Source organism: Adiantum capillus-veneris, chromosome 11 (assembly GCF_014529385.1).
Source record: "Adiantum capillus-veneris isolate H3 chromosome 11, ASM1452938v2, whole genome shotgun sequence".
NCBI lineage: Eukaryota > Viridiplantae > Streptophyta > Polypodiopsida > Polypodiales > Pteridaceae > Adiantum > Adiantum capillus-veneris.
In genome coordinates this window covers 162,129,290-162,201,378 of record NC_140941.1, presented here as the reverse complement: position 1 = coordinate 162,201,378, position 72,089 = coordinate 162,129,290, and the positions used below count along the sequence as shown (strand labels likewise).

The following is a 72,089-nucleotide window of genomic DNA, read 5'->3' as shown; positions in this document are numbered from 1 at the left end:
TACAGTAGAGCGATATCACCATATCGTCGTGCTCTTCTTCTCGCACTCTCTCTCTCTCTCTCGCGTCGCAGTTCCGCTCGTACTCCTTCAACTGGTATCAGAGCTCAGATCGAGGCTCGGGGCAGCATTGTAGGAGGCTAGAGTCACCAGCTCAGATTGGAGTGAAATTCGACAGGCGAAGACACGGCCCCAAATCTCGTGGGCATGCCCAAAGGGCTCGGTGTTGTCAGAATTTCATTCTGAGGTCATCTCGGCCACCGTTCGGCTTCGACAAAGGTCTGCGCATCCCATTTTCGACTACGTGGTCTCGACGGGTGCAGATCCGACTCTGCAAATTTGGGGTTTTCGGCCTACGACTGCAGGTGCTGAGGATATCGACCCTCCCAGAGTGTTGATTTGTGGTTGTCTACACATCGAAGGACGGCTCACAGTTCTTGGAGGCGTGTCACATACGACACAGGAGCATCTACACACAGTCTGTAGGCGACATCCACTAGTTCATCAGGTTGATATTGGTTCAGAGGTCAGTTTACAGGGGAAACTCTACCAAATTTTTCCCAGGAAATTAAACTATTGTGAAGCGTAGCTATGGCTGGATCACAGGACACTGCTCTTTACAATATCAAGAAGCTGGATGGAACCAATTTCCCATTGTGGAAGCAGCAGATTTGGCACGTGTTGGTACAAAAGAAGCAGATAAAACCTATAAAGCTCAAGGGGATAAAACCAGAAGATATGGACGAAGATGAATGGAGCGAAATGGATGAATTGGCACTTTCTACCATTATGCTGACTTTGGCAGAAAGCGTTTACTTCAATGTAGAAGACGAGATCTCGGCTTATTAAGCATGGTTAAAGCTAAGTGATCTTTATGAGAAGCAGAGTGCAGCTTCACAGGTATACTGGCTTAAGAAGCTTGTTGACTTGAAGATGAAAGAAGGGACACCTATGTCCAATCATCTGAATGAATTCAACACAATCTACAGTCAATTGTCAGCTCAAGGTGTCAAGTTTGATGAACCTATTAGAGCTATGTTCCTGTTGATCACATTGCCGAAAAGTTGGGACACTTTTCGCACAGCTTTGAGTAATTCTGCACCTCCAGATGGTTTGAACATAGCAGGTGTAGAAGCAAGTCTGCTTACTGAAGAAACCAATAGAAAGACAATGGACAAAGGCAAAGGAACAGCCTTAGTTGTCAGGGGAAGGACCAAAGAAAAGCACAAAGGTGGAAAGAGGAATCAGTCACGTAGCAAGTCCCGCAGTGCTAAAGGCAAGAGTGGCATAGAATGCTACCATTGTGGCAAGAAGGGTCACATGAAAAGAGACTGCAGAGAATGGAAAGCAGAAAAAGGCAAAGAGAAAGCTGAAGACCATGGTGAGAAGAACAAGTCCTCAGTGAAGATTCAAGAAATAAATGTGACAAACACTGTTGCAGAGGATGACAGTCTAGTGTCAGGAGACATCTACTTCTTGAAGAATACAATGGACTCAGCTCTTCTTACAGCATCTGATGGAAATGCACTGAGTGACTGGATTATAGACTCAGGGGCATCACTTCATGTGTCTCCAAACAAGGAGTGGTTTACCTCTTATGTGCCCACTAAAGATCATGTTCGGCTAGGCAATGGGCAGACATGTGAGATCTTAGGTGTTGGAGATGTTCAATTGAAGTTTCAGAATGGCTCTTCTTTCACGCTGAAGAATGTGAGACATGTTCCCGCAATTACAAAGAGCTTGATCAGCACAGGTTTACTTGATGATGCTCGCTACGTCACCACTTTTGGACAGAACATGTGGAAGATATCCAAGGGTTCTATGACAGTAGCACATGGAGTAAAGTCTGGAGGACTTTACATGATTTATGTATCAAATGTCTCTAAAAATGTAATCAATGTAATCGAGCAGCCGAACGTTTCTTTGTGGCATAGCCGGTTAGGACATATGTCCAAGAAGGGAATGGAAATCTTGTCTCGTTCTGGTTATTTGCCTGGCTTTTCATTTAATGATTTTGAATTCTGTGAACATTGTCTGTATGGTAAGCAAACACAACAGCCACATAAGCATAGAAGCAGTAGAAGAGATACACAGTTGGCACTTGTTCATAGTGATTTGTGTGGACCTATGCCTAACCTATCTCTAGGGGGAGCTTCTTACTTTATGACATTTATAGATGATTACTCGAGGAAAGTATGGGTTTACTTTCTCAAGCACAAGGATGAAGCGTTTAGTGTTTTCAAAATGTTTGTGACACTTGTGGAGAATCAGAGTGGCAAGAAGCTTAAATGCTTACGCACTGACAATTGTGGAGAGTATGTTTCAAAGGCCTTTCAGGACTTTTGTGAGTCAAAAGGTATAAAACGTGAACTTACTGCTCCTTACAATCCTCCTCAAAATGGTGTTGCTGAGAGGATGAATAGGACCATACAAGAGAAGGTCAAATGTATGTTGTCTAATGCACAGCGCCAAATGGGTTTTGGGCTGAAGCTGTATCAACAGCTGTTCATCTTGTAAATAGATCTCCTAGCAAGGTTTTGCAGAAGGATTCAGTGCCAGAGATGGTATGGTCAGGCAAGGTGCCCTCATACAAGCATCTCAGAGTCTTTGGCTGTGAGACATATACTCACGTTCCAAAGGAATTTAGGAACAAACTTGAGCCAAAGAGTAGAAAGTTCATCTTTCTAGGCTATGGTAATTCTGGTGAGATGGGGTACAGACTTTGGGATCCCGAATCCAGAAAGGTTGTCCGCAGCAATGATGTTCATTTTAGAAGAGTTGAGGAGATTAGAAGAGTTGTCTTCCAAGAAGATGGACCTGCACGTGCAAGACAAAATGTCAGGGCTCAAGAGGAGCAAGGACAGGATAGAGTGGAACCACAGGTTGTGGCTGAGCCTGAGCCACCTATTGTGTGTAGATCTGGACGTGTCACGCGACCTCCTGATAGGTTTGTTCCATCTATGAACTATGTCATGTTGACTGATTGCAATGAGCCTTCATGTTACAAGGAAGCAGTGCAAATGAAGGACTCCGGGAATTGGCAATTGGCCATGCAGTCAGAGATGACATCTCTGCATAAAAACCAGACATGGAAGCTAGTTAAAGTACCACGGGGCAAAAAGGCTCTACCCTGTAAATGGGTTTACAGGTATAAGATCACCGCTCATGATAGTCAACCAAAGTACAAAGCAAGTCTTGTTGCCAAGGGCTTTAAGCAAGAACAAGGCATTGACTTTGAGGAAGTCTTCTCTCCGGTGGTCAAGATGACTACATTGAGATGCTTTCTTGCATTGGTTGCCATATTAGATTTGGTGTTGCACCAAATGGATGTCAAGACAGCGTTCTTGCATGGTGATTTAGATGTGGAAATTTACATGCAGCAGCCAGAAGGGTTTGTTGAGAAAGGCAAGGAAGATTGGGTATGCCAGTTGTTAAAGAGTCTTTATGGCTTAAAACAATCACCGAGGGCATGGTACCATAAATTCCACAAGTTTATGCTTTCTCAAGGCTACAAACGTAGTGAGTTCGATCACTGTCTATATACAAAGAAGGCTAAGGATGGTAGTTGGCTGATCCTTATTTTGTATGTGGATGACATGTTGATTGCTGGCAAGCACTTGGAAGAAATTTCAGCTTTGAAGTCAAAGATGGCAAAATCGTTTGACATGAAAGACATGGGTGAGGCAAGTCATATACTTGGTATGCGCATTGAGAGAGACAGATCAAAGAAGTTGATTTGGTTATCTCAAACAGAGTATATTGACAAGGTTTTGCAACGTTTCAATATGGAGAAGGGAAAGGCATTGAGTGTTCCATTGCCACCATATGTGAAACTTAGCAAAAAAGATTGTCCTATGTCTGAGGAAGAACAGGCTGAAATGGATAAGATTCCATATGCGTCTACAGTGGGTAGTTTGATGTATGCAATGATTGCTACTCACCCAAACATTGCATTTGCAGTGGGAGTAGTAAGTCGATACATGTCAAACCCAAGCAAGAAACATTGGGAGGCAGTGAAAGGAATATTGAGATACCTGAAAGCTACAAAGAGTATGCGTATATGCTATGGGAGTCAGGAGCTAAGTGTAAAGGGTTTTACAGACTCAGATTATGCAGGTGACTTAGACAGCCGAAGGTCTACATCAGGGTATGTCTTTACATTGGCTGGTGGAGCAGTATCATGGCGTTCTAGATTACAAGATTGTGTTACTCAGTCTACTACAGAGGATGAATATGTTGCAACATCAGAGGCATGCAAAGAATCAATTTGGCTTAATCGACTAGTAACAGATCTGGGAATCAAAGAAGAGACGCCTGTGTTATATTGTGATAGTCAAAGTGCTATACAATTGGCTCGCAATCCAGTTTATCACTCAAAGACAAAGCATGTGGATGTGAAGTATCATTTCATCAGGGAAATGCTCGAGGATAAGCAACTTCAGCTTGTCAAAGTTCACACCACAGAAAATCCTACTGATCTACTTACAAAAGGACTTCCCTCAGAGAGCTTTGCGCATTTTCGCAAGCAGTTAGGTGTAGGGTAGTACATCACTTCTCTACATCTCTTGTATATTAGCTTGTATAGTAGCTTCTCTCACACTTAAAGTACCACATTGGACTTTAAGTGGGAGGTTGTTGGGGTATAAAGCCCAATGTGGTCGCCCAGGTAAGTGGGCGGGCCGCCAGGTATGTACACATATTCTTTTGTAAAAACCTAATAAGAACTCACTATGCTCTACACATTACAGTAGAGCGAGTTCACCATATCGTCGTGCTCTTCTTCTCGCACTCTCTCTCGTGTCGCACTTCCGCTCGTACTCCTTCAGAAGGATTACAACAAACATAAGTTATAGCTTTTACAACTCAGCATGTTGAGTGAGAGCTGCCAAAATCTTATTCAAGCGAAATTCATCAGAGCCAATAGATATAGAGTTGGAAGGTGCGATAAAAAATGCGTTGAGGTTGGCTGTGTGTGGCAGCTACAACGTCTTCTTTGGTAAGGGGCCCAAACTTATCCTTGTACTTTGCAAGCTTGCTTTGAGCTAGTGCAAGCTCTCTTCTAGTAGTATCGAGCTCTAACACCTTCAATCTCAAGCTTGCAGGAGTTTCACCTTGGCTTGCTAGGTCAACTCCCTGGCTTGCCATCTCCACAATGATTTCATTCTCCTCTAGTAAAAGGACGACATGACCCTTTTGCGATGGTTGGGGCGTTTGCTCGTTTTGTGTTGAAACCTTGTCTGAATTGCGGCCAAGCCCAATGCCCGCGTTAGGAGGTTTATCATCCCAGTTGACTATCTTGCCCAATATGTAATGTACATAGCACTATTGAATGAAGTATATGGAAATCTGGTTATTATTGGGGACGTTTAAATTGTTGGAGAAGAGCTCGAACTAAGCCCACATGTTGCAAGTCAGAGAGCTTTATTGGTGAATTTCCATTTGCGTGGCTACTTGTTCTAAAAAGTATATCCCAAACAAAGTAGTTCGGACAAAAGTCTTTGCATTGTTTGCAACTCAAGGGCTCGCCCTCCAGGTTTGATTCATCCTCCTGAATGCTGGCAATAACTGATAAGTCCAATTGTCCACATCAAATTTTCTCTTCGTTGATAATTTGTTGTGCATCATCGTAATCAAGGTCTTCACCAATATCTACAAACAAAACACCAAAATGTAAGAACCATATAACCAAGGCTACAAGTTGAAATCGACAAATCAATATATAGACAATGACGCAAATGTCACAAACCAATTTCAATGATATAATGACAGCTTGAACTTAAAAACATTACCATAAATTGTCACTTAAATCGTGATGTGATACTTAAATTAACATTGCATTAACAACACAACAACAATTTCAACCCAAAAAAAGATGTTTGTATTCATTCATCGTTTGCTCGTAGACCAGAAGAAGATACAACATTTATGCCAACTATGTGGGCTCCCTTTATACAAAGGGATAAATAAAAAACTGAAGGTCAATTTTGGGGATTTCTATCTTTGACTAAATCAAGAGTTTTATGTTTTTTTTTTTTACAAAGGCTCTTTGGTCTGGATCACTTGGTTATGGCATGCAATTAAGTATGCATTTTAGAACCCAACATAGAGAATATACATCCGAGGCTTTAGGAAAAAGAGGAGGCTTGGTGGAGATACACTCAGGGACAGCCCAAGGGTAGTCTTGGAGGTGATTGTTTTGACATTCCAAAGATTGATCTATTAGCTTTGGAAATGTCTTCGTAGTGGGAATAAGCTAGAAGTGTTGCAATCTATAATGCCGCAATAAACACCCTTGTCATCAAATGCAACATAATGTTGTGAGGATGAAGGTCCTTCTGCAAAAAATCATGGTGATGTACGTACTTCAATGTTTGCAATAGAGCATTGAGAATGTGTAAGATATTGTCTTGGAAACGCTCTATACTGCCAGCTGTCTCCAAAAACTCTTTGATGACAAGCTTGCTTCCATCCAAGTGACATGATTGTATCCACTACTTCATATGGATACCGTTCCAATATCTGAAGATAATCATTGGCCATGGGGAGTGTCGTATGATGCCAAGTGGTAGGATTATACCTCGGTGTTGAATATTTAAAGTGGTGGCTTCTTCCATGTCTTGTTATGCGACAATTAGCCCGTGTCACTGGATCTTAAATACTTTAGCTGCATACACAAGGTCTGAGAAGGCAGGATGTAGTACACGAACTTGCTTGACATATGCCCATGTGCCTTCTCCGAGTTGGGGTGCTTGTAAGTGGAAACATGTTGATCCTACAGGAGGTGCACAACTAGTGGATCAATAGCTTCAGTGACAATTTTTTTATGTGCTCGTGATAGCTTCATCTCTGAGAGTGAATAAACAATGGCTATTAAAACAAACAATGATATATTAACAAAAAGAGAATAATTCAAACATGGTGAAGTATGAAAATATTTAGTATCAATGTTCAATATTTAGACATATTTAAAGTGAAAGATTATACAACAAATAAAATATATACAATTTTTAATAGTTATGATCTTTGAATAAGATTTTACTATCAATAATTAATTAATGTACAATATATTTAATTGTAATGCCATGGAAGAATTTTTTTTTGGAATGGATCACTAAAAGTTAACGTTATGAAAAAGTACTCCAACCGTGTGAGTTAAAAACTCTAGCACAAATGTGGACACTATTAAACACAAAATACTAGAAATTTACGTCACATGGAAGTAGTCTATTAGACTACGAAAAGTGTATGTTACGCACTAATAGACCAATTGTGTGAGCTAATAGCTCTAACAAAAGAGTGGTCACTAATATTTAATTGATTAAAAGATTAGTAATCAATCTGGTCACTATTGAAGTGTAAGAAAATCTCTAACACAACGCAATAGTCAAACCATTAATCATCACATCAGTAATGGAAATGGCCTATGAACTTTGAGAGTAGCGGAATTAGGAAATTAGATAAAGCACTTTTGTGAGATTACTTTGTGAGCATAGCGGGTGAACTTAATTGATGATAGCAACATAAACATGGTACATAATTAACTTGGTATGAACAATACTTTTGCAAGAGAGAGAGTTTAGAGAACACGACAATAGTTGAGGACCGGATTCATACGGAGCCGGTCCCCCCTCCAATAGGCATTTGTATTATAGTTTCTCCCATCAAGAGAGACTTGGTACAATACAATCTTTGTGTTCCTTGTGACCTAGGTGACACAATGAAGATGGAAAGCTTCATGCATCACAAACATAACATAAAATTTGTAGAAAGCATTAACTATCCCAAGCCTCAGTCCCAAGGCCTCAAACACCTTTGAAGGTGGAGAGAGTTAGCGGGGAATGAGGGTAGGGAAGAGGAAGAAGAAGCATTCCATAGGAGAACGAAATAGTTCCTCACTTATCATCACTCTTCTTGCTAGCATACATAATAGCATAGTAACGAAGATGGTAAGCTTAAGCATTGACACATGGCTCTTGGTTGGATTTGCATTCCATAGCCAAGAGTGTTGGTGTAGGCTCTCACTTCTCACAAGCTTGGAGATGGAGGTGGAGTTCCTCGACTTTCACCAAGTGAGAATGAATCCAGAAAATGTGTGTGTGTGTGTGGTGTATATCCCCCCCAGCACCCCTCTTGCTTGCTTGGGGCGAGTTGTAGCTTTTACACATGTTTCAAGCTCATTGGACCCCTCTCCCAATCACATGCAGCATGCATTCAAGTACATGGGTAGTCTTTGTACAAGTGTCCTCCTTACCCTTTAGAGAGAGAGAGAGAGAGAGCTTGAAAATATCTAGATATTTTTTGGATGGAGCTAGAAGCTGAATGGACCCCTCTTTAGCCCAACCAATAGCATTCAAGCACACCATGTGGTTAAGCATAGGGAGAGTCTGACAGGTGTCCCATGTGCCCTTTGGGTGAGTGGAAAGCTAAGTCAAAGATTCCCCTAACTTTGGGACTTTCATGCATAGGAAGCTTCTCAAGCACCTTCCTCGTTAAGTTTGTAGGGTCTCTTTTTGACTCAAGCACCTTACCCCCCATGTATGGGAAGCTTCTCAAGCACCTTCCTCATTAAGTTTGTAGGGTCTTTTTTTTACTCAAGCACCTTACCCCCCATGTATGTGAAGCTTCTCAAGCACCTTCCTCATTAAGTTTGTAGGGTCTCTTTTTGACTCAAGCACCACCTTACCTCCCATTACGTATGACAAGCACCTCAAGTACCTTAGTCATCAAGCATGACAATCATCTCAAGCACCTTAGTCATCAAGCACGCACCTTAGTCATCAAACACGACAAGCACCTCAAGCTTAGGTCGGGTTCCCACCTCAAGCTCAGCCCTAGCTTGCCTAAGGTCAAAGGCTTTTAACACTAACCATTGGAGGTCTTTAATGAAGCTAGCCCTAAGGTCTTTTAAGCTCCATTAGATGCACATTGCTCTTTGATAAACTACCTCCTTTTGGACCCTTATTGCGATGTAACCATCTCTCCTCTTGGTCCCCTATTGAGGTAAGTCTAGAAGCACTTATTACACATTGCTCTTTGATAGGCCATCTTGGATCCCTATTGAGATGCAACCATCTCTCTTTTTGGTCCCGTGTTGAGATAGGTCTAGAAGCACATGTCTCTATTCTAACTCTTGTTCTTGTTTATTCTCCCACATTTAATGATCAGTTTAATATGAGAAAATCATTTGGTGAAGTTAGATATTTTATTTTATGACATTATCTCTCTTTTGAAATCATAGTCGTCCTTGACTATGAGGTAGAGAAGATAAAGCCTAGTCATTAGTCCATGTTACTTAGCGGGTAGAGGATCCCTTTTTACCCTACGACATCATTCCAAGATGGATGACTAGTTCATTTGGTGCTTGGGAGACGTAGCTGCCGCAAGCATGTTTGCTCTTTAGTCCATATCATACTTCCAAAGTAGAGTGACAAGTTCTACTTGGTGTTTGGGAGACGTCGTCACCACAAAGATGATTTTAAGCATGAATACTTCTTAAATTGTGCACAATAAAAAGAGAACTAGTCTTATAAGACAAAAACATTTTTCATTTAAAATGCATTTTCATATGCTTACTCTAGTGCAACATTGTAAGCATTGACAAGGTTCATATTATCCTTAAGCTAGGTTCTTTGCATCCATCTAGCATCTTTAAAAGAATAATTCTTAAACTTAATAAGATATCGTCATATAATCTTACCGTTTCTTGATACCTTGTCTTCATGTCATAGGATGGACTCAGGTTGAAATACTTCTTCTTGATCTTTGATTTTTGGAGGGTCTGCAACAACTATTTCTTCTTTTGATGGAGCTCCTTTGTAAGGCTTACGTAGGCTCTCATGGAAAACATGGTGCATGAGCCAATGGTTGGGAAACTTTAATTAATAATCCATCTCATTGATTAGCTTAAGAATTTAAAAAGGGCCATAATATCTTTTTGCTAATTTAACATCATATTCTTGGTGGTCCATAGGACTCTTGCCGTAGTATGCCTCAGATGAGCCTTGAGAAACTTTAGCAAGACCCAATCATTTTACTTAAAGGCTAAGGCTCTTCTGTGCTTATTAGCAATAACCCTTTTTGCCTTTCCTATGAGATGGATATACCCCTTTAATCTTTGGAACAAATATTCTTGTAGGTCTCAGCTATATTCATCAGCAACAAAGATCTTCCCATGTACTTTAAGTAGTAAGGGAATTTTGGATCTTCCTTCTTTAACCTCAAAAGGTGCTTTCCCCATAGAAGTATGTACAATGTCATTGTACGCATACTCTATAAGAGGTAGGTACTTCTATCATTGAGAACGTTGATCTACTTCCATGACATAGGCTTTTGATAGATTCACGAATCGTTAGATTAGTTATTTCACTTTGGTCATCCATTTGTGGACGATAGGCCGAAAGAGAAATTTAATCTATTTCCTAGATTCTCAAAGAGATCCTTCTAAAAATTACTGGTCATTCTAGGATCTTTGTGCGACACTATGGATGTTGGAAATCCATGATGATTGAAAATTTGAGATCTGAAGAGGGTTGCCATTTGATGTGCCTCAATAGTCTTTTTGATAGGCATAGAGTGTGTTTTCTTGATAAGCCTGTCGACTAAAACAAGCCAAGTTGCTTCCCTCGATCAAATTTCAACTTTTGATATACCATGCATTTTGAAACATTCTCTTGTACGTTCACTTTTTATGGTAGACCAACAAAATACATATCTACTCCTGGAAGAGTAGATTATGGAATCCCTCTTTGCCCCGCATAAGGAGAAGCATGGGATTCATACATGACTTGCTTATTGTATGGGTGAGTAACACATAGACTATTGTCGTTTGGAAGATAACCATCCTTTAAGGTGAATGGTTCTTTTTTCTTCCCTAAAGCAAATGTTGTAATTACAACTTAAAGTCTCGGTCAGTAGCATACTCATCTATCATAAAAGATAGATCATTGTGAGTTTCTATAGACACCACATTTACCCTTGGTCGTTGTGAAAGTGCATCGACCACTTGATTGTGCTTGCAAACAATGTGAACAATATGAAATTTAAATTGCAAAATAAAATTTTCCCACCTCATTTGTTTGTTGGAGAGCTTGGTTTGCATCATGAAGGTCCTGAGGCTTTGTGATCCATTTGTAGGATGAATGGAGTGTCAAGAGATAGTGTTTCCACGTGTTTAGGGCATATAGAATAGCTAGTAACTCTTTTTCGTATTTGCCCAATACTTGCTTATCGAAGTCGAGTCTTTTACTCTATATGCTATGGCATGCCCTTCTTGAAGAAAAATAGCCCGAAGGCAATAACCACAAGCATCACATTGGACCTCAAATGTTGTTGAGAGATCTAATAGTGTGAGCACACATTGAGAGATAAGCTTCTCAAAAGCTTCTTGTACTTTTGCAATCCATGCATACGTAACGTTCTTTTTTGTTGAGTCATGTAATAGGCCTGCTATTAACAAGTATTTTTTATGAAGAATCTATAGTATGCACACATACTTATGAAGCTTCGTAACTCCTGTAGATTCCTTGGATTAGGCCATCCTTTTATTATCTCTAACTTTGTTGGATCCATACGGGTGCCATCTGTAGAGATAATGTGACCTAAATATTGAATCTCTTGTAGGAAAAATTCACTTTTCTTTTGATTAATGAAAAGCTTATTCTCTTACACAACTTGAAAGATTACCTGGAGGTCCCTTGTACTCCTCAAGAGAATTTAAATGGCTTGAAGATTTTTGTCCACCATCATGAGTTTGAATGCGTCTGGAGAATTTGTCAGGACAAACTTGTAAATTATCAAATAGATCCTCTACCCACGGCACGGGAAATCTATTTTTGATAGCGATCTTATTTAGTGCTCTATAGTCGACACACATGTGATTTGTGTCATCTTTCTTTTGCACTAAAAGCAATGGTGAACAAAATGGGGAGGAGATAGACCTCACCATCCCTTTTTCCACCAATTCATGCACTTGCCTCATAATCTCCTCTTGTTGAGCTTGTGAAACTCGATAAGGAGGCTTGTTAGGCGGTGAGCTTTTTGGTGGAGCTCAATTGCATGGTCATCATCCCTCATTTTAGAGGTAGCTCACTAGGGATGTCATCAATGAAAACATCTTGGGATCCATTTAGGAAATTAGACAACTCTAATTCCTCTTGATTCCCTTTATTGCAAGGATAAGGTGTTCCCCGACTCATTGGCATCTATGTACATGCTCTTTTCCCTATAGGTGAAGTAGATTCTCCTTTTAATGAAAAACATTCTCATGTTTGAGAGGGGAGATGAAGAAATCCTTTTTGTCCACATAGATTTGGACATGAAGCTTTAATTTTCCAATTAAGGAAGTAACCGAGACGTCTTGTCCCTTGATAGCTCCATTGGATTTCAATTCATCTCCCATCTCGTGGGCTTGTATGCCTAGCTTAGTGGTCAACTCCGTGGATATGACGTTGTGAGTTGAACCATGGTCAAACAAAATAAAGGCATCATGCTCTTCCATCTTTCCCCAAGCATAGGAAAGGAGAAATCCTTGGCAATGAGCATCCTCTTTTGGAGCTTCAAACATAGAGGCTATAGGAGTCTCATTGCGGGCAATTCTCTTGCGGCAAGAACGATAACCATAGCCTTGCCCCCCCACACTTAAAACATTTGTGGTCTTGACAAAAAGCTTCTAGCTCTTTTAGGAGAGTTTATATTTACCTTTGTAAACTCCCTTCTCCTTGGACTGATTGTTGTTGTTGTTGGAATAGCCTTGGTAAGAATTTTGGGCATTGGTTTTCCTCTTGGCATCACTTTTGTCTTTATTTTCCATGGGCTTGAAATTCCTTCTAGCCCCTTGTTGGAAATTGATGCGCGAAGCAACCATGGTGTGGTGGATTACTTCGGTGATAGAACCAAGCCATTGAGGGTTGACATACTCGGTTATCTTTTGGATAATCCCACACAGAATTAATTCTTTTACACGGCAAAGTCTATCTTTTAAAAGACGGTAGCTTTGAGATGTAAATCCCAAAACTTGTCCACATATTTGTGGATAGACTCGTGAGAGAGATGCTTAAATTTCACCATTTGGTAAGCACTTTGTCCTTTCCATCACTTGCAAGGAATTGCTTCATGATGGAAACTCATAGAGTTTTCCATGTCTTTGGGGCTTTGCCGTTGCCACAAAGGCTATCCCACCATTGACGAACCAATTTTTGGACGTGCATAGCTACATGGCATAGCTTGGAGGACTCCATGAAGCCCTCGTCTCCAAAAGCCACATCAAACTGTTGGATGAAGGCCAATACTTTGTCGGTAGCACCAAAGGTGCCATCATAGGTGAGAAAAAAGATACTCTTTCCTTCCTCTTTGAACTTCTTTAGCTTTTGTGACCTTTGCCATGCAGGGTAAGATTTGTGATGTCCTCCCCTCTTGTATTCTCTAGGAGAATAGCCACTAGATTTCGTTGAAAGAGGAGGAAGGTGAAGGATTAGAAGAAGAGGGTGACCTCTTTATTCTCCTTTTCTTCCTTTGTTTCCTCTCTTCCCTTTTGAAGTGACAAAGAGAAGGACTATGGGTTCCTCTTGGGAGGAGTTGGCGATTGTCTAGACCGCCATCTTCATGGAGCCACATCTTTTGAGGAACTTAGGGAGTTATTACTTTCTCGTTCTTTGGATTCCTCCTCTTGTATGGGGGAGAGTCTTCTTTTGGGGGTCTCATCAAGAGGCCTCCTAAGCTCTCTCTCCTCTTGGTGAGGAAAGGAATCCCATAAGCACGAAGTTTTTGAGTAACTTTGGCTTGCAAAGCGGGGTTGCCCATAGCTTGTTGCAACCTAGTAACAAGATAATTAACAAACATGGGGGCATTATCATTAGCACCTTCATGTGCAAAATTAAGGTTATCAATGTTCATTCTACTCTCTTGGTTATTGTCAGTCATGTTAGTTAAACTTATGTGTTTACTTAGTGTATGCTTTGGCAATTCAAAACCTTAGTTGCTACTCCTCTTAGCCTTTGAAAATAGGCACTTAAGTATCTACACCCACGGCTCAAATTGGTTAATTATAGAGAGTAATGAAGTGAGTCTAACATAGCAAATTTGCCGAGGGATAGCTCCTTTCGGACTTCTTATGGCTCAATAATGGTAAAGCCATAGGCAAGTCTAAAAAGACTCTATTATTAAGATCAAAGCTCCCGAGGTGTGCACCATATCCCACATAGTGGGCTCAACAAAATCGATAATAGATCCCAGTCCCACTTACCCTAATATAATAAACAAAATCAACCATTAATAGGCTACTTAAGGACCTCTCTTCTTAAGCAAGAAAAGAGAAACCAAATGCTCTGATACCAATGTAATGGAAATGGCCTATGAACTTTGAGAGTAATGGAATTATGAAATTAGATAAAGCACTTTTGTGAGATTACTTTGTGAGCATAGCGGGCGAACTTAATTGATGGTAGCAACATAAACATGGTACTTAGTTAACTTGGCATGAATAATACTTTTGCAAGAGAGAGAGAGAGAGAGAGAGAGAGAGAGAGAGAGAGTTTAGAGAACATGACAATAGTTGAGGACCGGATTCATACGGAGCCAGTCCCTCCTCCAATAGGCATTTGTATTAGAGTTTCTCCCATCAAGAGAGACTTGGTACAATACAATCTTTGTGTTCCTTGTGACCTAGGTGATGCAATGAAGATGGAAAGCTTCATGCATCACAAACATAACATAAACCTTGTAGAAAGCATTAAGTATCCCAAGCCTCGGTCCCAAGCACCTTCGAAGGTGGAGAGAGCTAGCGGGGAATGAGGGTAGGAAAGAGGAAGAAAAAACATTCCATAGGAGAAAGAAATAGTTCCTCACTTATCATCACTCTTCTTGCTAGCATACATAATAGCATAGTAATGAAGATGGAGAAGATGGTAAGATTAAGCATTGAAGCATGGCTCTGGTTGGATTTGCATTTCATAGCCAAGAGTGTTGGTGTAGGTTCTCACTTCTCACAAGCTTGAAGAAGGAGATGGAGTTCCTCAACTTTCACCAAGTGAGAATGAATCCACAAAATGAGTGTGTGTGTGTGTGTGTGGTGTATATCCCCCCAGCACCCCCCTTGCTTGCTTGGGGTGAGTTATAGCTTTTACAAATGTTTCAAGCTCATTGGATCCCTCTCCCCTTTAGCCAATCACATACAACATGCATTCAAGTACATGGGTAGTCTTTGGACAAGTGTCCTCCTTAACCCTTAGAGAGAGAGAGAGAGAGAGAGAGAGAGAGAGAGAGAGAGAGAGAGAGAGAGAGCTTGAAAATATCTAGATATTTGTTGGATGGAGCTAGAAGCTCATTGGACCCCTCTTTAGCCCAAACAATAGCATTCAAGCACACCATGTGGTTAAGCATAGGGAGAGTCTGACAGGCGTGCCATGTGCCCTTTGAAAAAGAGGTGCCCTTTGGGTGAGTGGAAAATTAAGTCAAAGATTCTCCTACGTTTGGGACATTCATGCATAGGAAGCTTCTCAAGAACCTTCCTCATTAAGTTTGTAGGGTCTCTTGTTGACTCAAGCACCTTACCCCCCATGTATGGGAAGCTTCTCAAGCACCTCCTCATTAAGTTTGTAGGGTCTCTTTTTGACTCAAGCACCTTACCTCCCATGTATGTGAAGCTTCTCGAGCACCTTCCTCATTAAGTTTGTAGGGTCTCTTTTTGACTCAAGCACCTTACCCCCCATTAAGTTTGACCAAGCACATCAAGTACCTTAGTCATCAAGCATGACAATCACCTCAAGCACCTTAGTCATCAAGCACGCACCTTAGTCATCAAACACGACAAGCACCTCAAGCTTAGGTCGGGTTCTTACCTCAATCTCAGCCCTAGCTGGCCTAAGGTCAAAGGACTTTTAACACTAACCATTGGAGGTCTTTAATGAAGCTAACCCTAAGGTCTTTTAAGCTCCATTAGATGCACATTGCTCTTTGATAGACTACCTCCTTTTGGACCCTTATTGAGATGTAACCATCTCTCCTCTTGGTCCCCTGCTGAGGTAAGTCTAAAAGCACTTATTGCACATTGCTCTTTGATAGACCATCTCCTTTTGGACCCCTATGGAGATGCAACCGTCTCTCCTTTTGGTCTCGTGTTGAGATATGTCTAGAAGCACATGTCGCTATTCTAACTCTTGTTCCCGTTTATTCTCCCACTTTAAATGATTAGTTTAATATGAGAAAATCATTTGGTAAAGTTAGATATTATATTTTATGACAACATCTGAAAAAAATCAACCTGATAGTTACAAAGAACACGTAGAGAGTATATCTTTGCTCACCTATTGCGAGTAGCAGACAGTGATGAAAAAAGAAGCAAAACTTCAACTTAGCACTCACTATCTGGTATTATTGTTTAAGTGAGTTGGACACGTAAAACAAAAGCATAAACAATAGTGCAAACAAAATATAAACTTTGATACATTTGTAGATGAAGAAAGTTAAACTTCACTCTTCACCCTTCAAATATGTCAATGTGTATACTTTATTTATACTATAGTTTAGCTTTGTCTCTAACGTGCAAAATACTCTATATTGGATAGCAAGAGTCAAGATATGTTTGTATATTTTGCCACCTAGAAGTGTGAGTATTCTCATACAGAACACAAAGTGACAAACTCCTACCCCATCTCTGAAGTGTGAGGAAGGAACATCTACACAGCACAAGTGATATTCTACAGTCCCTATGGCTCTCTCTGGAGTGTGACCGGTCTACACAACCACGAGACAAATCGCTAGTGTCTATCTATTCCAAGAGTGTGACTATGTCGACACAACCTCAAAATAGTCTAAGCACCTGCAAACTAATTTTTGTGCGATGACAACCTCTAGCACAAAATGAATTAGCAAAAAAAAAGAGGTTAAGAACAAAACTGAAAAAATAACTATACATGTTTGCTCTGCCACCACTGATGTACTGACAAGCTGACAAGGACTACAATGCGCTCCTTCGATCAAAGAGGCATTTATAATATACGAATCTTCGATCGCAGAAATCCTCTGATTATACGTTTTACAATGTATTATTTTGAAAAAGCATTGTATAATTCAAATAATACGTAAAATTTTCATTATACGACGGTATAAATGCAACCTAGCATTGGATATGCTGGCAATGATGACAACGATGAATGCACTAGATCGGAGTAAGAGGAATCAAGATGATAGAAACCTTAACTCTTCAAAAGGACATCAACTACAAGAATTTGAGATGTTCAATGTTTATTGAGATAGGGTTTCACGGGTCATGGACCATGGCTGCTTTGTGTAGCTTGTAGGCTTCGTGATTGAAAGGAAGGGATTGTGCATCTGTTGCAAATTGCCACATGTATAATGGCTAATTCTTGTGAAGAGAGATCAAGACATATGAGCTAAGATTGTTTCCAATTGGGAATAAAATTGTACTTTTCATGAGGGGTATGAACCAAAAGATAGAGCAATATCTTCTATGGATGAAAAGAAGCTCTTTTCCCTCTAGTATGAATCACCCTTCAATAGGTTCCAAAGGTATTTCTTGGACTACATCACAAACAAGGATTGAAAAGATTCTTCTAGGTGACCATATAGAGAATGAGGTCACCTGCTGAGAGATGGAAAGTTAAGCAGCTAATAGAACGTCTTGGATGTACCTTGGGGGGGGGGGGGGGGGGGGGGGGGGGGGGGGGGGGGGCATTGTATGCAAAACCTATATATCACGTGCATTCAAGGACTATTTATAAACCCCCTTCCCTATGAATTTTTCACCAATAAAAGGGAAAATTTTCCTACTCAATCTGTAAATTTCTTTTCAAGACCCTTTTTCAACACCCTTTTGTATGTGAAATGTAAGAAAATATAGAAAAAATAATATCTACTATTGAACCCATGTGATAGGTATTTTTATTGTAGTAACCCCCCAAGGAGATTACCCCATTATGATGCTGATGGATGGGACTCTTATATCAAGACAAAGGTGCTAAAGAGGAGCTTGGAATTGAGCTCAACAAGGATGAACCAACTTTCTTAAGAGGCAAACAAATTACTCCATTGTCGTGTCACCTAGGAGAATTGTATGAAATCTAGATGGCTCACTTCAGAGAGCTGCAATGATAATCTGGTTTAGCCAACGAGAGTAGAGAATTGCAAGAGCAGCAACAAAGATCCATGCTTCATTCCATCGCAAAGAATCTGAATGGTCCTTGGGAGGATCCCATGCCAAACATAGGAGAGCGGCATCTCGCTCAGGAACTCAGTGGTGTAGGACTCTCTGCATATGACATGTCGGAGTGGAAGAATGATGCATATGGTAAGGCACCGACATTTGGCCAGCGGCTATGGTAAAAGCTATAAATATAGGAGCAAAGACAAAGTCTTCCCATTTACATCCGAAAAATGATATGATTGGAATAGCCTTGAGAACTAGTCTTAATTATGATTGGAGAAATTGGTTTAGGGAAAAAGACACATGCTACATAATATCTAGCAGAAGCAGGGTAGTACAACAAAAGGAAAGATTGGTTGCACAGAACCTCCAAGAGTGGCTGCAATGTCTGCTGCCAAGGGGGCTGCTAAAGAATTTGATTGCAAGTTTGGTGAAGAGGTTGGTTAGATGATTAGTTTTGCGGATTTCATGAAGTCTGAGACAAAAATCGAGTATATGATAGATGGAATGCTTCTGAGATAAGTATTTGTGGATAGCCAACTATTAGCATATTTTTTTATCGTGTTGTGGACCATTTACAAATCGACGGACAAAACTCTATATCAATAAGTCGTAAAAGTTCGTTATGTTTATCCAAATCTCCATGTCTATGCATTTTCTTGGACTACACAACTAGACTATATGGATGGGCAAGACTTCTGTTCCTTATAATTTTTGGGCAGACACAATGCCGACTCACCATCTTCTGTATGGAATTTTTGTATGAGGAGCATTGTATGATATGTATTCTGTGCCATTTCCTCATTGCATAACAAAATTTTTAACTAGTACATGGTTTTCTTGTAGCTTTTCAAAGCAACATTCTTTGGTTTACAGTCAAAGGAGATGCCTACTTGATTACAAGGTAATTAGTCCAATTAATTTACCCATTTCTCAATACTACAATCTACTAATAATATGTATGCATATTGTTCGTGACTCGTAACAATGCCTCAATACTATACTGCATCAAAAAATTTATATGGCACGGCCAACCAAGCAAGGATAGTTTAGTTTATAAAAGAGACTTTCAATTTAAGAGCCTCCATGGGTCCATTTCATTAACAAAGATCTTGTAACAAAATAGGACACTTAATAAATTTTTTTGAGGATTTGAATAAAATATGAGACGTATCTAAAAACAAATCCTTTTGAGCGCCTCTATAAACTACTCTAGTGTTAGTAAAAAATGGCTTCTTCTACTTTTGAGCTTATCATGAGAAAGACATGGACATATAAAATGCACTCTCACAAAATTGCATGTGATGTTTTTTACAAGTTTTACTTAATATAAAATGAATTTGAAATTGTATCAACTTGAGTAAAGCTGCATATGTCTAATACACAAATTTCATATGGTTGAGCATGCTTCAAATAATTTCTTTACTTATATGATTGTAAGTTGCATCATGGTATATAGACATGTGTGCTAACTAAGCAATACTTAAGATGATGGCTATTCATGTTTGCATGAACCGCAAGTAGGAGATTTATTGGGTGATAGAAAGGTTATACCATTTTCCTCTTCTTATGAACACACTCACACAACCCCACACACACCCTTGAGAAGAAGAGAATTTTAACGTCATCGGAAGCTATCCCAAGAGACCTCAAGGATCTATCCAACAAAAGTTGATCTGAAGACTTGCCATTCAAGAGAGAAATGGCATAACCAATCTACCACACATGGGTGATAGAAAGGTTATACAATTTCCCTCTTCTTATTAACACATTCACACACCCACACACACACACAACCAAGAAGAGATAATTTTAACGTCGTAAACATGCCATTCAAGAGGGAAATGAAATAACAAATCTACCATACTTGGGTGATAGAAATGTTATACCATTTTCCTCTTCTTATTATAACACACACACACACACACACACACACACGCTTCTGAATCAACCATCCTTGGCAATGAATAACTGATAATAATACAATGGGGGCAATGGGTTGTATATACCCACCTCAAAAAATTGCCCTATCTAGACTTTCACAAATAAGTAAACTAAATACGCAAAGCCAAAATAAACATTGGGATCACATTGGGCTACTCACTTGAGATGCTACCAACTTTAACACCCTCTTTGCAACTCATAGTGGACATAAATGGTGAGACCAAGTCGATGAAGAAGCTACCATCGACACCCAGCAATGCGGTTATGCTGGGATTCGCTAACTCCAACTTTAACACCCTATGTGTAGCTCATAGTGGACATAAATGGTGAGACCAAGTTGATGAAGAAGCTACTATGGACATCCCAACAACACCGATCATGCTAGATACACCTCAGGTTTTCTACCTCCAACTTTTTACGTTAGAAGAATGATATCTTGAGCATCTCTTGCCTTGTAAATAAATTGAATTGTAGACCACACTACGTCCAAGAATGCCCATTCGTGAACTTTGAACACATCATGTCCAAAAGATTCCTGGATAATGAACATGGAAACACATTCTTTCCATAAACAGGCCAACAACAATGGATTGATGCACCCATCCATAGTGTTTTAAGTACATCTAATTGATTCTCTACTAGATGTATGTGCCTTGAACTCTGACCCACATGTTTAAACACCGATAACATGAACTCCATCACAAGGGTCCAAATTATATATAGGGAGCATTGTTTGTCCCTCTTTCACAAACCTCTCCCTAGCTGAAGCTAGGGGCGGCAATGGTGTCCACTTGACTAGAAGGTGGGAGTCCTTGCTAGCAGAGTCTCCACCACATCAACATATTCCTTACTTTCCTTCCCTGAGTCATTATCATTGCTTTCCTCATTATGCTTGCCTTTTCCTTTGTCCTTTGTAGAGCCTCTATTTTTGCATTTGGATTTGCAATCTTGAGACAAATGACCATGCTTCCTACAATTGTAACAACAATTATTGGTCTTCTTTATGGAATTTGAAGCAGCAAGTGCTTCAACACCTTTGCCAGAAAGCTGAATTTTTCCTTGAGTTATTAGCACGGCTTCCTCCTCAATAAGAAAAGAGTTGAGATCATCAAATTCCAGCTTTTCCTATTAGTAGTTGAAGCATCCTAAACACCATTTCATACGCCTCAAGAAATTTTATGAGTACCAAACTACCTAATTGAGTACTGGTCAGTGAACTTTTCATAGTCGATAGTTGATCATGAATAACCTTAGCCTTCATAAGAAAAGAATGCATGGAACTTCCCGTTGAAAACTTGATAAAAAATAACTGTCCAAGAAGGGTGACTGCTCGCATCGTAGAATCACGATCAGACATTCCCACGAGCTTGAACCACATAATATCATTGGTAGTTTTCAAAGTTTGTATGGATGGATAAATTTCTTCTGTAAGAGATTCCACAATGGCCGACATTGCCTTTGCATCACTTGCATCCTAATCAACACATGATGGTTGATAATCATCATCTGGGAGGCGGGTGTACCTAGATCCCTCGTAGGACAGTCTCCAAACTGCAAACTATGTCCCATGAGCCTTTCCATGTGAACATAGTCGCATAATCAAGTTCCAATGGACGTAGTTATCGCCGTTAAATTTGTCATTGGCGCTCGAGCCAGGGGGGGCCATGTTGAAATTGCTAGACATTGAAATGATTGATTCCTTCTCGCACCTGCAAGTGGCCGCAAAGTCAAAGCTACACACAAAATTTTGCAAGGGGGGAGCTTCGCAAGTTTGCACTCCAAAACTCCAAGACAATCGGTTGGGGGTCACCTACAATGCCTGAGATGCACTTCAAAACCCTCAGTCTACATCGTTTTAAAACGCTAGGGGAAGGTGGGGATTCTTTTGGTCATCAGCAGTTGATGGAAAAAAAGGTCGTTGTCAAGGGGGAGCTATAAATGGAGTTCCAAAAGGCAAGGGATTGGTTGGGGGGGGTCCATCACTTTGCAGGGGGGGTGTTTCAAAATACAGGCTGCAGCAAGGGCAACAATTGGAGGAGAGAGACCCACAATGTCGCATTGTTTCAAAATGTAGTGCGCAGAGGAGGAGGATACGGGAGGCTCCGACAAGCAATGCTTTAAACATTGGCTGCAAGGGGATGATGGAGTGGCACCATTGGCAAGGTGGGGGAGGATGGTTCTCTACATAGGTTCTCCACAATTCTTCTCAATGAGCTGTCTTGCTCCACCAAGACTCGGATACCATGTCAAAGTTGATAATGCAGAATCTTCTAGACCAAGTGGCAAGGAGAGAGAGAGAGAGAGAGAGAGAGAGAGACTCTCTGAACCAATCAACCTTGGCAATGAATAACTGATAATAATACAATGGGGGCAACGGGTTGTATATATACCCACCTCAATAAATTGCCCTACCCAAACTTTGACTAACACATAAATCCAAAATAAATATGGGGATCAAATTGGGCTACTCACTTGAGATACTACTACTTTAACAGTAACTCCCTTGTGTCTCAGGTAGATATATCCATAGCCCCAATCTGCACCACCATGAGTTGGTTCATGAAAAGGATGCCCCAATATGACATGGTAATTTAGATCTCTCCCAAAATCTACTATCGTGAAGGTGTGCATGTATTCCACCGGTAACTTTGATATTCTTTTGTAGTCTCATGGGTTTTTCTAGCCTTCCATCCACTAGTTTGAGGACCAATCCAATTTCTGTACGAGCTAACCTCCCCCATATTTCCAATCGAAGTGAAAGACAGTGCCAATGTTCGTCTCCAAACGCCTTGTTTCGACTTTCCATTTTCATGAGGGTTTTCATTTCTAGACTCACCCTTCAATGAGGCATCTGATATATTTTGAAAGGATTTTTTGGTTCTTTGGAACTTGGGGATGTAGGCCCTACTTTGTCCTCCGGACACCCTCCACCTATGACATGGGCATGTTTCAAATGGGATCTATGTATGGTTAGCAGCATGTGGGGCCTCCAATGCACATTTGTAAATTCAGAAAACTTTGTAATTAGAGGCTAAAAGTAAATTCAGGTAGGCTTGTAAATTCAGGTAATATGGTGTACTATTATGTACATGCCGGCAATTTGTAAATTCAGAGCAGTTTTGAAAATTCGGGCACTCAATCCGATTTTGGCCTCCACCCATGATCCTATTTTGAACATGCTCGTGTCATATGGGATCGCCTTGTCCACATTCAAAGCTTAATTTGGCCGCTGCTAACACTCGAGCCCAGGAGGGGTTTGAACTTTGCACGAGCGCGCTTGCAAGAATGTATGACAGGAAATGAGAACCTCAGAAGATGCTAGAGATGATCGATGTGCTGTAGGTCAAAGCTGTTGGAATATTGCATTGCGCATGCGTGCGGCACATGGTGTTGTGACTCCAACTCCTCCTTTTCAGTCTTTGGAATGCAGGGCAAGCTTGGCAGGCAATAATATGTAGGTCTTGTCTAATAATTGCTCATTGAGAGAGAGTCCTGTACAAGCTTCGTATGCAAGGTTTAAGCTTACATAGAAACAGTTGAGTGATGGGGCTTCAGATGAGGCTCTGAATCTGAAGAATACGATGAAAGTGCCCAATGCAAAAGTAGCTGCACTCGCTTGCTACATTTGCCCAAAATTCAATACTCTATCGTGGCAGTTTTACCAAGATTGTGCCGGAGAAGGTTTGTAATCTATTTGGCTGCTATGGAGGAGCCGTGTGAGCACTGATGTGGGTGATATGCTTGAGAATACCACCATGTACAGGAAGATCGTGGGAAGCCTAAATATCATGACTAGATTTAAGTTACATGGCTGGGCTTGTGAGCTAGTTTATGCAGCTTCCAGGAAGCCACACTTGGATGCACATTTCGCTATGTGAGTGCTACCTTGGATTATGCACTTATTCAACCATTGAGCAAGTGCAACTCTCACTTAGCTCGCTCTACTCAAATGCAAAGTATACAATGCACGAACGGAAAATTCTTCTTCCTGTCGCTTCAGTACAAAAGCTCTCGTAAGAAATTCTTTTGGTGTCTACAAATTCCAAGTGCATTTTGATGGTTACAAGGGTGGTGGAAGGTATTTTTTGAGTTTGAGTTTGGGTATGAAGGGATGAGAGTCAGCAAAATTCATAGCAAGTAGCTTTGGTGCAGGCTTCATCTAGCCAGAAGTCTACATCTTGATAGTCTAAAAGAGAGGAAATTTTTGAGCTGTCATCTGAACATGTGGTGGATGGGGATTGGGTCAGGGGTCCAAGCTCACAAAGCCGAAGGGTGCCATAGGGTATGCCAAGGTCAGCAGGTGCTGTTGGGTTGTGTGGGAGATGATTTCGCAATGAATGTCCATCACCATGTACGACATTACAATCGGCAGTAGAGCAGAAAATAGAGTCATGAGAAATCACTCCAAAGGGGTTCTGTTCTGAGACGTTGGGCTTTACATAATCACATGTATTGGCATGGAGAGCATAAGGAGTATTAGAGACTAAATTATGATCAGGCTTCCAAGAAGGCTGATAACCACTAGCTCCTTGCTGTTGTAAAACACCTACATCTTGGCAGTGTTTTGCTCCTTTGATGTCCATGGGCTGCAGGCCGTCCATTTGTGCTTGGTAGTTATTAACAATGATTAGTGCACCTTGATCCATAGGCTCTAGGCTTTGGAGCCTCTTATAGTCCGGAAATTGTGCAAGCTTAACCAAGAACTGGTCAGCTTCTTGCCTTGGCATATTGATGACATCAAGGAGCTGATCAGGGTGCACAATTTTTTGATGGAAAAAAATGTGCTGTGAATCGACATTGCCTCTAGCAATTGGAGCAATCTCTAGATGCGGTTTTACGGCAATATTGTAACTGGCTGGGAGCACACTTTTCCCACATTGATCAGCGTCTAGAAAATCTACTTGTGAAAATGGAAAAATGGGTGGCCGTGGTGGCATGCAAGATGAGCTTGCTGCGCTTATTGGGCAAGCTCTCACAGCTACTAATTCAGCTTGTTTCAACTTTGTTGCATCATGTGCATTTACCGCATTACCCGAATTATTGCTTTGAGCTATTTTCTTTTGTACCCTCTTTTTCAAGCACGAATTCCACAGGTTTTTAATCTCATTGTCTGTCCTTCCAGGCAGATGCGATGCAATTTTGGACCACCTGCAGGGTAACATTATGGAATGAGGCTAGTGTATGACTGGCAAGTTAATAATGCAGCAAAATTACATTACAATTGAAGTAAAGCATACAGACACTTGACAATTTGAGATGAAGAACATACTTGTTTCCGAATATTGCATGGAGTTCAATAATGCGCTTTTCCTCCGTTGCCGAGAAGGAGCCACGCTTGAGGTCAGGGCGCAAGTAATTGATCCAGCGCAATCGACAGCTTTTCCCACACCGTTGGATCCCTGCACCAGCAACAATGTATCAATGACTCTCTTCATTCACATTGAATAACATTAACTACAATGCACATGTTGCAAGAGCTGAATTGGGTAATTGCATCTGTAGCAAGACAATGAGGACTCGAATGGTCGCTTGTGTCAGTGATGAGAATGGCATTAACCTGCAAGTGCGGGCACAGAGCTCCAACTACCAGGGCCATGTTGCATAATGCAGGCAAGGAGCTTCTCATCCTCGTCAGGTGACCAGAGGCCTCTCTTGAGCTTTTGCTTTTGGCAGCATTTGTGGGTATGAGCCATTGAAGGTGCAGTACTAGAGCTTTATTAAGTTCTTGCTGGCAGAGGCTCTTACTTTTAGAAAACAGAATAAACAAGGGCTACATTAAGATGGTTTGCACTCAAGGCTAAGCAAGGCTATAACCCTTCATTAAGAGAGAGAGGAGAGGGCTTGGGTACAAGATTGTTTTCAGTGAGTTGTTAATAAATATATATATTGAGTGCATGTGACATATAGTACATAATAAGTCTATGTGACTTGTGTGCTGGGTTGTCCAAGCAAATTGATAAATGTGTGCTGTGAATAGTGCAATTGACATTAAGGAAAGATTGGTTTGTTAGGGTAGCATGTCAATTTTGGGGGGGGGGGGGGGGGGGGGGGGGGATGAACAGAGAACCCCTAAAAAGCTTAAAAAGAGTATGTGTTAACAAGGACATTCAAAAGTCTAAATCATTTAGTGTGGTGATGATCATCAAGGACTCTAATAATGGCAGGCCTTGGAAGAGCTTAACTAGAAAGGACTATATGGTTAGCTTAATGGCAAGCAAAAAAGGCTAAGGGCCTTGACAAGAAGAACAACTTTACTATGGTTAGTTTGATTGAGAGATCAGCATTACTATAGTTAATTTGACTTGAGTATAGTCCTTATTGGGAACAATGTTGTGTGTGTGTGTGTGTGTGTGAGAGAGAGTGAGAGAGAGAGAGAGAGAGTTTTGATTTTAGAATAGAAGAAAGGTGGAGAAGCAAATCCAAGCAAAGATTTGTGTGGACATTGGTGTTGATAAGAGCCTAGACAGATATAATATAGGGAGATGTGTGTGTGAGCAACAATGGAGGCGCCCTTTTTAAAAGGGGGTTTACAGGTTCAAATCAGGAATTGTGGGTGCTATTACTTGTTGTGGTCATTGCCAGGCAGACAATGACTCCCTTCTTATGTCACCATTGTGGGCGCCTTGAACGGCCACCAACAAGGACTTGATGTGGATGTGCACACGTGTGCTATCTCTCTCTCTCTCTCTCTCTCACACACACACACACACACACTCTCTCTCTCTCTTTCGGGTTTCCATCTCCATAGCAAGCAGCCCCATCAATAATACGATGGTTTATGTGTTCCCTTCATTATGCATTGATTGATTTTTGGAAGCCCAATGCACGCATGTATTGTTGTTATTGCCATGAACACACATAGGCCTGTGGTAGGCTCTAAAAGATGTGTGTTGGTGTGATCAAACATGTGATAGGCTCTACAACCCCTATTAGCATGTGTGTTGGTGCGATCAAACATCCCAATTGGTACGAACCCCAACGGCCATCCATCTCTCTCTCTCTCTCTCTCTCTCTCTCTCTCTCTCTCACACACACGCGTCGCTACTTGATATACGCTACAAACACACACAGACACAATCACCGTCTCCCTTACAATCAATTCTCTCTCTCTCTCTACATCACCACCTTTCTAAAACCACAGTGTCCGCTCGTATAAAGATTGTCACTTAAATCCCCCCCCCCCTCTCTCTCTCTCTCTCTCTCTCTCTCACACACACACACACACACACACACACACACACACAGAGCCACTCGCCACCCATGCCGGTGCTCTGCTTTGACTTCGTACCACCCGCTGCTTTGTCTCCAATTTTGTCCTTTAAGCAGCTTAATGCTTGGACCCACCTTCGCTAATCAAATCCGCCTCTCCCTCGCTGGCCCCAACTCTCTACTTTACACTAGTTTCAAGCGCATCATGACTTCTAAAGTTCTTGTAGACTTTCACCGTCAATTCATTAAAAATGCTTTCCAGTGTTTAGGGCATCCTCCATTTGCATGGAGTCACACATAACAATACAAAGATACACACAAAGATGCATCTATACACATCATTCCGCTATTGTATTTTGTGAATTAGTGGATTTCAGAGGCAAGAATTTCCCATACGGATGTGACATAGTTGTACTGATGCGCAAAGTTCTCATTAGGTTTGTGAAGCTATTAGGGGTCCGCAGGATTGATTCATCAATCCCCTGTTCTGTCTGTCTCAACATGGAGCTCCAAGTATGAGTTTTATGTCTCCATTGTTTCAACATAATCTTTGGTGCCAGAGCAGGTATTAGGGCATCTCAACCTTAACACTCAGCCCTCTTCGTCTTCCCATTATGAGGCCTTCCAAACTAATGCTATCGTGCACAACTAATCTCAAGACGATGGCTCCTCACAACACTGTGAGGAAATCCAGAATGAACCTTAGAATGTAGAATCTGTGACCATAAGCAAGCAAGATCTTAATGCCTGGTATAATCAACTCATGGATAGAGTGGTTATAAGGTTGTGTCATGGTCCTAGACCATCTTTAAAAGCTCTAAAACAATGGGTAGCCACTAATTGGGAAGACATGTATCTCTTCTCTCAACACATCCACCAATACATACCCAATAACTATTACCCGTTTTTCTTTGAAGATGCCAATAGTGCATTGCAAGTAATCACACAGGCCAATGGCTAATGAAAAATACCCCTATCTCCTTCTTTAAACGGTACAAAGGCTTTAACCCAAAAGGGAAAAACCTTCTAAGGTCCTTGTATGGGTTGATTTTCCACACCTACATGTGGAACATTATCCTTGGCTCAGAAACGTAAGAGGTGTTTTAGGGAAAGTGTTGGGGAAAAAAGCAGAGGGGGGGAGGGGGGGGGGGGGGGGGGGGGGGGGAATAAAACCCAAAATGGAATTTTTGATTGTTGATAGAAGTGGATCCTAATAAAGCCCCCAAACTTAAAGTGCCTATTAAGGATTGTGCAGGTAATTTACTCCATTAACCAAAAATCTTGTACACAAACCTGCCTAATTCATGCTTTCATTGCTATCAGCAAGGGCAATATCTGATCAAGGGCTGCCCTATTCTTCATCAAGAAAAACAACAAAACCTTGTTGACAAAGAGATTGAGCAAAGTTCTCAAAGTCAATTTTAGTGATTCAACATGAGAAATCCAAATAGAATTTAGAGTAGAAGGCCATGGATTAACCATAGTGTTTATTATTTGGATGTTTTGCTAGAAGATATTTTTGAACCATTCTTTATGGGGCTGACGATCCCATCCTAGCAGTCAATAGAAAGCTCAAGAGGAATCTATCTCTAGCAAGGATGTGCAAGTGAACCAGATACACCTTGAGAGTCCCACTGACAAAGCTAGAGGTCTATCTGATTCTGAGAGTGAAGGAGAATGTGTTAAAAGTTCCCAACAAGATCACCAAGAGCCACCAAAGGATTTACTACAGCTTGCCAAGGATCTAGAAGATAAAGATAAGAAAAGAAACTAGAGTTGACTAGCTCACATATGCCCTTTGTGGACATTCTCATGACTCAATCTAAAGAGGAAAGTCTACCCAATATACGCGTTCCCAAGGAAAAAAGGAAAGTGGAAAAATCCAATGATCCAAATAGAGCCTCAGTGGTTTTAGCCACACCAACTAAAAACAATAAAAAATGAAGTGCCCAAATCTAAATGGTTTCACACTAATTGTAAAGGGGTTATAGATACTTCTAGGCCTATGGAAATCAAAAAATGGCTACTAGATCTATCTTTGCATCTTGTTATATGCTTTTGCAGGAATTAAAGCTGGTAGGCAAAGATCTAGAGAACACTTTGAACATATTAGGCTCTGGTTACAAGTGGCACTATCCTAATCATGTTGTTGACAGAGGTGGTGTTGTTTTGGGATTTTCCTTCAAATGGGCCAACCTCAATCTTCAGAAAAAGGTATGTGGGTTGCTGTCACCTTGTCTGACCCTATCAACTACACCTTAGTTAGTGTTTATGCTCCTAACTCCCTTGTTGATAGATCTTAGTGCTAACAAGAGATTGCGAAATTACCTAAAAGCATTGTGATTGCATGTGATTTCAATATGGTAGAAAAAATAAGAGATGGATTAAGATCTCTTGGTCAGGTAATCTAGCATCGAAAAGTCTCAGTGGGTAGACCTTATAGACTGTATGAATCTTCTAGGTGTCTCTGAAGACTATGGTTTACTTGGAGTAATAATTAGCTAGGGGAATGATTTAGATCTGCCGGATTGGACAAGGTCTATATGTCAGTAAATTTCTTGCAAGATCGACTTAGCCATGCATCTAATTCAGTCCTTTTTGGTTTGGGTGGAGACTATGCGTACATCATAATCAAAGTTTTTCAAAGAACAAATTGCTTGTAAGGGTGAGTTTATGATGATCCTTGATCCCGATCAAGGCTTACAATCTATATAGTCTCAATATTGCATGACAATGACATTGTAATCTTTAGGGTTGGTGTCAAAGTTGTGTAGTATGAACTGTGAATATGATGATAATGACATCTAGATATTAGTTCGTAGTTCCCAGATGGCATCAATATTAGATATGGCAGTAGGCTTAGATTCAATGTAAAAAAACAGCTTTAGCGGGTTATTTTGGACAAGAACATCTTGGACTTTCTCTTTCTTCAAAGGAAAATTTTCTACCATTAAACTTGTGTATATTGTAAAACTCTTTGTTTGATGGAGAGGCGACTCGATTAGACTCTACCACAATCACACATGAGAGGTGTCAGTAACCAAGAGACTCGAATGCTACCAAAAGCGTGCAAAAATCTTCCATACATTGATCAATATGCATAAGAGATTACTCAAGAATGTATAAAAGTTTCAAAAATACGCATCAAGACTGCCATGTGTGGGCATGAACGTAGATAGACACAATTTTATTTAGCATGACATAAACCGGAGAGTTCATCATGCTTGGCACAATCTGTATCAAAGACCATAAGCTTATGACCAACAATTGACCATAAGCTAACACAAATCACCATGAGACGGCTACTTTCACGATAAAGCATCAAAGAGAGCATCAATAGCCAAAAGGACGCATGATCACAATCACCATGCATAGATCACAATCATAACCACAATTGTTGCAATCAGACATAAAACTGTATCAATGGGGTATTGTTAACTGAGCGGATGTTAGTTAAGAGAATTTGAATTTGCTAAAGTCTCAAGACGTACGAATGCACATCAAAGATGAATATAAAGAAGCAGTGAAGATTGGAGTTACACATTTTTTATATTTTTCAAAATGGTCATGTATTGTAAATTTTTTATTTATCTCAAGCCATTGTAATAATTGTAACGTGTTACGGGCTTAATGAGAGTTCTAACCTGTAAAGAATATGCCAGTTAGTGTACCTAAGTTGTAGATTTGGTAAGTTGTGGAGCCCTAAAGGCCTTAGACGTCCAAACATTGCATATTTTTAACCTAGGTATATAAGGTAGAGTGTAAATGGAATTAGGGTTCTGTTTGAGGACAAACCAAACAGGCGTCCACTTGGCCGGACACGTAGCCAGACACACCACATTTGTAGTCTATTATTTTAGTGAGCTAGTGTAGTGATACTCTTTGTAAATCCTAATTCTAGAGTAACACGTCAATTTCCTGAGTTGTAATGATGTCTTGATAATTGTAAAGGTCCGTGTGAGCCGGCCATTGGCCATTTAGAATGCCCTAGGTATAAATGTCCATAACCTTAATGTGAAGGGAGTCTTATCTTTAGAAGTAGAAGGAGCTCTAAAAACGTACACTCAAGCTACGAGCTGATCCAATTTGTAATCGACGCAGTTAATGAATGGGTAATCAGTTTTCAATTCCAAAACTTGCATTGTGTTCCTCTCTCTTTGCTCTTTAATTTAGGTGTAAGCATTGTCAGTTTTGCTTTGGTTCACAACTATGCATCTGTGAGCTATAATTGCAGATTTGAGTGCTTAAATCATTGTTTTTAGTCGTTTTGACCATAGGAGACTGTTCTTAGACCATAGGACGACATTTCTAGCACGTTTTGTTGCAATTTTTAGGACCTTTTTCATGATGGATCATGATTTCGATACCTTGTTGGATTGCAACCAGACTTGCTAGGATAGTGATGCTAGGTGTCCTAGACCTCCTCCTAAAGTTTCGTTGCATTTCGAGTCCGTTCGAGTGCCGAAATGGCGTGATGACCTAGAGCTATGAGAAAGGACATAGACAGATTTCCCTGATCTTTGAGTGTTGGTTTGCTTGTTGAGCTAGTGTGTTTGCTTGTTAAGGTTCACTTCGTGAGATTGACGATCTCATAGAGTCTCCATACCCCATCTGAGTCACTTTCCCTGAGTATTGACATTATGTTAGTGCCAGAAAGCTATGCTGCAGACGTCCGTCCGCGGCGACCAGCAAACATTGGCGCCATTGCCGGGGATATGATCCTTAGATGGTGAGTGACCTAGTGCGTATTTAGAGCGTTCTTTTTCAAAGATTTGTCTCTCCATTCCATTTACACCTTAGGAGTGAAGCAGCTAGACATGGGGTTTAGTGCTTGATAGAGTCTAGAAGTCGAGGACTTGTTAGATCTATTCTCGATAGGTAAAGAGAGTTGTGAGTGAGATAGCCAAAAGCATTTCATTCTCCAATTTTCTCATTACTTTCAGAGTGCTGTTCCGTTTTTTGTTACGACTTTGTTTGTTTTTATTCCATGTTTCATTTCAGTACTTAGGAGTAGAGTAAGTAGAAACTACCACCATCAAATTTGGGCTAAAAGATCGAGGAAAAAAAGGGTGAAAACCATATTTTGGCCGGAATAACCATAACTCTGAAATTCTGAAAATTTGATGGTAGAGACCTCAAAAGTGATCCAAATTCAAAAATTTGTGGATCAAGAGCATTGGAAAATTATCTAGAAGTAATCTGGAAAGTTTGGCCAAAATTTGTGGAGGAACATGGATTGCGATCCATGTACCCCAGAGACCATTTTTGGTGAAAAGTGACCACTTACATTGAGCATCATTGGGAAACTGCTCTGATCAAGTTTGCTTGAAAGAAAAACTCAAAAATCACATCAGAATTGACTATTGGGGAGAAAACAACAAAACATGCATTTCAGACACAAAATTTGGGGTTTTTCAACTTTTTGAGATCCAAATTCAAAAAGGGGTGAGATTTGGCTTCTACATTGCATAGAGTACCTGTAGAACAAAATTCATAAAAAGATGTTGCCAAACATGGATCGTCATCCATGTACCTTTTTGACATTTGGGGCTAATATTTGACAAGTACATCCCTGATAACTAGTGGAACAACTTTGCCCAAAGGGACCATGTCAACAAATTGAAAAAAGTTGGTCAAAATAGCCAAATACAGAAACTAGCCATAAACCGCAGGGCAAACAAAATACCTCACTTTTGACTAAGAAAAAGTTGGCCAAATTCAAAAAGATTTGGGGAATAGTGTCACCATAACATGGACTACAAGCTGACCAAGTTTCATGTCAAAATGTGGTCAAACATGGATTGCGATCCATGTACCTCATGAAATTTTTTTGGCTAATATTTGAGCAGTAGGTAGCTGAGACATAGACAACCAATTTTCCCTAAAGAACCATATGCAAAAAAGTTTTAAAAAGTGGTCAAAAGAGCCAAAAACAGAACATTATCAAAACTGTCACATCAGACTGTAGAAGTCAGTTTTGGTTGGGCAAAACTGATCCAAATTCAAAAAGATTTGTGGAGCAGGCTGCAAACAGCATAAGCTATCAACACACCAAAAATTAAAATCCAAAAGTGATGGAACATGGATCGGGATCCATGTACCTTTGAGAAATTTTTGGACGAAAAGTTTTCCAGCCTGTAACAAAGACAATTGTGAACAAAAGTCCCCAAAAAAATTTTGTCAAAAAAGTTCAAAAAGTGGGTGAAAAGAGCCAAAAGTTGTCTAAGGTGAAAACCATAAAACAAACCCGTGAATTGACTTTTGCCTGACCTAGAAAAGTCCAAATCACACAAAAACCATATAGCAGGGATCAATGGACCAAGGGAAAGCTTTGTGCCCTTTTTCAGTGCAATCTGACACATAGGTACATGGATCGCGATCCATGTTCCTGTGTCACAGACTGATACCATATTTGAACCATAGCTAGAGGACATCACAAGGAATCTATTGGTCTTTTCAAAACTGAATTTGGATACCAAAAAGCAGACCAAAAGCCCAGAATTGTCAAGTACTCTGTGCAAGTGCCAGAATTGACCTAACTTTCAATCCAAAGGTCCATTTTTCAAAAACTTGATACCATAGGACCTCCTAATCATGCTGATTGTGATGGTACAAAAAAAGTCAAATTGGGCTCCAAACATGGATCGCGATCCATGTACCCATAGTGACAGCTTGACTTGAAACTTTCCAGATCAGTAGTGTATACACAAGGAAACATATCCACAAGTTCAGTATTGGAAAAAATTGAGCAAATTTGGGTCAAAAGGGAGCAAAATAGGTGACAGATTGAAAACTAGAGTGCAGACCTAGTGTTCGCTATTTGACCTAGCAAACCAAGTCCAAATCCAAAAAGATTTGAGATTTAGCTTGTGGAAATAGTGAGGAACAAACTCCTAAGTGGACAAGTCCAGATGTGGCAGATGTGGTTGAACATGGATCGCGATCCATGTACCTCCATCTTAAAATTTGCTGAAAATTGGTATATAGCTTGTACATGACCTTGTCTACACACTGTCAAAATTTGGGAAAAAAATAATTTGTTAGAGGAACATGGATTGCGATCCATGTACCTCATCATAGTTGGGGTATCTGAGTTGATGATCTTGTAGACATACTTGAGTACATCCCAAATCTCAACTTTGAGCTAAAAATACCTTCTGGAAACCAAGATACAAGCTAAAGTTCCTGTTTTCTGGTCCTGAGACTGTCTTGAGTGTTGTTTCAAGTGCAATTCACTAAAATTGCTCTAACTTTTGATACACAACTCCAAATTGAGTCAGGTATAGCCAGAAGAAAGCTTGCGGTCAATAGTTTTGGTTTAAGAGCTGAGTTTTTTTAGGTTTCCTAAATCCAAACTTTTAGGGTACCCAAAACTAGTTTCTAGAGACCAAAAGAGTCACAAAGACCTAACTTTTGAGAGACCTTACCAGGGGCAAAAAGGGATAAGTTGCACTAAGCCAAGTTGGGCTTGTCAAGTACTATCTTGAGAGATTTGAGTGAGCCTTGACCATGAAAAATCATCCACCACCAGGGTTTTCTACTCCACTCAGCGACATGAAAAATGCAAGAAACCCTGCAATGCCTTCAATAGTGGGATTGGGAGAATACCTAGAGGAGAAGCATCCTCTGATCAACAAACCGAACGTGAGATTCATCAAAGCCAATGAATCCATGAGAGTGCTTATAGATTACACTCATGAGGACTTTTATAGCTTCACAAATGGAGATCCATATATCTTCTATAAGTGTGTAGAGCCCAATGCTAGAGAGCTAACATTCCATAAGAACCTCTATGCATTCACATATACAGATTCCCATGGAGTCCAAGTTTTGATGGTAGATAAGTATGGCAGAGAGTACAAACTTGTTGATCCAAATGACTTAGAGCAATACACATACAAGGGTACTCCGATTCCTACTTACTTTCAGCTAAAAACAATGCCAAAGTACACATCAGAGAGGATTCCACCGGGATTATCTCCAAGACGAGAGGAGAGAGCAAGAGACATCTTTCCACGAGACCACAAATTGGTTAGATTGGTGACTGGACCATAACGGTTAAGATCATTTCAAGTGGCTCAATGTGTCAAGACAAAATACAATGGGTCAAGGGATCCATATGCTCATGTCTCACTCTTCAAACAAGTTTTGAGAGCTAAACAGATTGCGGATTTCCATACTCAGTATGAGGGATTAGGGTTAACATTAGAAGGGACGGCTTTGAGTTGGTTCTAACCACTAAATAGAGATGATTTTCCCATCATAGCACAACTCTTGAAAGAATTCATGGAGGAGTTCTAGAAAAGGGGAATCAAACACAACACAGTGTCCCATATCTACGCTTTCAAACAGAAAAAGGAGAAAAAAGTGAAGGAAGCTCTGCTTTGATTCAAACAATGCATACACATATGTCTTTGATAGAACTACCGCAAGATGAGAGATTATTGGTTCTCTTCATAGAGGGATTGAGAAATGAAACTCTCAAAAAGGACCTACATTTGAAAGGATGCATGGAATTTGATCAAGTCACTAGAGAAGCTCTATATCTAGTTGAAAATTGTAAGGCCCACGCACAGGTGACTGAAGATATAGACAACACGGCTAGTAGTGCCTCATCTCCGAAGAGTGAATCAACAACAAAGAAGGATGTTCAAACTCCTTGGGAACCAATCATTGAACAAGTGGTTGAGGGGGTGATTAGAAGAATAAACCAAGGCTACAAGCAAAACCTAGACGTACGATAGCCTCAATTGAGGATATGTAATACTTGTGGAGGGGATCACCCCACTCCATGGTGTAGCACTCAACCAAAACCGCAACGTATGCTAGGGGAGCAACCACCTCTTCTGAATGATGGTAGAGTAGTAGTCAACTACGCTCAACCAACGTATGTTCCACAATCTACAAAAAACTAGTACTCCATGGATGCAAATACATTCATGTTCATAGCCAATCATCAGGAGTATGGTTTGAAGAATATTCTTACAAGGACAGAACAACCATTGGCTGGATCACCAGCTATGAAACAAGAAGGTCCATGCTATGAGTGTGGAGGTGATCATTGGGCACGAAGTTGTCCAAACAAGGGTCCACAAATAGAATTATTTGTGTTCTATGAACGTTGTGGGATAGACCATCTACGCCAACACTGTGCTAAAAATTTAGACTACAAGGGGAAAACAACAATGAACGTTTTACGCGTGATACCTTTTTCAATCCCTTTAAACGTGATGACTCGAGCTCAAGCTCAAGAAGCTGCCAAAAACAAACCAGCTGAAGAAGCCACATTGCTTGTTCAAACAGAAATTGAGAACATATCTGTGAGAACTTTCGAAAGAAGATCATGGAAAGCTAAACGAGACAAAATGAAAGAAAAAGGGCTATAGGAGAAAGCTACTTTGAAAATTGAACTGAACCAAACCAAAGAACACCTTAGACGAGAGCAAGAAATGAAGAAAAACACAAAGGGACCTAAAGAGTCAAAGACTAACTCAGGAGGTTCAGTCTTGGTCGACAAAGTCTTTGAACCTTTGGATGCGATCTTGAAAGCTTATGATGCTAGGTTAAAGACCAACCAAACCCAAGAGGATAGATGGCTAACATATCCTCATCTGGGGTATGAAAAAGAGAGGTTGCAAATGTGCAAGGAGCTCATCCAAAAGGCCCAAGCTCTTATGGAACCACATGTTCCAGATGCTCCAAAAATGGAGGTGCTAATCCGTGAAAAAATCCAGGAATTGAAAAGGCGTGCTATTGTAAACAAAGAGGAAGAGCCAGGAGTTGAGGCACCTTTTAGATACAAGGGAAGTAGCCAATACCACAGATGGGGTGGGCTCACAAGTAGTGATGCCTATTCTAGAGGTAGAAGAACCGTGGCTACAATCCTTATGGGAATCAGTTATAGAAACCACAAAGATGGTAGTGCTACTTTACAGTCAGCACCTATCCCTGAGATAAACATGGATTACGAATTTTTCCTAGGAGATATACGATCTCTATACGGGGATGTCTGGTCTGTCGCATTTGAAGAGAGCAAACCACGCTCTCTAAAGACTTTGCCATCTTTCATAGGATAATGAGACAAAATTGGAGGTTAAAATGGTACCTTCTTAATGGAAAGCCACACCAAAAATGATGGATACCAAGAGCTTGCATGAATTGATGTCTTCTCCTATACAATGCACACTTCATCTCTTAGAGCTACTAAAAATCAAACCGCATCTATGGGGCCAAATGGGCAAAAACTTGGAAAACATAGGGTTGAAAATCCCTTCACATGACCAACTTGCAGACAAAAACATGGATGACACCTCGCCGAAGAAACCACAGACAAAGCCAGTACCAGTAAATAAGGTGCATGACTACTGTGAAGGAGAAGAAGGAAACACCACCTTACCACTTGAGTACAAAGGAGTAAATGCGGTTGCTATATTAGATAGTGGGGTAGTAATTACCATTGCAACCAAAGAAATATGGAGAAAATGGGGAAAGCCTGCTCTTACAAAAACTCCAATGAAACTGCAATTAGCGGATGGATACATGGAGAAACCGATAGGAATATTAGAACAAATCATAGTATCCTCATGTGGCATCGAGTATGAGCACACCTTTTCCACAATGAATTTTGATAAGAGTAGAAACTTTGATATCATATTGGGCAGACCATTCACGGGTCAGCTAAAAATGGTACAAGACTGGGGCTATGATTATATCTACTTAAGATACAAGGAGATTACTACAAACATCAGTGTCAAAGATCATAGTTATAGAGATGTAGAACGAACCCCGGGGGAAGAATTAAACTCCACAACTGATGTCGAAAGCAAAGTGCATATTTGGATGTACGGAGCTCCTGAGAGTGAAAGTCTTAGAAAGGATATTAGTTTTGACCACCAAAAACCTTGGCTAAGGTATAAAAGCCAATTTTTGTAAGTTATTTGTAAGTTTTTGGATAATAAAATACACAGCGTGAGCTAATGGCGGTCACTTCTCTCCTTCTCACGCTTCCTACTCTCTCCCCGGTTGTCACATTGCAGTCGCATTTGTTGCATTGCAACCGCAGGTAAGAGCTCTACGCACATCATAGTATTTTGTAGCTTTTGGCGTCGCAGACCCGCGGCCTAATTTCATCATAAGTAGGAATTTACACTTCAAAATCAAAAACTAAGCATAGGTGGGGTATCGGGGCAGCATTGCTAAGCATTTAGATGCATTCTGAGTCAAAAACGACTAGGTCAAAAATCCACTGCTGTTAATAATCGCAATTTTGACACTTGACCTAAGTGGGATTTGACACCATAGACATGTGTGCTTAGGTCTTAAAACATTGTCCTAAAAGTTTCGTTACATTTGGATATCATTTGATGCTGTAACGGATGTGATTTCCTCGCATCTAACTCAAGCGACACTCAAGTGACTGAAATCACCAAAAGCCAATGGCTCATCGGCAAACAAATCACATCCATTACAACATCAAATGATATCCAAATCTAATGAAATTTCTTGGACATGTTTATAAGACCTAAGCACACATGCTTATGGTCTCAAACCCCACTTTAGGTCAAGTGCCAAAATCGCGATTATTAACAGCAGTGGATTTTTGACCTAGTCGTTTTTGACCCAGAATGCATTTAAATGCTTAGCAATACTGCCCTAATACCCCGCATGTGCTTAGTTTTTTATTTTGAAGTGTAAATTTCTACTTATGATAAAATTAGGCCGCGGGTCGGCGACGCCAAAAGCTACAGAATACTGTGATGTGTTTATGTCAATGCGTAGAGCTTTTACCTCGGTTGCAATGCAACAAACACGACTGCAATGTGACAACCGTGGAGGGAGTAGGAAGCGCAAGAAGAAGAGAAGTGATCGCCGTTAGCTCTAGCTGTGTATTTCATTATCCAAAAACTTAAAAATAACTTACAGAAATTGGATTTTATACCTTTGCCAAGGTTTTTGGTGGTCAAAACTAATAATCTGGGAGCTCTAACTAAAGATAGGCAATGACAGGTTGACACAATCTGGAAGCTTGTAGCCCCGACTCATCAATTACAAGGTTATTCAAAAAATAAGACTTACAATATTCCCGATTTCTAAAAAATAATAAGTGTTTTTACATGGAAGCTTCGAAAAATGATATTCGTGTTAGCTTGCTGCTAACATCCCCCCCCCCCCCCCCCCTCCTCACCTGTGTCGTCCCTTGACACAGCTTTATGGGCTGAAGTAGTCTTCGGGTTGACGGCTGTTGAGACGGTCTTTAAGCGCATTGAGTTCTTTTTGGTATCTGATTTTCCTTTCTTTATCTGGCACTCGGAAGAACTGCATAGTGACTCTATTTTTCAGCTCCACTGCTGAGTAGCCTACAAAGCGTGATGTCAGGTTGCTGACCATTGGCCCAAATATTTTCGTTCGCCAAGTGAAGAACCCTGTGTAGAATGCTTCCTCAGATGCGAGCATATTGTGAGACGATAAAAACATGCATCTGGCGTAGAAGCCATAGAGGACTCCTTCGAAAGGTTGCCCACTGAGATCATAGCACAACCCTTTGTTGCCCTCGAGGAATGAAATCCACGAGGTGCCTGCTTGCTGTGGCTCATGGAACACTTTGATGCAGGTGAGCAGCATTCGATAGATTTTGTATAACATTGCACATCACAAATCTGGTGGACTTTTAAAAAATGACATGGCACCCTTTAGGGTTTCACCATGTACTCTTCCATCGGTGGTCCCTTTTTTGGAGCAGGCAATCTGGGGTAATTCAGCCAAGTTGGCCGCTTCTTTAGTAGTACCTCATGTGCTATCCAAGTCCTTACTCTTGGTACAGAACAGAAAGTAGGATCCTTTTCTAGGGCCGCAAGTGCTCTTGTGAACAAAATCAAGTACCTTTGACTCTTGTTCAACCAGCTCAGCCTCCACTTCGAGTGGTCTTGATCTGCGTCCTCAACTTTCATGTTGGTGTAAAGCCTTTCTTTTACTTGTAGCAACTCCACTTTAATTAGAGGATAGGATAGGGATTGTTGGTGCCATTGCACATTAATTTGATTGGGAGTGAGTTGTGTGACATTGACTGAATGAAGTACTCTCAGCTCCCAATCCATTGTTGCCTTCCACTGCTCATCTACCGCTTGTGTAACTTTTTTCTTCAATGCATCTTCCTCAGCCTTTAAGAGCTAGACCATTGGCACTGTGTTTGCTTCTGTAATGTGTACTTGAAACTCCTCCTCACCACTTAGCTCTTCATTTGGCTGTGTCTCCATCTCAGCAAATGAAACTGAGGGGATTTCTATCTGAGGTTGCTCTAAAGTTTCTGCCTCTTCTTGTGTTTCCGGCTGTCCCTCTCTCGAGTCAAGCTATTTCCTTCAGCAACTCGTCTTCTCTTTGGACCCGCATTAGAGCCAAGTCTACGCTGAGACTGCTCTAATTTTAGCTCCAGCTCGAGGTCTTTATTCTTCTTCTCTAATGCCTTGTAGACCTCATCAGTTCCTTTGATCGAGGCCACGGCTGGATTCTCTCGTATTTGCCGCAAGAATATTGCCTGATCATTTACTCATTGTTCTAAGTCCTATATGGAAGCATTTGTCACATCTCACTGTACCTAAATTTTCTGAACTGAGAGGGTTGTAGTTAGAAGTTCATTTGTAACTTCTGTGAGTTGCTCATCTTTTTCCTTGCATGCATCTAACAATTTTGTAAGCAATTCACCAAGCTCCCCCGTTTCTTTTTGTTGCTTATCCCTTGCGAGCTGATGTTGTTCAGCTTCCGCTTTCAACTCCTGCACTTGCCTTTGTAGATCGGTCATGACGTTAAGTCGATCGTCTAACTCCCCTTGGAGTGCGTCAATCACCATCTCTAGTTCCTTGGCCCTTGTGCTATGACTTAGTGCTGCTGAGCGAAGTCGTTCAGTCATGTTTTGTATCATTAGGAGAAATATGAACCTTGCATGGGCCTTGTAAGGAATCCTAATTTTTAGGAATTAAGGCTAATGTTGTGTGGGGTTTAGGGGGCAAGGGCATTGAAAAAGGTAGTTTTGAGTAGGCTTTTCTAGCCTTTTTTTTAAACAAATGTAGGATGTGGACCTAAAGGGTTACTTTCTCTCTCTAGTTTTTTTTTAAAGTGAAGGAAGCATAAAGGTGTGTCCATATCAGCAAAAACGTGGGTCACAAAGAGACAAAATTTGACTTAAAAAAAAAAAAAAAAATTTACTTAAAACTCCCTCCCAACATATATACCATTAGGAGAAATATGAACTTTGCATGGGCCTTGTAAGGAATCCTAATTTTTAGGGATTAAGGCTAATGTTGTGAAGGGTTAAGGGGACAAGGGCATTCAAGAAGCTAGTTTTGAGTAGACTTTTCTAGCCTTTTTTTAGACACATGTAGGATGTGGATCTAAGAGGTCACTTTCTCTCTCTAGCTTTTGAAAAGTGAAGGGAGTAAAGGGGTGTGACCACATCAGCAAAAACGTGGGTCACTAAGAGCCAAAATTTGACTTTTTTTCAAAAAAGTTATTTTTACTTATTTTTGACTTAAAATTCCCTCCCAACATATATACACATCAAAAAATCATTTTTTGACATTTTTTTAAATTTACAAACACTAAAAGTCCACTTTTTCAAAAAAAAATCCCCCCCCCCCAAAAAAAACCTTTGTTCTCTCCTCCTCCTTCCTCCTCTCCCTCCCTACCCCCTTCTCTCCTTCTCCTTCCCTCTCTCTCCCTCTCCCCCCTCTGCCCCCTTCTCTCCTCCCATGTTCCTCTCCTCTCCCTCCCTACCCCCTTCTCTCCTCCTCCTCCCCTCTCTCTCTCCCTCTCCCCCTCTGCCCCCTTCTCTCCTCCCATGTTCCTCCCTCTCCCTCCCCCCTCTTTCTTTTCATTCTTTGCTTCCTCACGCAACAACTGCCATGGTGCTCACGGACATCACAAATCGTATCCCTCCACCACCATGTACTCCGCACAACAAAAGTGTACATATTGCTTGTCCGCGGTGTTTGCACCGAAGGCCGCATGTGAGGGTGAGCAGAGGTCATCCCAAGATCGTCATACTGTCGGTGAGACGAATGTGTATGGTTCTTCAATATCTTGGGAGGGGAGAAGTAGGCTTGTTAGGCTATTGCAATTGGTTGTGTATGGGTGCAGGTGCTTCTTTGCATTCGTGGATGCACGAATGTCAAGCTCTTCAGCTCAAAACAGTGGCATTACAAGAAACAGTGGGTGCAGGTTAGAGAGGTCAAGTATCACCACTTTTCCTCTAAAACAACCTTCTTTGTTACATCTTGTAGGTAGGTGCTTCAAATCCATCCTTATTAGAGGTGGGTAATCTCATCCTAATGCAAGAATGGCTCAAGGAACTAGCATAACATGAAGCTTTTACGGTGGCACAAAGCTCTCCTCAAGCAATGTGGCTCCCATTACACCAAAAATCACTATGCTAACATGGAGAGATCCCTAGTAGGACAATACAACAACTTTTCATCAGCAGCACACCCTTTCCTAACATGAGGGCACCCCCACCAGAGATATTTTTATATGATAGGTCACCCCATGAGCATACCATGTCATGGAATGGATGTAAGAACTATGACTGCACTACCCCTTGGAAGTTGTTCACGAATGTATGTTTATCAAAGTTAATGAGAAGAAGTTTGGACTTTTTTGTTTGTTGATGTGTAAGAGCACTCTTGGTCTACCATATTTTTTTTTGGTAAGATTGTACGTGAGAAGACATGATAAAGTACAAGAGATGTTGACGGAATAAATCTCGATGAGATTCCCACCATGCACTTGTGACACCATACCTCTCCTTGAACCCTTTGACTTCTATCGTTGTGGGGAGTCCAATGGGGGGCTATTTTCAAATTTTTAGAATAACTTTTTTTTGAAGGAAATTTTGGTTATTCTAAAGTTTATACACAGTCTAGGAGTTCATTCTGATTGTTTTTCTTCAGTTTCAAATTTTGACCGAGTACACTCCTTGGACACCACTTTTGAAGGTGTTAGGGCGAGATTTTGGGAAAGTTTTGTATGTAGGAAATACAGTCCTTAACACAATAAAAAACAATGGTTCTTTGAGTATTTTCAGATTCCATGGTTTTAATGCTCGTTGGAGCCCGTAGATTAAGAAAAAAGTAAAAAATGCATGTTTTACATCATTTTTAAATAAATTGTCAACTTGCACATTGATTTTTGGAGAATGCGAGCAAGATATGATTTTTTCTCATCACACGATGGTCGAAGAACGCGATGAGATGAACAAATTCATGTGAGACAAGCCCAGACAGATTCGGAGCCGATTGAAATCTAGAAGCTGTTGAAAACAACCGAAAAGTTCATACACTGATTTCACACCTAGCTTTGTATTCTCAAAACATGTACTTACAATGTGTTGGAAATCGAGGTGGTTGTTGCAAATGGATGGTTGACATTGAGAAAACATGTTGCACAATAGCTACGGTCCCCTTGTATTTGCAGTTCTTGAAGCCAAGGAGCTTTCCTTTCCAATGAAGATCCAAGTTTGCACGATTCCGCACACGATGAGGGCCAATAGCAGATGGTTGCATGTATACCCAAGCACCTTTGGTGGACTCTTGTGGCACACACTCATCATCTACACCTCTAGTGTTGTGGCATGCAAGTGCTGTGACCTCATCCTTTGGCCGCCTTTGCGAAGTAGAGTTGGCCATGGTTGAGCAAAGAAAACTAGGAGGAGGAGAAGGACCTTGCTTGTTGCTACAATGTAGGTGGGATAAAGTGATATGAGAAGGTGGTTAACCCTTGTGGCAATGGGAGGAGAAGGTGGATAACCCTTGCTTGGTGTGGCAATGGGAGGAGAAGGTGGATAACCCTTGCTTGGTGTGGCAATGGAAGGTGGTAGGGGAAGAGAGAGGAGCTTCATTGCTGCATCAATGGAGATGGTGTAGAGAGAGAGTGTGTTGGAGTAGAGGATGAGTGTGATGGTTGCAACCAAGGAGGGGTTGGAAAAGGGGTTCTAGAGAGAGAAAATCACTTTTTGCCTAAGAACTACTTTTGGGAAAGCTCTGGATAGCAAAAAAAAAAAATTGAATTTTAGGGTTTTTGGGTGCACCTTTTGACTTTTTGAGGTCAAAAGATGCTTTTTTGACCATAAAATAGTTTTAAGGGGGTTTTAAGAAGATGAAATTTGAGTTTTGAAAATTTTGAAAAATTTCAAATTTTTGGTATTTTTTCAAAACCGGATAAAAAAGGAGGGAAGTTGGAGGTTCCATATGGCCCACCCCCCCCCCCCCCCCCCCCCCACCCCACCTTCTCACTAGGTAAGAGCCCATTTAAGAAGTGTAAAACTACTTTGTCCCTCTACATTTTTGAGGGCATAGAGTGTGTCCACCACCCTCTTCTCATTGGCTGGCCTCTAATTAACCTTAATCCCAAAGGGCCCCTGGAGGGTTCATATTTTTTCTAATGTTTGCTTAGCATATTCATTCACTTGCAGGATGAACTCGTCATTTGATTGCCTGTCTTCGTTTTGTGCCAGCTGACTTGATGTTTCTGCAGCTTCTTGTGTGTCCTTGGGAGGCATCATGGTGGTTGTTTGTTGTTGCCCTTGTGGCTGTGGCTGATCTTCTGGTTTGTCATCCTGAGGCTTCGTGGATGCCTCAACCTTCTCTTGATGTGTTGAGGTAGAGGGTGTTTCCTCGACCTCTTGTTCTCTGGGTTGCTCAAACTTCTTTTTTTCCTTTGATGGTGCAAGACTGGCTGCCCTTTCTAGCTCTTTGTCGTGCTCTTTTTGCTGCTATTGAGTAGATTCAACTGCCTGGTGTGCTGATTCCGCTGCTTCTTGTTGTTCACGCTCTCCTTCTTTTGTTGGCTCAATTGCTGTGTTTCTAATTGTTGGTGATGGTGGTGGGCTCGGCATGGGGTGATCATGGTATTTAGAAACAGGAGAAGAGATACGGGGAGGTACATCACCTTGAGCATGCTGTGCTTCTCCTTGTGCAGTGGCTTCCTCTGCTTGCTTTTGTTGTTATACTACCTCTTTAGCTTTTCTCGCAGCTTCTTGGGCTTCCTTCAGCTTCAAAAATTCTACTTCTTGGTACATCCTTTCCAATAATTCGGTGGGATCTTCACCTTGTTTCCTGGTATGATGCTTTGTTCTTGCACCTTTAAGCTCAGTGGGTACCCACTTTATTGAGTCTTTTCCTTGTGCTTGTGGCTGCGTTCATAAGATTGCTTCTCTCTTTCAAATATGGCTTGCTTTTGTATGGGTTCCTCCTAGTGTGTTGCCACAACTTTTCTCTTTCTCTTCTATCCTCGCTCTCCTTTCCTCGTTATCTGAGCTTTCACTGCTGTGCCGTTCTGACGAGCTCTCAGCAGACTCTTCATCTGACTTGTATGATCTCTTGGCAGACCTTGTAGCTCAAGGAGAAGGTTGTGCTGACACTATCCAAGTGTTTTGATCTGGGACAGGCGGCAAGTTGTTGGCCATGCCGATGGCATGGTAAGCAATCCTGGTTCAAATCTCTGGTGCACCCAGATATGTGATTTTTCCTTCTTTCTTTGTCTCTTTCAATGTGGACAAAACATATTGTGTGTGGTCAATTGTTTGCCTGGTCATTGATTTGAGGACTTGCGTAAAGGTTGTGGCAATTGCATGATTGGGCGTTGTATACCGTGGTGGCCTCTTAGCAAGGAAGTGGAAGTGCTGGTGATACAACCTTGCAGGCTCTTCCACCTGTTTGTGAATGAGGTCTGCAAATGTGGCCGTAGCGGTTTCTTTGGTGAAAGTTTCGGCTGTCTTTCTATCTCTTGCCCTCATTGTCATTCCTTCTGTTGGCAGTCTGAGTGCTTCTGCCACTATCTCCTTGATAATCACAACTTCAATCTTATTCCCTTGTGTGTTAGAGATATGAGTGCTTCCATCTTCTTTGATCGTGGATAAAAGCTTAAGCTTTTTGGAAGTCCACTCCACGCGGCTCTCATTCATAGAAATCTTTGAGTCCTAGCTTCGGTTGGCTTCTTTGGTTTCGAGCTTTGCGGCGACATCATACACTTCTTTTTGTAGAAGTTGCAGCTCTACTTGATGTCCCTCTTCGCTCTTGAATCTTCCGGTGAAGACTGTCATGTTATGCTCTTCAAGCTGTTCTCTTGAAAGATAGGTTGCCTTGGCGGTTTTGACTGAATCGGGGTGCAGTTGGTATGCTGGTAGCTCTTGCAAATTTTCTTTTTGGTTGAGCTTCTTCTTGGCCCTCTCTGCTGCTTGCATGGATCCTGTCAGTGAATAGAGTGTCAAAGTTAGCAGATTTGACAGATTTTTCTCTGAAATGTCCTTTAGTCTGAAATGCTGACAATTTTGATCCAATTTGCTTCAAATCAATTTTTGAACAAGCATAGATGCATAAAAACATGTAAGGAACAAAATTATAAAGTCCAAACAAAAAATTGCAACAAAAGGAAATAATCATGATTATTTACAACTGAGTAAATTTTTCAACTTTTTGCAAATTTGGCATTACAAGCTTGAAGTATATACCAAATAGATACTCTGAGTGAAATATGGGCTCATTTGGATGTATAGGATGAAAATGGTACAAGATGTTGGCTTTAGGTCTTTGAAATAGTAGATATAAAGAGATTTGAGATTTTGAGCTCCAAATTTATTCAAACTTGGCTAGTTGGCTTAGCACATCATGTACTTTGGATGTATGATCGCAAAATAGCAAAATCCCCCATTTTGGCATGAAAGTAAATAATCACGATTATTAACTTTTCTACCAAAATCAATATTTTTTGGCACAACTTGGTTCTATGCATTGTATAGACCTTGTGTATGGGATATGAGGTGATTTGGATCAAGAAATGTGGCTCATAACTCCAAATTTGGCTTGCAAAGACTTCTTTGCGTTTTTTGGCAATTTTCCAAGTTATATGTGATCATTTGGCTCATACTTGAATTTTGGCATGTATTATGTGTGTACAAATGATATGTGAGGTGATGATGCAACTTTCTAGCTAAATTAGTGCAAAAGTAAATAATCGCGATTATTTACAACAGTCACATTTTTCTTGCAAAACTTAAAAATTTTGACCTAAACACATTCTATACACCTAAAACAAGTCCTAAATTGAATTTGGTAAATTTTGATCTTACTGGCATCACTTTGTGCTTTGTCAACTCTGAAATCACCAATTTCTGTGACTACACTGTCTGTTGAGTTGGTTAGTCACCTCTAAGGCTGTAGACTTGTCCGCAACATAGTTGTGAAGCAACTCATCCAATTTTGGCCCATTTGGAGTCAGTTTGACCTCGTATGTCGAATTTGACGCTTTGTAACCTTCGAGGCATTTTTTGCTTTTCGAGGGTTTTGCTTGATTGATTTCACAAAACCAATCATATACATTGTGTATAGACCTCGTAGGTAAGATGTCTGTGGAGTCGGAACCCAATTCTGACATATGCCAAAAACCTAGCTTTTCTACTTGGGACCCCCTCTACCCTTGCCGAATGGTCAATTGATGATATAGAAGGGTTCTATTATGTTACGGCATGCTACAGTTCAAATCCCATCTAATTTATTTGAGCTGACAGGCCTCTATGGTTAGTTTTTGGTCGTAGGTCTTCGTGCACTGCTCGGATTCTAGGGTTTTTTCTAGGGGCTTAGACTAGCTACCGGCCGTACAAAATGGATCATTGATGAGTAAAGAACTTACCCTCATGTCTCGTGTGAGATGACGCTGAAAACAGGTGACTGTAGACTTTGAAAAAGACGCGTGAAAGAGGTCGAAAAGCTCTCTCTCCAAAGGTAACAATTGGAAATGAGGTGGTTTTAGCTTGCCTGGGATATCTATACCCGAACTTCCCGAACCATTTTTCCCCATATTCCCTCGTTAGTCCTACTAGCCCGTGATCTCTATGTTAGACTCAAAATTTTCCCCGATCAGATTCCTGTAGCTCATTCTGCAAGAATTCTGCAAAAGTAGATCTGGCCGCCTAATTTAAGCTTCCCGCTCCCATCTTCCGATTTCATTGAAAATTTTTATGTTTGTCCACCTTGTCCTTCAGATCACCACCGTGTCTTCAATTTTTCCATATGAGCTCCCTTGCTATTATTAATTTTTGACATGTTTATTGAGAAAAATCAAAGAAAATAACAAAATACGCTAAAAAAGCAAAGTGAAAATCCAATAATTAAGAAAATCCATTGAAAAATACAACTTTATTATTTTTTATTGGATTTTTCATTTTTAAGTCTCAATATCGAGAAAAATGATGAAACATAACCAAAAAGAATTATTTCTTGATGCTTTTTTGATAGTATATACACTATTTACAATCATCGCGAAGATTTTATCAGTGAATTTTCCCCTGTTGATGAATTATAAGGGAATTATTAGGTAATTTTGCAAAAAAAAACACGTAAACATCAAACTTTTTTCCTCCCTCTTCAAACATTGCCCTAATTACTTAGTGCCCTTCCACCCCTCCTAGATGGCGTACTCCGGGATGACTGTGTGCATGGGTTGAACAATCGTGTCTTATGCATAACCTTGGTTGGATCTACCATGCTTTGAAGATCAATGCAGTTCAAACCAATATGTTGTGCAAGAGTCGGGTCTTGAGTTATTAATTCAAGGGTTTCTGATGTCGAGGCTTTCTGATGTTGTCTTCCAAAGGGCAAATCTTGTAGCTTGTGTGCTCTATGCTTGATTGTGCAATCAGGATGCTTCAGCACGCTGATTGCCTGAGATTTTGGTATCAACAATGGTTGTTTTCAAGATTTTTCTCGCCATCGGAAGCTTGGTTTTCTTGGTGCAGAATGGTATGGTGGAGTATTCTAAGACTTAACTCTCCATTGCTTGATTGATTTTACGGTTTGTGGAGAAGATAAGTGCTCTTTTTTCTTCCAAATCCATTTCATGTTAGGTTCCTTGCTCGGAGAAGCTCGTCTCTGTGTTTTGAGCTTTGGAACCACCTTTGGTACTGTCGATGATGTTTTGGGCACCCAGATTTGAATCGCTTATCCTTAAGCTGTGCTTTTGGTACCCAAATTTTCCTGACTCCTTGCATGCTACTTGTAGCATTTGCTTGTCGAGAGGATGGAGAAGATTGATTACTTTGTGGTTTGCTTTGCTGATAGTTGCCTTTCCATTCTTCCTTGCTTGGTGAAATTGGAACCATGAGTTGCCCGCCTTTAGGTGATAGCTTGAGCTTATTTTTATCCCAATCTGGTATTTCTTTGTATGTCCGCATCCAAGGAATTCCAAGTATCATCATCTCATTCATGTGTTCATCTCGTAAGCATACAAACTGATGAGGACATGAACATCCATGTACTATCACGTTCAAGTTGACTACTCCCAATGTTGGTGTTGGGTTCTTGTTGCATTCTTTGATAGAGTCGCTATTCCTGATGTCAATGCTTGACTTGTTGCTTTCTTATACGTGGAATAACTGACTGCATTTACTTGAACTCCTGTATCAACCAATGTGTTCGTGCTATGATTGTTGAGTTGTACTTTGATGCGGAGGTCCATTCCGTCTAACCATTCATCATCTCTTGATACGACATCTTTCGGCAATTCCCATTGTCGGTCCTCTATTTCCAGAGTGTTGATGGGAATCGGTATCTGTTGATTCTTGAGAGCAACTTTCCGTTTGAGTACCCAAAGCCAAGCTTCCTCTTGGGCTTCATCAATAACCTGTTGTCGTTTAATCCTCCTTTGCTTGGTTGCATGCATTCTTTCTAGCAATTCATTGGTTAGCGGCAAATTGTATTTCTTTAAACGACATCCACTAATACAATTAGCCATTGGTTCACCATCTAGGGTGGACAACATAACTGCTCCACTTGGAGATACATCTTCAATGATAAACGGTCCGTTTTTCTTTTTCTTAAACTTGGCAATGTTGCTTAAGGGAATAGATAAAAACTAAGTCTCCTTTTCTTGAAGATTTTTGTGATAAGATGGGAATCAAAAAATTGTTTCTATTTCTGCTTTTGTGCATAGATGTGAGCTCCAACAGTTAGCCTTTGCTCGTTTAGCTTTTCTAAATCTTCTAGTCTTTCTGACAATTCATGTCCAGCCCACTAAAGATCCTTAGCTACCCTTAGTGTCGGCAATAGAAATTCTATTGGCAGTATTGCATCAAGACCATAAACAAGGTTAAAGGGTGTAGCATTTAAAGCTGTTTTGAATGAAACTTGATAAGCTCATAGAGCAGCATGGAGATTCATTTCCCAGTCTGTCCTTCCTGAACTAACCACTTTAGTCAATACCGAGCTAAGAATTTTGTTCGTATGATCAGCTTGTTTGTTTGCTTGTGGGTGATAGGGAGCTGATTTGTTATGGATGACCATAAATTCATTAAGCAAATACTCAATTACCTCGTTGAGGAAATGAGTTCCCCGATCACTGACAATTTCTATTGGCAGTCCATATCTCGTGAATACATACTCATATAAGAATGCGGTAGTGGTTCTGGCATCATTCTTTTGAGTTGCTTTAGCCTCGGCCCACTTGGTCAAATAGTCTGTAGCTACAATGATATACTGAGCCTAGGTTCTATAAGCAGGTGGTTGTATTGGCCCAACAAAATCTATAACCCATTTTGCAAAAGCTCTAGTCCCCATCATTGGTCTTAAGGGCATGCTATCTACTTGTGTTGTCATTTTTGCTTGTTGACAAGCATCACATCTTCGAACGTATTCTTTGGCATTTGCAAAAAGTGTTGGCCACCATATGCCTGCCATCAAGATTGCTCTTGTAGTGGTCTCACTAGAAAAGTGACCTCCAGCTAAATCATCATGTGCTTGTTCTATAATTGGAATATATTTGTCTTCATTTGCAGAAAGACGCAAATGTTGATCCTTACCTCTCCGATACAATAGGTTTCCAATAAGAGCATAGTCTCCAGCTTCAATCTCAATTGCTCTTTGACGGCATTTACTCATATCCTCAAGAAATGTTTGGCTCGATAAGTAAGTAACTAGATAGTTACTCCATTTAGGAACAAGTGACATTTGAAACAATGTTATGTGAGGTAAGGGTGTCTGTTTTTGACATTGAGGACAATCGTTTACAAAAGAGCGAACATCACTCCTCATAGTCGGCCAAAATACTCCAATTCTCAAAATTTGTCGCATAGTTTGGTCTTCCACAAAGTGAAGTCCTACTATGGTAATATGTGCTTGACTTAGGTATTGGTTTTTCTCTTCAATATTAATGCATAAGAGCAATATTCCATCTCGATTTCTTTTGTATAGCCTACCAGCTAGTAATTGATACATAGCCGATTGCTCGATTAATCCGATTGTAATAGGAAGTGGTATTTGTGAATCCACTTGATCTATTATCATCAATGATGCCATATATTCCAACCATCGAGGTATCATTTCCACAGAGAAGAAATAGGCATCTGGTAGATCATCGTCTACCCCTTTAGGTGATTCTCCTGAAACAATTCTAGACAAATGATCTGCTCTTTGATAAGTAGTGCCTTTTTTTTACAACTATAGTAAAATCAAATTCTAGAAGAATGATGAACCATCTCACTTTTCTTCCTGTGCTGCATGGCTTGTTGACCAAGTACAATACAGCTTGGTGGTCCACAAAGAACACAAATTTGTTTGCTAATAGGTAATGTCTATACTTTCTTACGGCATAGATCATTCCTAATCCTTACCTTTCGGTGGTGGTATAATTATTTTATGCCATGTTCAACTGTCGGCTAGCATAGGAAATAGGAAAACAATTTTTCCATCTCCTGGTTGAGCTAGTATACACCCTATGGAAAAATTTGAATCATCTACATGTATGTGGAATATCTTATTCCTATCTGGTGCTTTCAATATTGGAGCTGAGGTGAGAGCTTGCTTAAGCTTCATGAAGGATTCTTCACATGCCTCGGTCCACTCAAAGTGTGTAATCAAAAAATCCATGGGTTTTGCAATTATGGCATACATGTAAATGAACCGTCTGTAATATCCACAATGCCCCATGTAGGCTTGAACCCCGTTGACTGTTGTTGGTCTCCGCAAATCAACAATGACATGAATTTTTTCAATATCAATAGCTATGCTATTTTTAGACACTATATGTCCAAGAATTTTTCCTTGTCTACACATGAATGTGCACTTTCAGGATTTAAGCAAATCCTATAAAGTCTACATTTTTCGAATACCTTTTTGAGATGTTCAAAATGATCAGCCCGGATTGATGAATGTACGCATAGATAATCCATATAAACTTCTAAGAATTTCCTTAGATACTCTTAAAAAGCATGGCTCATCAATCTTTGAAAGGTGGCAGAAGCATTAGTTAACCCAAAAGGCATAACCCGATAGCAAAGATACCCCATTCCATCGCAAAAGCAGTTTTATGCTAATATTTTGGGTCAACCAAAAGTTGATTTTATTCCAAAAAGCCATCTAAGAAGCTATAAGCTTCTTTTCTGCAACTCGTTCTAACACATGCTCAATGATTGGAAGAGGAAAGTTGTCTCTAATGGTAGCTGCATTCACTTTTTTGAGGTTGACACACACTCGTAATTTTTCATTCTTCTTGGGTACTACCACAATTGAAGACACCACTGTGTGTGTTCAATTTCGTAAATGAATTCAGCTTCCTTTAGTTTTTCAATCTCTTCTTTGATCTTCTTGGCAAATGTTTCATTATATGTGTATGGCCTTTGTCTACTTGGTTTCACATCATCTCTCATGGATATGATATGTTGGCAGATTTCTAGATCAACACCCTTGAGATTTTTATAAGACCAAGCAAAAATATTGCGGTATTCTTTCAGTAAGGTTAACAAAATCTCTTCTTCTTCTTCTGTTAGGTCATTTGCAATGTAGGCAAGCCTAGGCTCTTCTCCTGGTTCAGCCTGATCTTTTTTTTTTTGCATTTTCAGGCCCTTCATAGGACTCACCTTGTTTTCGTAACTCCCTAACAGGTTGTTCTACTATGACTTTTTGATCTTAGAGAGTATATTTTTTGTAATGGGATGGAACACTCATTACATATTTACCATAATCTTCTGTGGTTTCCATTTCAGTTGTATATATTTACTTTACAGCTTTTTTCAACTCTTGATACTTCTTTTTTTGTTCAACTCGTGTCATGGTTGATTCCTTTTCCTGTTTTTTTTGTTTTGCTTATCCTTCCTCGTTTTTCTCGATGTTTTTGACATTTTTGGATTTTTATTTAAAGAATATCTACCAGTGATTTTGTCCTTGACACAATCATGTGCATCTATCTGCATCAAGAATTTTGTTCTAAGACTGATGGTGTAGGTCTTGTTTTCACGTTTCTGGTGTTTCTTTTTCGTCTATACCATTTTTTTCTTCTCGATTTCTGGTTAGGAAAGTCAAATAACTTTTGCTCCCCTCCTTTCAAGAGTAGGTTAGCTCTCACATGTTCTTTTTTTTACCCCGAATCTTCTAAGGTAGCTGAGTGTTCATCTAACTCATCTATTGCATCGTAGTAGTGGTCTGAAAATACTTGTTGAGCTTTCATCAAGTCCTTGGGTTCCTCAATTTCATCTTCAATGTGAAGGGTTGAAATCATTGGATGGGAATTATATCGTAGCCATCCTCATTGCAAAATTGAGTAGGCATAGACGTATTCACACATACATCCATTGTCGCTAAAATTTGAGTCCACTCAAATGGCTCAAACAAATGTTCTGGAAAGGGTTCAAGTACATAGGCTTCATCTATGCAATCCCTTTCTAAGGTACATTCTTCTCTTTTTAAGCTCCCATTTTCTGAAGCTCCGCACATCCAAATAGGAGTGTCTTTGTTTAGCCAAGAAGGAAGCTTAGTTTCAGCCGAAGAGGCTGAATCAGACTCTTGTATGGGCTTTTTCAAGACATCTCTATAAGTGTGATCTTTTAAATTAACCCTTGTTATAAATCCCACTTGCTTCAAATATAGATAGTTGTTTCCCCAATCTTGGATAAGTTGTACCTGTCGCATGAAAGGTCTTCCCAATATGATTTTGTAATTGAGTTTCTTCCCAAAGTCTACTATGGCAAAAGTGTGTTGATATTCAATCCCACAAGAATTAACTATCACCTGTTCTAGCAGTCCTAAGGGTCTTTCAATATGTCCGCCAGCCAATTGCAATTTCATTCAAGTTTGTCTAACGGCTGGTTGTCCCCAGGATTCCCATACTATTTTTGTGGCTATGGCTATGCCTGGTCCACTATCCAGTATTGCCATGGTTTCAATGTTATTTAGTCACTGGAAGGGTGGTGTTTCCTTCTTCCCCTTCATAGTATTCTCTGACTTTGTTCATTGGAACATATTGAGTCGCTTTGTTATCCATTTCGTGTTTCAATCTTTCCAATTTTTTTACGATGAGCCCCGTTATCCCCACCTTCTCGAGGGTTTTTTGTAGGTCATTTCATAAATATGGTCTGATTTTTAACAGTTCTCCCAAAGTAAGAGTGCATTGGATGGGTGTAGACATGATTGAATGAATATTTTCTACTTCTATGGTCTGTTCCGCTCTTTTTACTTGAGTGGTCTTACACACTATGGATTCACTCTTCGTTATCTCCCAAGTAAGAGGGTAATGTTTTCAAGGTCAATGGTTTAGACATTCCTGAAGCTTCAAATCCGCAATCCTCGTACAAGGATTGTACATCCATGTCCATATCAGGAGGTAGGTTCTATAACCAAACTTCCTCTATAGGAGCTGACTTTAGAGTTAGGCTCTCATCATTGATCTCTCTAACTTTTTTCCATAAGTGTCCTGGCCAGTCTTCCTCTAAGAATGGAATTCCATCTAAGGCATCTTCGATGTTTGGCACGACAAGTTGTGGCTCTTTTGTTTCAAGGTGGGGTTCTACCACCGCTTCAAATTTTTCTTTAGTTTCTGTTACCACAAGCTCTTCAGGTTTTGCGATACTTTCAAGCTTGGGTTTTTGTTTTTCCAGCATCTCTTGCGTGATTCTTACCAAATTTTTTGATAAGCTTCAAGCTTAGCTGCTTCTATGTCTGGAGAGGGATAATTTTTCCATTTGTTTTTGATGTTTTGGCCTTCTTTAAGTCCTGCTTGGTAGCTTCCGAGGCTGCATTAATAGGCTCAAAAATTTTATCAACCAAAATTGATCCTCGAGATTTCACCGGTTGTTTCTTTGATTTTACTTTCAGGTTCTTTCACCTTTTCTTGGAATAGCTTTTTTGTTTTCTCCTCAATTTAAGCTCGTTGTTTTTGTTTTCTCAATTCATACCTTTTGCTTCAGTTGGTTTTTTGAGAGGCAGCTTTTGTGTTCTCCAAATCATCAGAGGAGTTATGTTTCTTTCTCTTAGCCTGAGCTCTAGTGACTAGAACAATTGGTTCACTCTTAGATGAGCTACTAGGTATCACTTGGACTACATTTACTACTATTTTCCCCTTGTTTAAAGGATTTTTGGGACAATTGGGAAGTGTCCTTCCTTTTTGCAACATTGTATGCAATAAGCTTCAATTGGCTTGAGGTTCTTGTCAGACTCTGGGCATTGATTTTTCTAATGATCATCTGCACCATAGTTGTGATAGTTTCCCGTTCTTGGCTTAATCATGTTTCTTACCATAAGAGGTCTAACACCTTGATTAGCTACATAATACATTGGTGCGAGCTCTGGTAGAGCATAAATCACAGGTTCTTCCATTGGTGGTGGATGTGAATTATACCAATCTCCTTCTATCATTATTGTAGATGGACTAGGCCCTGCATAGGGTGTAACAGGCACTAGTGCTTGTTCATCTATGACTCCTTCTGAATGCATCTACTTTACAGGCACTGCATTATGTCCTGGATATGGAGGTTGTTGACCCAACACAGGTTGAGGTCTTTCCATACCCATTGGTGGTCTTTGAGCTGGTGCCATGTTAGGCTGGTAACTGTACATGGGTTGTCATTGTGGCCTCATGGACACGTACTGAACATTCCCATCATACTTTGGTCGGAAATAGCACTCGTTGATCTCATGGTTGGTCCATTTACCTTCGATTGCACACCATTTTTGTGGACTAATTGGTTGTCCCTGTTGAGGTACCCCTTGTCTTGGTCCCCTCATAGGTGCTTTTTTCATGTTGTTCATCATGTCATTCATCCTTTTAAGCATGTCTTCTATGGCTGAAAGTGGTGCTGCAGCAGCCATTCCCACTTGTGCTGATTTAGTCGATGTTGTTTTCTCACTTTGATTATCCTTAGGGACATCTTCTTTGTTGAAAATATCACAATTGTCTCCTAAGTCAATAGCATCTAACACACATGCTTCTAGGGTTGTATGCTTCTTGCTATATAGTATAGCATGAAGTTCTTTGTTTAGCAGTCCCTCTAGAAACAATGATACTAGTCGTTCTTCTGCAGGTATCTCTAGCCATGGACATCTGGCAATGTATTGTTTCATTCGAGTCGCACAATCCCTAACAGACTCACCATGTTTCTGTCTAAAGTTGTAGATTTGAGATACCGTATTGTGTTTGATCCCCATTTTGGAACAAGCAGCTACAAATCCTTGAGCTAATGTGTTCAAGTCCATGATTGACCTCGGTGGAATGTTGTGGAACCATGTTAATTCTTTCCCTTCTAATGTCATTCCAAACCCCTCAAATTGAGTATGGAAATAGAATATGCGTTGTGCTCTTCGCACTTGTTTAAAGCTTGCTAAGTGGTTTCCCCTGATCCACTGTATTTTTTGACCCATTTTTGGAAATCAGCTGGTGTGAAGCGTCTATTTGGTTCAACTCCCGGTCTTCTCGCAGTTGGTCCTATTTCAAGTCCTTCAAACTAGTCTGTTGGAAATAGTGATTCATGTAGCCCTGTATCGGCCTTAGTGTCACCCGATTTTCTGCGTGATGAGGTGGTTTCTAGTTTTTTAACATTACTCTCAGAAGATCTCTCACGGTGTTCGTCTCTTGGAATGGTTTATGGTCCTTGGCCCAATATCCAATCCCTTATGGAATACCCTTGATATTTGGTTTGTTCGACCTCCTCAGGGGCCATCATAGCAAAATTGTTGTTATAAAAATCCCTAAACAGGTAGGTTGGTAGGTTTGTTGATCCCTTATCCTTGATCTTGAAGATATAGATGATCTTTATGGCCATGAGTTGTCCTGATTTGGGTGTGCAAAGTCCACAAAAGATCTTTTACATTTCTATCCTCCCAACAATAGACTCCGATCCTAGGATTATCCGTACTAAGCCGTTTCAAAGGCTTCAAATCTACTTGCTCGTATCCCTCAAATTCTAAGGTTGGTGGTGCTTCTTTTACTGACATATCTAGGATTATGGTGTTTACTTCTAACCCCCATTTGTCTATCATGTCAGGGTTTTCGACTTGTAAATACTGAGTTCCGTTTCAATCCATGTACATTTTTTTCTTGTTTGTTTGTCCTAATCTCTTCTTCGAACTCAATACCATGTTAGCAATGTGAATGGCATACTCTTCGCGTTAGGATCCAAGTAAACCTGGGCTCCATGGCAATTAGTCTTATAAAATGAGAGTATATGTTTATAGCACACTGTCGTTCTGGTCTTTGAGTGAGTCAAATAGGAAGACATTTCAGAGATTGAATATGAAAAAGTGTCTGAGACTTCTTCAAGGATAGTGTGCAAGGAATTGCCTTGATTCACGCTTTCCTCGATGGATACTCTACTAGAGGTTTCTCCGAATATTCCTTGATTTCCTAGTACACGACCAGATCTAAGGTTCATAAAGACTTGTGAAGCCCTGGATAAAGTACTTATCTTTGGATTGACTTGTCGTCAATTTCCACTTGACTCGATTGCAATTTTTGTCAAGCTACCAATTCCTTGTCTGCAGCCTGATTCTTGTATCAATTTGATAAAGAGTTAGCTACTCTTTTACAAAGATGGTATAATTTTTGCTAACTATGGTAGTTGGTTTGTGTATATCACTTCAAATCGAGCTATGGGAGTCAGCAATTGACTTTCAGATTTGACTTTGGCAAAAAATCAAAGGATTAATGTGCAACTTGGAAACTAAGTGAACATGTACCAATTTGGATCCGATTGAACCCAAAACTGCCCCGTGGCTTTGTATTATGTTGGTCTAACAGTGTACAAGTTCAAAAGTTGAAACTGGTGTCCCTGTGTAGCAGTAGTAGTAAATAATCACGATTATTTACTTTGCCAGTTTTTTGTAATTTTTTGCTTGCTTTGCCAAGTATACAACCTGTTAAAGTCTCTGGACAAGTTTCAACAAGTCTGGACAAAATCTGTTCATGTTTATCAACTGTTCTTTGTCCGAAGACTCTGATTTCAAGAATCTGGCTTAAGTCTCACTTTTGTGATCCAAATTTCACCAAAATTGATTTGTGTGGTTACTTGATATGCTTGACCTTGTGGTATACTCAAATTTGCAAAATTGTCAATTTTTGAAGCAGATGTAAATAATCGCGATTATTTACTCCAGCTATATTTTTGCTAATTTTTGTCCCAACCTTGACACAGATATGTTAAGCACTTCAACTTAAGGTCTCTATCCAAGTTTCATAAAGTTTGGACAAGTTTTGGTCAAATGGTCATCAATTTTTTGTCTGCAGACTAACTTCTCAAATTTGGTCACAATTTTCAATCCAATTATTCAAATCTTACCAAATTTGGTTTGTGGGCTTATTACAACATGGTAAAGCTAGTGGTATGCCAACTTGGCCAAAAAAGTTGAAAAATGGGACAGTAGTAAATAATCGCGATTATTTTTACAACTGGCAACTTTTTGCATCTTTTTGGTCAAATGAGCATGTACACATGTTTATCACATCAATATAAGCCTATGAATCAAATTGCATCAAGTTTGGACAAATGTTTTCCCAATTTACACTCAAGTTTTAGAAAGTCAATACAAACTTTAGTTTTTACCCAGTTTGGTGAATTAAATCTTTTGTACCTTTACAAAAGTTGTTTGTACACATGCAATGAGTGATTGGTATGAACCTTGGTCAAATCTGAGCTGAAAGTTAATAATGGTGATTATTAGCTTCAAGCTTGAAATGAACCAATTTTTGCACTTTTTTCAAGGACAGTCCTTTTATGAGTTATTTTAAGCCTATGAATCAAGTCAAAACTTAATTTGGCCTAAAATGTCGAGGAAGAGTTTATTATCTGAGTTTTGGCCAACTCTTGAAGTTTTTACCTCAAAGTGTCCTTGAGCTTACCCACTGGTTTAGACAACTTTTAACCTTACTCTCCAATCGGATTGAGTGGTTTGGAGTCTTTTTGTGCTATTTCTAGTCGTAGACCTGAAATTCTGCAACTTCCAATAACAACTCACAATGATTCTTTCGGAGAGAGCAATGTTATGAAATCCACCTCGGATCCTACTTACCCTACTCCTAGGTTCTTATGCAATAGGGTTGTGGAAAGTGTCCACAAACACTCGTTTTCTTGTTTTTTATGGTTTCTTGAGCATTGGATCTGAAGACTTGTCTCGTCTATCAATCATCCTCAAAATCCTCATCTAGTTCTACAATTCTAAAGGCACTCAACAAGTACAACTTACCTCCAAGCTACCTCTACACAGCAAAAGACGACAATCTTAAGCTATGCAGTTTCTAAAAGAAAGTTTTTAACTCTAGGAGATCCTAGAAGAAGTTAAAGGATAAATTCACAAAACGCTCGTGTTTTTCCCTAGTTTAGGTCTCTTTGATCCCCGACAGCGGTGCCAAATGTGGGACTTATGTCTAACCTCACTATCCTATCTTATTGCAGTTTTAGCACAAACCACGATTAAATTATCAATCCATGGGACGAAGCTGACTCGACTAGTACATAGAGGCTACAAGAGGTTGTCAATCTCTAGGAAAACAACTAACAAATTGCATCTAAATCAAGCTACACTCAAGTGACTGAAATCACCAAAAGCCAATCGCTCATCGGCAAACAAATCACATCCTTTATAGCATCAAATGATATCCAAATGTAACAAAACTTCTAGGACATGTTTATAAGACCTAAGCACACATGCTTATGACACATGCTTAGGTCAAGTGCCAAAATTGCAATTATTAATTACAGTGGATTTTTGACCTAGTCGTTTTCGACCCAGAATGCATCTAAATGCTTAGCAATGCTGCCCCAATACCTGCCTATGCTTAGTTTTTTATTTTGAAGTGTAAATTTCTACTTATGATGAAAATAGGCCGCGGGTCGGCGACGCCAAAACTACAGAATACTGTGATGTGTTTTTGTCCATGCGTAGAGCTTTTACCTGCGGTTGCAATGCAACAAATGCGACTGCGATGTGACAACTGGGGAGGGAGTAGGAAGCGCGAGAAGGATAGAAGTGAGCACCCGTTAGCTCATGTTGTGTATTTCATTATGCAAATACTTACAAAAATTGGCTTTTATACCTTAGCCAAGGTTTTTGGTGGTCAAAACTAATAATCTGGGAGCTCTAACTAAAGATAGGCAATGACAGGTTAATACAATCTGGAAGCTTGTAGCCCTGGCTCATCAATTACAAGGTTTATCCAAAAAATAGGAGTTACAATATTCTCGATTCATAAAAAATAATAAGTGTTTTTACATGGAAGCTCCGAAAAATGATATCCGTGTTAGCTTGTTGCTAACACTAGGAAAGTGTCCCGTAGGTGTCCTAGACCTCCTCCTAAAGTTTTGTTGCATTTCAAATCCGTTCGAGTGCCAAAATGGTGTGATGACCTAGAGCTGTGAGAAAGGACATAGACATATTTTCCCAATCTTTTGAGTGTTGGTTTTCTTGTTGAGCTAGTGTGTTTGCTTGTTAAGATTCACTTCATGAGATTGACGATCTGATAGAGTCTTCGTGTCCCATCCGAGTCACTTTCCGTGAGTATTGACATTATGTTAGTGCCAGAAAGCTATGCTGCAGACGTTCGTCACGGCCACTCGCAAACAGGTTCTTAGCCTCATTTGTTGAGACCACTCTTTAGTGAGAGCTCATGAGGTGTGTGGCTATGGAGTCCTTGAGATTTTTCTTGCTCATGTGACTTGATTAACACTAATCAATGCTTAATTCTCTTTTACTATGCCTCTCTCATACTCTCTATGATTGTCTATGATGCTTTGATTAGCTAGATCGTGACTAATTAGTGGTTACTCTTACTCTAAACTTGTGTGATTTCCCTATTACCATATACATGTGGTAGTGATGTGTGTGAACACACTTAGGTCCGTCGGGGCATTTTTTCCCTCTTTAGGACGTTTTTCCCCCCGTGCATTGTATATATGCCCATTCATTCTAAGGCTATCTATCTTTCCATTGCACACTAAGTAATACACTCTATGTTGTGTGCCTTGAGCTTCCTTTTATCTTCTCCAAGCTGTGTATATTTTCCTACAACCCTAATTCCAACAATTGGTATCAGAGCAGGTTGTGTCCTCCCGGGCTTAGTCACCAACAACTCCAATACACGCTTGCTCACTTTCTCCGCTTTCAGTGAGCTTTGGCAAGCTTTTGCAGGGAGGTTGACAAAATTTTTGGGAGAGCTCATAGAGCTTAGTCTGCTCAGATTTATGATTTGAGCTCATTTCGGCATCCGTTTTCACTACAATACTGCACATGCTATTTTGTCATTTTGTGCAAAATTTTTGCCAGTGCCATTTTCTGCATAACAGGTCTCTTACAGTCTTCTACGGTTTGTGCTATATAGCACGTGTTGTTCCCACCTTGTTTTTCCTCTTTTCGGGCAGTTTTCACGTCAAGTGCAACATTTACCATGGCTGACAACAACACAGATGTGTTCAAGATGTTTGTTGTTGAGGACAGATTGGATGGGGACAATTACCCTATGTGGGCTTACAGGATGCAATATGTTCTTGTGTCAAAGGGCGTCTAGAATATTGTGCAGGGCATTGATGTACGTCCTGGTTCTGAGGATGTAGGCAATGTTGAGGATGTTGCAGGTCTTGCTGCAAGGATTGCTTCTGTTAGAGTTGTTTGACCTACGACAGGACAAGCTCGTTGGGATAAAAAGGATGTGTAGGATCATGCGTTGATTGTGTTGTTTGTGAAGCTCACCATTTCTCCTCACGTTCGTTCAATGAAATCTGCAAAACAGGCTTGGGATATTCTGGTTGGTCTTTATGCAAGCCGCAATCAGGCAAAAATTGCATTGCTGCGTAAAGAGATAGAGTCAAATCTTATGCATGAGAAAGATGATATGGACACTTTCCTTGCTAGTGTCAAGCAACTTATTTCTGCAGGTGAAGTTATTTTAGATAGTTTCCTTGTGCTGACTGTCCTTGATGCCTTGCCAGATTCTTACCATACTTTTGCTACTACTTGGAGACTTTTGACCGAAGGAAATATTGAAGTTGTCAAGTTTGATGCATTATGCACATTGCTGTTGCAAGAGTCATTTTCCAAACAAAACAGGACAAAACAGTGTGCAATTGAACAGGCTTTTATTGATGCTCAAAGAAAGGGTGGTAACAACAATGCAACCACTTCTTATGGTTATTCTACGAGTGGAAAATCACCTGTTCCTAATGCTTCTGGTGGTAGCAATTCATCTGGATATTCTTGTGATAAGGGCAAAAAGAAGATGCGTTGCCATTATTATAAAGCTAATGATCACTTGATCAAGCAGTGTCCTAAGTTGAAGGCCAAAGAGGCTAAGAAGAAAGAGGGTAGTTCCACTGCAAATGTTGGATCCACTACAAATGCAACTATTGTTGAGTCTTCTGTGAAAGGAGACTGTGATGTTGATGTTGATGCAGAATGGGCTTTTAGTGCAGAGTGTACCTATAATCCCACTGTCTATGATGCATGCATGTCAGTTGCTGCAGATTCACATGTGTGGTATTTTGACAGTGGTGCTACAAAGCATATTACCTCACATCATGATTTGTTCACCTCTATTGAGTCTGTCCCTCATGGGAATTCAGTTACTTGTGCCAACAATGCCTCTTATCCGGTTCAGGGAGTTGGAAGGATTGTGTTTACTGCTGCAAATGACAGTTCTTTCACACTTGTTGATGCACTTTATGTACTTGGGATCAAGAAGAATATTTTCTCTATATCTGCACTTGCTAGACTTGGTCTTGTAGTCAAATTTGTGGATGATAGATGTACTATACACGATCTTTGTTTCGGTGATGAAATTGTTGCATCTGGCATTTTATGTCGTGGACTGTATAAGCTCACTTTGTATAACAAGTGGGGGCAAAATTTTCCAAATGCAGTTGTGGATTCAAAGAATATTTCAAATGCAAAACTTTGGCATGCACGTTTTGGTCATCTGAATTTTGCCAGTTTGCTGCGTTTGTAGAAATCTAATATGGTTGCTTCTTTGCCACCTCTTGAAGACCTGTCAAACATGTTTGTGAAGGCTGTATTTTGGGTAAGATGCAACATTCTAAGTTTCTGAAGGATGATTCAGTTAGGCCACATGTAGGTTGCAGCTTGTGCATAGTGATTTTTGTGGGCTCATGCAAACTCCATCCTTGGAAAATTACCTTTACTTTGTGACTTTCATTGATGATTACTCCAGGCATGCATGGGTATTTCCGCTTAGAGCAAAGTCTGAAGTATTTATGTGCTTCAAACAATTTTTAACTATGGCTGCCAAACTCCGTTCTTGTACCAAGAATCACAACATCAGTTAGAAGCCCTAAAACTTCTAGCCAATAGACCCCTTCAAAGCAGATACCATTGGAAAACTGTATGGTTGTTGGAAGTTCCCAGTTAACCCAGATCCCATCAAAATCTATAGAAAAATGCTTACATGAAGATAATCAAGGAAAAAATTTTCATTTGATCTCCACAAAGTCAAAGTCAAAACCTGACAAATCCCACAATGTTCAAGCAACTGCATGTGACCAAGCTTACATATGCATATCGAGATGCAGATGGCAATGAATACGAGCAAGTTCATGACCTTGTACATACTCATGTGGATGGCCAGATGGAAGTCAGAGATTATCTCAAGTTAATGGAGAACCTCAAGTTGCCAAAACAAGTGAAGGATATCTCAAAATCAACAGAAGCTAAAGCTCAAAAAGCTACACAAAGGCCACCACCAAAATCTCCTTCGAAGAGACAGATTCTGCCAAAAAGTATAGTGGATCTTTTAAGATCAAAGATAATCCAAATATAGGTAGATAATGTGCAACAATTGCAAGAAAAAGGTGTACTATTACAATCCAATGAACCAACATTTATTGAAGCATGTGATCAAAGCAAAGAATATGAAAAAAAGTTCAACCCAACGACACCATCAGAGCCAAATCAATCAATCAGTAAAAAAGAAGATCTCAAGAAGATCAAGTGCAACATTACTAGTGAACATGAATAAAAATTGTCAAGCAAAGTAAAGCTAGATTTTCAATTGGACAAGAACCTCATCTCTTTTTGCACTTGGAAAAAATGTGGCCAACCACAGTTGGAAGATGCTCTTGAATTTAATAGCATATCCAAAAACAAACGAGTACATTAGAAAGAGGATGGAGTGTAGGAGGGCCTCTTTATTTTCCATGAGTTTATGGAGGTGATTAACATTTTGATGAATAGGTGTACACCATGTGCACAAGAATGGTGGGTGTGTAAGAGATGTGTTATAGTGGTCAAAGGATGCACTTTTTCCCCCAAAAAGGAGGTGGAAAATTTTATGATTTTTGGCCTTCCATAACTCCCCCACACATGACCTCCAATTTGAGATCTATGTGTTGAGATTTTTCCATACATATACGACATGATATGGTTTTATCCACTATGTTTTAAATTCCATTTTGGGGGAAAAAATTGAATTCAAATAAACTAGTTGTTTTGCCTATTTGAATTCAAAAGCTATCCTTCGATTACTTTCTTAATACTAAAGGTTTGACTTTCTTAAACTACCAAATAAAGAGGCCCTCCTAGATCCCATTCTCTTCCTAATGATGCTGGGGAATTATTTCCACTACCATTCAAGTAGGTTCATAGACCATCATAGCCCAATTCCATGTGATGACTATAAAAGATGTACTAGACGACATTATATTATGAATGCCACTGGCCTAGAAGGTTCTAGAAATACAATGTTTAACCAAGATGTAGTCTTCAAAGAAATCAATGAATGAAGACCAAGACTGGTCACCTGCGAAAGATAGTACAAAGTTCTCAAGAATAGTTAAAATGGAGACTGGTACCAAAGCAAAGCTTATTGGAGATGTTTCATCTCCACCCAGCAGAACCTCAAAAGAGCTTAAAGTAGATCAAGAAATATCAAGAGCAGATCAAACAGCAACCATGAAAGCTAAGCTAGAAGTAAAGGAACAAGGTTACAAACAACCAGGAAGCAATAGGAAGTCCAAAGGTTGGTCAAACATTGCCAATATAGTCAATAGATGGGAGTCCTAATGGAAAACAAAGTCTCAAATCACCTTCCATAGAGACCAAGCTAGATCAGGATGAGAGTATGGCAAAGGAAGGACAAGGATCTTCAAAAGAACCACCAATGAGTATAGCTATAGTCCTCAACATAGCAAATGGAGCAAGTGTCAGATGCAATGCTCTATTGGATAAAGAAGCAAAGTGCAACAAAGAATCCTTGAGATTACTCCATGCAAACCTGAGAGCAAAGCAATGCGAGGTATGCCTACAAGTCAAGAAGAAATGGTTTCTACACTTAGCTTCCAAAAGCATGAAGAACATGTAAAATTTCAAGCAAAATTCTCAAAGGAAATGTTACCATATATATGTGGTAGTGATGTGTGTGAACACACTTAGGACCACCGGCACATTTTTTCCCTCACTAGGAGGTTTTTCCCCCGTGCATTGTATATACGTCCATTCATTCTAGGGCTATCTATCATTCCATTGCACACTAAGTAATACACTCTCTGTTGTGTGCCTTGAGCTTCTTTCGTCTTCTCCAAGCTATGTGTTTTCCTGCAGCCCTAATTCCAACAATTGGTATCAGAGCAGGTTGCGTCCTCTCGGGCTTAGTGTCCAACAACTCCAACACACGCCTCCTCACTTTCTCCGATTTCAGTGAGCTTTGGCAAGCAATTGCAGGTTGACAAAATTTTTGGGCAATCTCGTAGAGCTCAGTCTGCTCATATTTTTGATTCGACCTCATTTAGGCCTTCATTTCCACTGCAGGCAGTATTGCACAACCTATTTTTTAATTTTGTGCAAACTTTTTGTCAGTGTTTTCTTTTGCATAACAGGTCCCTTAATATCTTCTACGGTTTGTGCTATAAAGCATGTGTTGTTCAACTTCATTTCTCCTCTTTTTGAGCAGTTTTCACATTAGGTGCAACATTTACCATGGCTGACAACAACACATATGTGTTCAAGATGTTTGTTGCTGAGGACAGATTGGATGGGGACAATTACCCTATGTGGGCTTACATGATGCAACATGTTCTTGTGTCAAAGGGCGTCTAGAATATTGTGCAAGGCATTGATGTACGTCCTAGTTCTGAGGATGTAAGCAATGTTGAGGATGTTGCAGGTCTTGCTCTCGAAGGATTGCTATTGTTAGAGTTGTTTTTCCTACATCAGAACAGGCTCATTGAGATGTAAAGGATGCATAGGCTCATGCATTGATTGTGTTGTCTGTGAAGCACACCATTACTCCTCACATTATTCTGGTTGGTCTTTATGCATGACGCAATGAGGCAAAAATTGCATTGCTGCGTAAAGAACTGGAGTCAAAGATTATGCATGAGGAAGATAATATGGACACTTTCCTTGCTGGTGTCAAGGATATCAATGAGCAACTTATTTTTGCAAGGGAAGTCATTTCAGACAACTCCCTAGTGCAGACTGTTCTTGATGCCTTGCCAGACTCTTACTAGACTTTTGCTAGTACTTGGAGACTTATGACCCAAGGAAATCCTAAAGTTGTCAAGTTTGATGCATTGTGCACATTGTTGTTGCAAGAGTCACTTTTAAAAAAATAAATAGGACTAGACAACGTGCAGTTGAACAGGCTTTTATTTCTACTCAAAGAAAGGGTGGTAACAACATTGCAGTCACTTCTTATGGTTCTTCTGCGAGTGGGAAATCACATGTTCCTAATGCTTCTGTTGGCAAAAAAAATGTTGGTAATTCTAGTGATAAGAACAAAAAGAAGATGCGTTGCCATTATTGTAAATCTAATGACCACTTGATCAAGCAATGTCCTAAGTTGAAGGCCAAAGAGGCTAAGAAGAAAGAGGGTGGTTCCACTGCAAATGCTAGATCCACTACAAATGCATCTATTGTTGAGTCTTCTGTGAAAGGAGACTGTGATGTTGATGTTGATGGAAAATGGGCTTTTAGTGCAGAGTGTACCTATAATCCCGCTATCCATGATGCATGCATGTAAGTTGCTGCGGATTCACATGTGTGGTATTTTGACAGTGGTGCTACAAAGAATATTACCTCACATCGTGATTTGTTCTTCCTATTGAGTCTGTCCCTCATGGTGATTGAGTTACTTGTGCCAACAATGCCTCTTATCCGGTTCAGGGAGCTGAAAAATTGTGCTTACTACTGCAAATGGCAGTTCTTTTACACTTGTTGATGCACTTTGTGTACCTAAGATCAAGAAGAATCTTTTGTTTGTATCTGCACTTGCTAGACTTGGTCTTGTAGTTAAATTTGTGGATGATAGATGTTTGTACATGATCTCTGTTTCGGTGATGAAATTGTTGCATCTGGCATTTTGTGTCGTGGGTTGTGTAAGCTCACTTTGTATGACAAGTGTGGGCCGAATTTTGAAAATGCAGTTGTGGATTCAAAGACTATTTGAGATGCAAAACTTTGGCATGCACGTTTTGGTCATCTAAATTTTGCTAGTTTGCTATGTTTGTGTAGAAATATGATATGGTTGCTTCTTTGCCACCTCTTGAAGCACTTGTCGAGCATGTTTGTGAAGGCTGTATTTTGGGTAAGATGCAACGTTCTAAGTTTCCAAAGGTGGTTCAGTTAGGACCACATGCAGGTTGCAGCTTGTGCATAGTGATGTTTGTGTGCATGGGTAAACTCTGTCCTTGGGAAATTACCTTTACTTTTTGAATTTTATTTATGATTACTCCAGGCATGCATGAGTATTTCCGCTTAAAGCAAAGTCCAAAGTATTTATATGCTTCAAACAATTTCTGGCTATGGCTAAAAATTTCTCAAAATGTACTATGGGCACCCTCCTTTTCGATTGAGGGGGGGAGTATATGTCTCATGAATTTAATGCATTTCAAGCTAGTCATGGGATAAAACACCAATGTACAATGCCTTATACGTCTCAACAAAATGGTGTTGCTGAGAGGAAAAATAGGTCGCTTACAAAAATGGCACAATGCATGGTCAAAAGTCAAGCTTTGCCACATTATTTGTGGCTTGTGGACATGATGTATGCCACTTATATACTAAACAGGTTTCCTATGAAATCTTTGCAATCTATTACTCCATATGAAGCATAGCATGCTAGAAAGCCTTCTATTGAGCACACGCATGTTTTTGGATGTTTGGCATATGCTTTGGTGCCACAAATACATCACAAAAAATTGGGTGATAAGGCTGTCAAATGTATTTTTGTTGTTCATAGTGTTGAAAGCAAAGTTTATAGGTTCTATCATCCACAAACAAAGTGTATCCTGGTCTCATCGGATGTTGTGTTTGTGGAAGATTCTTGTTGTCATGTACTAGAGACAGTAATGCAAGCCCACAGGACATTTATGACACATTGTTGCCTCTTTTTAGTGGTGGAAGTACGAATGTAAATTCCAATGAGGAAAATGTACAACCTATGGGGGTTTCTAAAAGTGTTATAGATCAGCCTATTATTAATATAGATGTACATGATGTACTTTAAGAGGAAAGGGCTGTACAGGAGCAGGCTAGAGGTATGCCAAAATGGCTGGTGCATACATTGTGTGATAGTAAACTGGATACACCTTTGTCTAGTCGCACTTGTTCAAGCTCTCACCATGCATCTTATGCATCAGACTATTATGCTTTGGCTGTGTCTAGCTTACATGATGTTGAGGAAACACTGTCTTTTGATGAAGCACATAATTCAAAAAATTGGATGACTTCCATGCAATAAGATTATGATGCACTTATAGAAAATGACACATGGACTTTATGTGATTTTCCTCCTAGCAAAAAGGCCATTGGTACGAAGTGGGTTTACAAGTTGAAATGCAAGCTGGATGGTGAGGTTGATTGCCATAAGGCTCGACTTGTTGCAAAAGGCTATGCACAGCAGAAAGACATAGATTATGTAGAAACTTTTTCTCCCACTTGTCATATGACTACTATTTGTTTTCTATGCATTGGCACCTCATTTTGGTTGGGATGTACATCAATTCGATATTGTTACTACTTTCTTGAATGGTGACATTTTTTAGGAAGTCTATGTAACACAGCCTTGTTGTTTTGTCAAGAAAGGACAAGAGGACAAAGTGTGCAAATGTAATAAGGCTTTGTATGGGTTGAAGCAATCTCCTTGTGCTTGGTATGAGAAATCTAACACTCATTTGGTCAAACGAGGCTTTGGTAAACAGTCCAACAGAAAGCACATTGTATGTCAAGCGTGAGGGCGATGTACTTCTCATTGTTGTTATTTATGTGGATGATTTGTTGATCATTGGACCAAATGAGAGACATATTGCTGAAATTAAGTCTGATTTGAATGCTACTTTCAAGATGAAAGATTTTGGGTTGTTGCATCATTACTTGGGCATACAGCTTAATCAGTGTGATGGTGGTATTTCCTTGTGTCAAAAAAGCTACATAGAGACATTACTATGTAAGTTTGGACTTGAGGATTGCAAACCTATTGCCACTCCCATGGAAATACGTTTGAAATTGAGTCTTCATGATGCTAGTAGTCCTACAGATGCACCGTTTACCAAACTATTGTTGGATACCTCATTTATGTATGCAACACGAGGCCGGATATTCAGTTTGCAGGCTCACAAGTCAGCAAATTTATGCATAGCCCAAGGTTTAAGCGTTGGCAGGCTGTCAAGAGGATTTTCTGCTACTTGAGTGACACTCTACACCTTGGATTGTTTTATTCCAAGGGGGGATCATTGCTTGTAGACTTACATGCTTTTTTGGACTCAAATTGGGCTAGTTGTTTTGACACGCAAGTGTCCACAAGTGGTTTTTCTTTCATGCTTGGCAGTTTATGTATATCATGGTTGAGCAAGAACCAACCTACTGTGGCCACTTCTAGTTGTGAGGTTGACTACATGGAAATCTTCACAACTACAGTTGAGTGTGTATGGCTCAGACGCCTTATGGCTGATTTGGGTGTTGGAAAGGACACTGCCAACACTATCTACACTAACATTCAAAGCGCATTGGCAATTGCAAGGAACCCAATTTTTCATGCTAGCACAAAGCACATTGAGGTGCATTACCACCATGTCAGGGAGAGGCTCTCAGCAGGAGAGACCAGCTTGGCTTATGTGCCAGCACAAGACTCCTAAATAGGGAAAAAATGCCCCGATGGTCCTAGTGTGTTCACACACATCACTACCACATGTATATGGTAGCAAATCTCCCCTGCAGTGATGCGGTGAACAAGAGCTGGCACATGAGTAAAGGGAAGTCCCATGTCCTGAGGACATTACCAGTCCACAAAGGGAGTAAGCCCAAAGCTTTGCGGAAAGCTTTGAGCTTCTCATGAGACAATGCCTTTGTGAAAAGATCTGCAAGGTTGTCCTATGTTGGCACATAAGACAAGCTGATCTCTCTTGTTGAGAGCCTCTCCCTGACATAGTGGTAATGCACCTCAATGTTCTTTGTGCGAGCATGAAAAACTGGGTTCCTCGCAATTGCCAATGTGCTCTGACTGTCAGTGTAGATAGTGTTGGCAATGTCCTGTCCAACACACAAATCAGCCATAAGGCGTTTGAGCCATACACACTCAACCGTAGCTGTGAAGACTGCACTGTACTCAGCCTCACAACTTGAAGTCGCCACATTAGGTTTCTTCTTTCTTAACCATGATATACATGAACTGCCAAGCATGAAACAAACCTATATCAGTAGGATCGCTAGCACAATGTAGACTCAACTTCAAACCTGTTTTCATGGGAGTGGCAATAGGTTTGCAATCCTCAAGTTCAAACTTACATAGTAATGTACCTATGTAACTTTTCTGACACAAAGCAATACCACCATCACACTAGTTAAACTGTATGCCCAAATAATGATGCAACAGCCCCAAATATTTCATCTTGAAAGTAGCATTCAAATCAGCCTGTAAATTAGACAATATGTGCCACATTGGGACCAGTGATCAGCAAATCTTCCACATAAAGAACAAAAATGAGAAGTACATCGCCCTCACGCTTGACATACAATGTGATTTCTGTTGGACTGTTACAAAAACCTCGTTTGACCAAATGAGTGTCAGCTTTCTCATACCAAGCACAAGGAGATTTCTTCAACCCATACAAAGACTTCTTACATATGCACACTTTGTCCTTTTGTCCTTTCGCGACAAAACCGTGAGGCTGCGTTACATAAACTTCCTCAAATATGTCACCATTCAAGAAAGCAGTAACAATGTCTGATTGATGTACATCCCATCCAAAATGAGCTGCCAATGCACGTAGAAAATGAATAGTAGTCATACGACAAGTGGGAGCAAAAGCTTCTTCATAATCTACGCCCTTTTGTTGTGCATAGCCTTTTGCAACAAGTCGAGCCTTATGGCGATCAACCTCACAATCCGGTTTGCGTTTCAACTTGTAAACTCACTTTGTACCAATGGCCTTTTTGCCAGGAGGAAAATCACATAAAGTCCATGTGTCATTTTCTATAAGTGAATCATATTCTGATTGCATGGCAGCCATCCAATTTTTTGAATTCTGTGCTTCATCAAAAGAGAGAGG

General features: G+C 40.2%; 1 protein-coding gene across 1 annotated transcript; it reads right to left on the bottom strand.

The window, feature by feature from the left end:
- Positions 1-24,062: 24,062 nt before the first annotated feature.
- On the bottom strand, positions 24,063-26,119 carry LOC147448330 (uncharacterized). Its single transcript, XM_086524176.1, has 3 exons — positions 25,656-26,119; positions 25,368-25,497; positions 24,063-25,246 (listed from the first exon to the last, which is right to left on the bottom strand). Exons 1-3 carry the CDS (start codon positions 25,789-25,791, stop codon positions 24,217-24,219), a joined length of 1,296 nt encoding a protein of 431 aa, XP_086380302.1. The 5' UTR covers positions 25,792-26,119; the 3' UTR covers positions 24,063-24,216.
- Positions 26,120-72,089: the final 45,970 nt, after the last annotated feature.

Bases quoted from the DNA above. Each gene is read 5' to 3' on its own strand.
- LOC147448330 (XM_086524176.1), bottom strand. From the start codon at position 25,791: ATGGCTCATACCCACAAATGCTGCCAAAAGCAAAAGCTCAAGAGAGGC. The intron at 25,498-25,655 runs GTTAATGCCATT...TTGCTGGTGCAG, and splicing joins CTCTGTGCCCGCACTTGCAG to GGATCCAACGGTGTGGGAAA. The intron at 25,247-25,367 runs GTATGTTCTTCA...GTTACCCTGCAG, and splicing joins CATGCAATATTCGGAAACAA to GTGGTCCAAAATTGCATCGC.